Source organism: Scyliorhinus canicula, chromosome 6 (genome assembly GCF_902713615.1).
Source record: "Scyliorhinus canicula chromosome 6, sScyCan1.1, whole genome shotgun sequence".
Classification (NCBI taxonomy): domain Eukaryota; kingdom Metazoa; phylum Chordata; class Chondrichthyes; order Carcharhiniformes; family Scyliorhinidae; genus Scyliorhinus; species Scyliorhinus canicula.
This window is the reverse complement of record NC_052151.1, coordinates 139,142,254-139,207,433: the sequence shown is the minus strand read 5'-3', so window position 1 is coordinate 139,207,433 and position 65,180 is coordinate 139,142,254. Positions and strand designations below refer to the sequence as shown.

General features: G+C 44.5%; 1 protein-coding gene across 2 annotated transcripts; it reads right to left on the bottom strand.

Moving 5' to 3' along the window:
• Positions 1-8,182: 8,182 nt before the first annotated feature.
• LOC119967531 (tudor domain-containing protein 6-like) lies at positions 8,183-42,103 on the bottom strand. 2 transcript variants are annotated; one of them, XM_038800206.1, is made up of 5 exons: positions 35,384-42,103; positions 28,692-28,781; positions 25,535-25,618; positions 11,142-11,211; positions 9,464-9,546 (listed from the first exon to the last, which is right to left on the bottom strand). In XM_038800206.1, the coding sequence occupies exons 1-4, from the start codon at positions 41,973-41,975 to the stop codon at positions 11,165-11,167; spliced, it is 6,813 nt and encodes a 2,270-aa protein (XP_038656134.1). In that variant the 5' UTR covers positions 41,976-42,103; the 3' UTR covers positions 9,464-9,546; positions 11,142-11,164. The 2 variants fall into 2 exon arrangements, with proteins under 2 accessions (XP_038656133.1, XP_038656134.1); XM_038800205.1 differs by lacking the exon at positions 11,142-11,211 and having other exon boundaries at positions 8,183-9,546; positions 35,384-42,101.
• Positions 42,104-65,180: the final 23,077 nt, after the last annotated feature.

The following is a 65,180-nucleotide window of genomic DNA, read 5'->3' as shown; positions in this document are numbered from 1 at the left end:
ATCTGATGACCATCCCAACTTTAACTACTACTCCATTAGTGGCTTTGCCTTCAGCCTTAACCTCTGGAATTTCCTCCCTCCCTAAACCACTCTCCTCTCTTCCCTTTTTTGCTCACCTGTGCTATATCTCCTTATGTGAGTTGGTTTTTTTTAATAAGAACTCTTCTGTGAAGCACTTTTTAAACTATATTACAAGTGTTACACAGGTACAAGCTGTAACTGCCTTTTGGCTGAAGAATGTTTTCTTCAACTGATGAAAAGTTATTATTGTTTTGACACTAATTTTAACAGTTTCAATGTGCAAATCTTGGTTCTTTAATAGTTTCATCGATATCATGTTTAACAAATCTAGGTCACGTTTTGACAGTTAAATGTGCTCTGGGGCTTCCTGAGGCCACACAATGCGTTATGAAATGCAATTTCTTTAAGTACTAATACTTAGGATTTGAAATGTAATCTTTTTCCTACATTGTTTAATTAAACTCCTATCTTTCAAGTTGCCATGTTTCTTTGTTATTTAAACTTCCAATTCATGACAATGTATAATTAACAGGAATGAATGGCCAAAGACGAAAAAGTCTGAAAGTTGGTCACCGAAGACAAAAGGTCTGAAACCTTTTTCGTGACAAATAACACAACACATTATAGCACAAAATTACTGCAGTATGAGGGGTCAGAAAATTATACAGTAGCACTTTTCACAATCAAATGAAAATGTTTCTGTGCAACTTCAAATAGGTGGAATTATTCGATTTCAAGGAGATCTTGTGGCACAGTGGGTAGGGTCTCTGAACCAGAAGCTCCAGGATCAAATCTCACCCCTGGACCTGAGGCCAAGGAAGTATGTTAACAGAGCTATGCAGATTGAGTATCAACTGGCAAATCCTTCCTATTTGCCAATGGCAGGCTTTCAGAGCAGCAGAGACTCCTGGTCAGTTATGCTTGATTTAGAGTGGAGCCCCTGCAGCTACAAGTCTCTGGCGACAGACGAGCAACCTGTTCCCTCGCTGTGGGAACAGATTAAATTCTGCTCTGTGCAACACTAGGTGTGGGAAGAGCAACAACAACTAGGCATCACGTGGATAGAAACATTAGTTTTCCCTTTGCTGACCTACATATGGGCTGAAGGTTCAGGAAAGGTCTGAGAGAAGGGAACACGAGCACCGCATCAGGACACCCAATGTCTGACTCAACTGTGGAGAAACCTTCCTGGTCATCCATGCCATTGAAGAATAGCAAACAACACTAGGGACTATATATTTTTTTTAAATACCACATCCTGGACCACCTTTACAAAGATGTAATAACTTACCTGAAAATGTCATCCTCTGATACATTTTATAGAGAATGATTGAACAATGATCTACAAAAGAAAAGACAAAATACCCTATTGGCCCAATGAGCAGACAGGAGATTGCAATACACCCACAAAAAGCAGTCAGAACTGAAGGTTTCCATAATTCTCCAAAATAGGATGCACACATGCCATCTTGCAGCATAGCTATAAAAAGCTGAGTCTTGAGGACCTAGCTTTTATTGCATCACTCAGCCCAGCATCAGTCTGGGCTGGTGAGCGGAGGTATTAGCAGAGCCACTAGCAGAGTGGCAGCAGTGGGAATATAGCAGATTCTTGCGCATGGAGCCATTCCTCCAGGGTGACACTTCTGCAAACTGGTGGAAGACAGATTACTAGATTATTATAAGAGCTGCTGCTGTTGATTTTGCTCCTGCTGCTTGTGATGCTGCTCCTCTTGTACTCGATTGCAAGTTCTGCAGGTATTTTATCCCTCTCCTCATTTGTATAACTATTTAACCCATAAACACTGAGTGCAGACTATGTGCAAAACTTTCACCGGTTTGGGTCTTTGTAATGTTGCTGGTGCCAGCTTTATATTAAAGGCACTTCTGGACTTGGACAATTGAATTCTTGGAAGCATTTTCCAGTTTTTACCTCAATAGGCACTAGTTCTAACCATCAATTTCTGCATCTGAAACTGGTTGATGTCTATCTTATTGTAATGCTCAGTGTGATGCCGAGACAACTTGTGTGATTTTATTATTTGACTCAACCAGTTAAAAGTCCTCACCTTGATGAAGATGTTGGACAAACTCCATTGGGCTTCATCTAGCTCACAATGACAGATTGAACAAGAATGTACAAAAGGTTCCCATAATTACAAACCATAGAACAGGCTAGAGGCCAATGATAATGGAGCAGAGAGCTCGGTCATCAATGACGGGATAACGTTAATCAGAGTCCACAGATGCAGAATTGATATCAATAAGGCAGTAGGAGTGATGTGCTGGTGGGGTCTTACATGGAGTGGAAGCCAATTCCACTATGCATGTTGTTGAGGTTACAGTTATTGCCTGAGAGAACAGCCGAGGTTGATGAACCAGTACCATTTAGCTAATTTGTTTTTTACTCTTTCATAGGATATGAGCCTTTATTGCCCTCCCTAATTGCCCTTGAACTGAGTGGTTTGCCCAGGCAAGTTAAGAATCAATCATATTGTTGTGGATCTGAAGTCACATATAGCCTACACCAAGTAAGGATTGCATGTTTCTTCCCTAAAGGACATTAGGCAAACCAGATTTAAAGACAATTGATGCTAGTTTCACAGTCACCAGTACTGAGGCAAGCTTTCAATTCCAGATTCATAATTAATCAAACTTAAATTCCACCAGGTGCCATGGCAGGATTGGCATCTGGACCTCTGTATTACTAATCCAGTGACCTTACCACAATGCCACTGTCTCTCCTCTTTTGTATATGTAGGCAGTGGAACTGTGGGGTAGGGTGTTAGAGGGTAAATACCTTCCTGGGCCTTTATTATGGATCCCAGTAAGGACTGGTCACTACTGCCACCCTTCAGGCAATACCAGAGATGCTATGCAATTATATCTTTTTACAGGACTGGGGGTAAACAAATGCAAGGACAGGTAGCACCCAGGCAGTGAGGGCCAACAGGAAAGCATTTGAGAGTAGGGCTACGTAACCATCAACAAAGAACAAAAAAGAATAAACCACAGGAGCAGGCCCTTCAGCGCTCCAAGCCTGTACCGGTCATACCACCCTTGGCCAAAACCCTCAGCACTTCCTAGTGCCGTATCCCTCTATACCCATCCTATCCATTTATTTGTGAGATGTCTTTTGAACACCGTTAATGTATCAGCTTCCACAACCTCCCCTGGCAACATGCTCCAGGCACTCACCACCCTCTGTAAAAATAAAAAAAAACTTGCCTCATACATCTCCTCTAAACTTTGCCCCATGGACCTTATGGCCCTTGGTGACTGCCCCCTCCACCCTGGGAAAGAGTGCCTGCCCATCCACTCTAATCTTGTAGACCTCTATCAGGTCACCTCAACCTCTGTTGTTCTAATGAAACAGTCTGTGTCTATTTAGACATAGCTAACACCCTCCAGACTAGGCAACATCCTGGTAAACCACCTCTGCACCCTCTCCAAAGCCTCCATATCCTACTAATAGTGTGGTGACCAGAATTGTGTGCAATATTCCAAGTACGGCCTTACCAATGTTCTATACAACTGTAGCATGACTTGCCAGTTTTTATACTCGATGCCCCATCCAATGAAGGCAAGCATTCCATATACTTCCTTGATTTCCTTGTGCACTTGTGTTGCCACTTTCAAAGACCTGTGGGCCTGCATGCCCAGATCTCTCTGACTTTCTATATTCCTAAGAGTTTTGCCATTTGCGGTATATTTCCCTGGATGTTAACCTACCAAAATGCATTACCTCACATTTCATAGAATTTACAGTGCAGCAGGCCATTTGGCCCATCGAGTCTGCCCTGGCTCTTGGAAAGAGCACCCTACCCAAGGTCAACACCTCCACCCTATCCCCATAACCCAGTAACTCCATCCAAACCAAGGGCAATTTTCGACACTAAGGGCAATTTATCATGGCCAATCCACCTAACCTGCACATCTTTGGACTGTGGGAGGAAACCGGAGCACCCAGAGGAAACCCACGCACACACGGGGAGGATGTGCAAACTCCGCACAGACCAGATTTGTCCAGATTAAACTCCATTTTCTATTTATCTTTCTAAGTCTCCAGCCTATCTATGTCCTGCTGTATCCTGACAATCCTCAGCACTATCTGCCACTCCACCAACATATAGAACATAGAACACTACAGCGCAGTACGGGCCCTTCATGCCTATCCAAACCTTGGTGTCTGCAAACTTACTAATCAGACCGGCTACATTTTCCTCCAAACCATTTATGTATACTACAGAGGCCCCAGCACTGATCCCTGTTGAACACAAGTCACAACCTTCCATTAAAAAAAAACACCCTTCTACTGCTACCCTTTCCCTTGTGACCGACAAGCCTCTCATCCTGTGTGACTTCACCTTTTGTACCAGTCTCCCATGAAGCACCTTTTCAAAGGCTTTACTGAAGTCTATGAAAACACCATCCACTGCCCTCCCCATATCAATCATCTTTGTCACTTCCTCAAAAAAACACTATCAAGTTAGTGAGGCACAATCTGCCCTTCACAAAACCATCCTAATGAGTCCATTTGTTTCCAAATGGGTATAAATCCTGGCCCTGAAAATTCTTTCCAATAATTTACCTACTGACATGAGGCTCACCTGCCTAGTTTCCTGGATTATCCCTGCTACCTTTCTTAAACAGTGGTACCACATTAGCTACTGTAACCAATTGTAATACAAAGATGTCAGTTAAGCCCCACGCAATTTACTCCCTTGCTTCCCTCAGTATTCTAGTGTAAATCCCATCCAGCAGATTTATCTACCTTAATGTATTCTAATACACACAATACCACCTCTTTTTCGATCTCAACGTGACCCAGACTGTCCACACACCCTACCCAAGAATCATCTTCCACAAACTCCTTTTCTTTGGTGAACACTGATGCAAAGTAACTTCCTAGTTTCTTTATACCTCAAGGGTTTCAACTGTCCCTACCCTTCTGGACCATACAAAAGTGTCCTTTTTGATTTTGACAAGGTTCACAACATCTCTCGTTACCCAAGGCTCCTTAAGCTTACCATACTTTTCTCTCAGGAATGTGACTTTCGCTTGAAAGACTCCCACATGTCCGATGTTGATTTACTATCCAACAGCCACATCCAATCCAAATTCTTAAATTCTGGTCTGTTATAATTTGCCTTTCCCCAGTTTAACACTTTAATAGATAGAATTTACAGTGCAGGAGGCCATTCAGCCCATCGAGTCTGCACCAGCTCTTGGAAAGAGAACCCTACCCACATCTCCACCCTATCCCCATAACCCAGCAACCCCAAGGTCAATTTTGGACACTAAGGGCAATTTAACATGGCCAATCCACCTAACCTGCACATCTTTGGACTGTGGGAGGAAACCAGAGCACCCGGAGGAAACCCACGCACACACGGGGAGGATGTGTAGACTCCGCACAGTGACCCCAAGCCGGAATTGAACCTGGGATCCTGGAGCTGTAATGCAATTGTGCTATACACAATGCTACCGCAACGGTTAACCTCATGCCTATCCAAAACTTACAGAATTATGGTCACTATTCCCAAAATGTTCCCCTACTGAAACCTCAACCAACTGTCCAGGCTCATTCCCCAATACCAGGTCCAGTACTGCCTCTTTAGTTGGACTATCTACTTATTGCATCAAGATTTGATCAGTAACCATCAAGCCCCGTGAGTGAGCAACAATATTGAAAATTTATTACCACTGGCAACTTGAACTAATCCACCTGGCAAACAAAATCACTGGTTCCGTTATACAAATCAAATAACCTGCACATCTTTGGACTGTAGGAGAAAACCCAAGCACCGGGGGAAACCTATGCAGAGAATGTACATACTCCAGTCACCCCAGGTCGAAATTGAACCCAGGTCCCTGGTGCTGTGAGGCAACAGTGCTAACCATTGTGCAAACTTGTTCGTGTATATATGCTGCAAGGTAACCATGTTGAGACTATTCACGATCAAGTCTTATGTCTAATCTACTGGTTGATGCCAAACCCAATAGACTATTTGTAGTCTGTTAATCTGGCTCACTCTCTTGATGCTCACTTAGATGGGCAGGGTCTGATTTGCGTTGGGAGTGAGAGACTACGAGTGAGACAGGCACACTGGGGTGACATGATCATCTATATTGTCAGAAGTAAGCTTACATTAACACTGCAATTAAGTTACTATGAAAAGCCCCTAGTCACCACATTCCGGCACCTGTTCAGGTACACGGTGGGAGAATTCAGAATGTCCAAATAACCCAACAGCACTTCTTTTGGGACTTGTGGAGGAAACTGGAACACCCAGAGGAAACCCACACAGATATGAGGAGAATGTGCAGACTCCATGCAGACAGTGACCCAAGCTGGGAATCAAAACTGGGACCCTGGTGCTGTGAAGCCATAATGCTAACCACTATGCTACCATGCTTCAGTGCCAGGGACCCAGGTGCAATTCCGGCCTTGGGTGACCATATGAAGTTTGCACATTCTCCCTGTCATTTCCAATTCAAAAGCTTTGCTACCCACACCAGCCATCACACTGCAGCACACTGAGATTTAAGTATGTTGCCCAAAGTGGAAAGGTCAGATAGGTTGCATGTGGAAGGGAGAAGGATTAGGAGAGATTTAAAGTTGGTGGTAGGAATAGTAGGGAGGTGAGAACATGATTTCACTAAGTGTTTGGAACTTAGGTCAAAAGGATGAGGCAGAAATCCTCAAACAGTTGGATTTGCACTGCACATCACCCACAGGTCTACAGTTAAAGATCTGGAAGGCAGAATTAGATTGCATGTTTTGAACATCATGAACACAATAAATTGCTGCAATTCATTCTAATCTATAGTGGCAGATTGTCACTCATTGAGACACTGCCGGCCAGCATTTGTTACTCTAGAGAGCAGCAGATATTCCCCCGAGAACCATATGGGCTTTTACAACAATCATAGGTAATCTCAGTAATATGCATGAAACTTTCATTTCCAGACTTTAAAAAAATTTATTGCTCGACTTGGATTCCAAGGCGGGGTTTGAACCCATTTCCTCTCTAGAGTCTCTGCATTACTAGGCCAGTCAATATTGCCACTATGTCACCATCTCTCCCTTGAGCCAAGGAAAGAAAATTCAACGGACTCTGTCAAACAAACTTGTCCCATGCATTGCTGTTTGCTTGAGACAGCTTCATCTTTTTCCTATACATAGCCAGTTGTATTTATACGTACAACACAAGAACGGAATTCATGCAGGCAGCACAGTGGCTAGCACTGCACTGTCCGTATGGAGTTTGCACATTCTCCCCGTGTTTGCATGGGTTTGACCCCCACAATCCAAAGATGTGCAGGGTAGGTGGATATATTGGCGCTATATTGCCCCTTATTGGAAAAAATGAATTGGGTACTCTTTTTTTAAAAAGCATGGAATGCATAAGCAAACCTGACTTATACGCTGTTGAGAATTACTTAATACATTTGATTTACCATGTAACCTTGTAACTATGATTTCTTACTGTGTAATCTGTGTACCCCCAGTTACACTTCAGGTGAAATATTTTTCATCATGAAGGCCTCACCACCTATAAATGGCAGGTCTGAGGGAAAAGAGATGGAGAAAAAAAAACTCAGCAGCTAATTACTTGCAAGTCACAAGCAATCATACTGTTGCTTTTAGTGTTGTTAATCTCCCTTCATTCTTGATAGTTAACAGCAGAGCACTAAACTCAAGACGTCCTAGCTATAAAAAAAAGCCTTCTGCACAGATTTATTTTTAACTACTCATGCTTCTCACATCAGTAGTCACTGCCAAAGAAATTCAAACTGAAAAAAATGAATTTGACCCAATGCTCAAAATCAGCACTGCATAATGTACTAAGTAAAAATTTTAATCACAAAAGCAAAATATGTGTTTAGAAATCATGAAGAACTTTTGACATCATTGACAACTAAGTAGAAAAAGACTTGTATGGTGGTGACAGAAAATCTTGTACATAACTGAAAAACAAATGACTATTCATAGCCTGGTCTTAGATATCAAATATGTCATCGTAAAAATGGAGAACACAAATGACCAGTAATTTGGTCTCCATGACATTAATTATTGCACATCAGATTAAGATACAAGATAAAGCAACTTAACATAAAAACAAAAAAACACAAAAGAAATGGAAGCAGAGGCAGACCATATGGTCAACTTTTAAAATTTAATGAGCCCTCACAAAAATGTCTGCATAAACAAGCTTTTATTTGTCATTTCAGTTGAACACATTTTTAAACAGGTTGCAGTGTACATAGAAATATTTTGATGACTACTACTTTTGGAAACATCCTGTTTGGTTCTAGGACAGTTATAGTTGACTTACATTATAATCCATAATTCAGAGTTTGAGAGAGGACTTTTTCCAGGAACCATGGGTGATTACATTTTTGGCTGTAACATACATACAGAAACAATTCTAAGGCATTGACATTCTTGCATACTGATCAGTTTTCAGCAAGATTCACTACAATGTTTGCTTAATAGGTTTATCAAATTTTTACAACTTCCAAGTATCTGTTCAGTTCACCATTATAGATGAAACATGGTCATTTTCTAACTGACTGGTACCAGCAGTAATCTTTAGATTCAAATTCTATCCAACAGGCCACACACCTGTTAATAACTCTTTCTACTGCATCCCCCATCCCACCCATCCCCCAATGAAATTTGGGCATATTCATGGACTAAGAAAAGACTGTGGTTTGCTAAGTCAATTGAATGCAAGTTTGAATTCTAAACTTAAAACCACCCTTAGACTGAAATACCACAACATCCCAAAATTTTAAAAAAATGATTATATATCTCTCTTCTAGTCACCTGATCAATCATAAACATACTAGAGTAGTTTCTGTATTTTAGAGCTTGGGGATTGATTCCAGAGACAAAGCATTCTTTTTAAAATCAGTTGGACAATGCAAGGGGATAAATGAAATGTTCACTTTCCAGTATTTGTCGCCATAGTATTTTAACAAAAATCTTCAGGAGCAGGAATAATCAGTATATGTCTTTATAAATCCTCCTTAACCTCTGATGACACTATTGGAGGGAATCCATTGATTCTGTAGTAGATGTGCCTTCTACAGTGATGCAGCTATTGGTTTCTACATTTATGTTTGACAAATTTTCAAACTTGTTTAATTTTTCTGATGCCGAAAGTGCAGCAAAAGACATCAGTTGGTGGTGTTTTGGGTTTTGATCCATTAAGTGGTTAAGAAATGCAACTTCTGATTTGGTAGAAGGTAGCAAACCATCAGTAACCTTGATACTGGCACCGTGGATCAATTGTTCTTTATCTAATGCAACACTATCAACAGCCTTTTTTGCTACATGTGAATGCAGCATCTGCCCATCTTCATTTTCACAGTGAACTTCAGAACCAACGATTTCTTTCAGGGAGACATCAGTACTGAGATTTGGATTGTTTGACCCACTGCTCTGGTGTTCATTCTCATTTCGAACTTCCACACAATTTATATCATAATTAGCCTGAAGTATCAATAAAGGTGATCCTATTAAAAGAGAAAATATAAACAACACATAGTATTGGAAAAGTGAGAGCTTTGCTTTTCTACACAAGGCACGGGATGCATGCACAGCCATAGAGCTGTGAAAAGTTATGACACCAATAAAGACCACAAACTCTGAAATGGATAACAATACAGCTCAGGAGGACACCGGTCCTTGGTGAAATCCCAGTTTGAATTGTGTTCTGCCTTCTGCCCCCAAATTACTCAAGTACAACGAGACAAGCTAAAAGCATGCTGGACAAGTCAAATATATTGAGTAATAAATTTAGCAACCAACCACATTCAAAATATAAATAATACTCCAAAACCTAGTTACAGTTCCAGGCTAGTAGTGAAATGTATATTTAGATTACTGGCAGACCCAATTCCCATAATCAGGCCAACTTAAACCTTCAATGTAGCTTTGCACTCTGCAGTGGCTTATGGCCTGAAGGAAGTTACAATGTAGTAATATAGCAATGATATATATTATGATATTTGAATATGGTGGCTTATGATACTACACCACATCAAAGTCTAGGAGATTACTTACACCCTGCAGTTACCTGAACAGTTGTGAAAACTTGGAAGGGTCAATTGAGAGAATAGGTTGTGTGTTTACTGAAAAAAGGCAAAGTTAACAGCACAGAAGAACCTATACTGAAGCTTGCAATAGAAGTTTCTAACATATTTAATCAAATCTCAAAATAAGGCTTTACTTCATCTTAGCTAACAGGCCAGAATGCAGAAAGCGTTTTGGGAACCATGAACATGATCACTAGCTGAATTGAATATAATCTGTTCCCGATTACTGCTTCGGGTCTGCATTGAAAATAAAATGAAAGCCTGCAGAGGCAGGAAAAATAAAACTGCTGATGGAGACTGAGACAGCCAATCTCAATCCAATAGAGACCAAAGTAGGGCAAAGGACCACTCAAGGTGTTTAAATTGGGATTAATTCACTTGGCGCATTTGTTATTTCATACAGACAAAAAAGGTAGCCATCCAATAGGAACAAAAGTAATTTTCTATGCATATAGCTCCTCCACCCTTCCCTGCTTTGCTCAGGCAGATCCAGGCTGAGTGGGCTTCACTGTGCTATAGATTACATATCTACGGTGAGGTACTTTTCAGGCCCTGAAAATGTGAGCAAGAGACTACTGCTGCAATTATGATTGGCATGGTTATATTTGTGTGATCTCTTCTAAAATTGTGTTCACGTCATATCAATTTTAAACTAATTTTGATGTTTCTTCATATTGCAAATAAGCCATTCGTTAAGATAACCTCAGTTATCAGTAACCGTCTCCTCATTTGTGTTGAACTGTCCAGTGAAAATAGTTAGAAAAAGCAAAAGTCACCATTCCATGCTACCAATCTGTCTCTTAAAACGCAATGCAGCCTTTATCTGGACTGTACGCATACAGTCAGGGTACCAGAGAGAGAGAGAGAGAGAGAGAGAGAGGAGTTAGGATATTAGTTTAAAGTAAAGCTAAATTACCCACTGAAGTGGAATAGCCATTAACCTTTATTATACATAATTATTAATTTTTTTTGATAGGAAATAAATGAATTTTATAACTTTCCCGTATACCCACCTGGTATGAATCATTATACTGGTTTATTTCCTTTCAAATCTCGACTCACCAAGTGTTTGTTCAAGTGTGCCTTTGGAGAAATTGAAGAAATATATGTGCAATAGACACAAATATCTGGTCCAAATCACAAAACAGTGCATCTGGCTTTATTGCATAAGAGTAAACACTGAAAAGCGAACAATTCGTCCATCAGGACCATTTTTTCGAATGCACCTTTACATTTCCTCTGCAAGCAATTGTGTAAGTGGATAGTTGAAAGTTGGTGTCATTTCAAAAGGAAAACTGCCAACAATAAAATTCCAGGGTATCAATTCAGCTCATTTATATCTTTCCAAGTCACAACAGAATTGCAACTTCTTTCCCGTTGACATCACCCTATAACCATCAACATTTTCTTAGTGAGGCATTATGTAAAAAAGAACAAATGGAAGCTACAAACAAAATGTCACTTCCTTCCTGCCCTCCTGACTGGAATCTATATAACTCGCGAATGATGGTCATTCAAGAACTGTAAAACCCTTGGCCCGGGTTAGCTTAAAAAAAAACTGTAAAATAACCCCTAGTTCTAATCAGGAAGTAAATCTCAGTACAACAATCAGATACAATTTAATTTCCAGTTCCTTTTTCCTGAAACTACCTCCCGAACAGCACTGTGGGTGTACCTACACCTCAGGTACTGCAGTGGTTCAAGAAGACAACTCACTTCTGAAGGGCAACTAGAGATGGGCGATAAATGCTGGCCTAATCATCGGTAACCATATCCCATAAAAATGTATTTTAAAAAACAGAATTAAAGAAAAATAACACATTACTCACTTTTTGGTAAGCTGCCAGTTTAAAAAAGCAATTTTAAACTATAGTAGAATATAGGGAGGTTTACCAGTTAGGACTTTAATTTTGTACAGAACGAATCCACTAAAGACAACGCCAACAACTTATGGCTGCAACTGATAAATTACATCAGCCTTCATACAGCTGGTCCACACTATCTTTTGATTGTGGAATTACAATACTTGCTCGACACCTGAACCAGCTGTTTGTTTTTGCATGTGCATTTATAATATAATAATAATCTTTATTATCACAAGTAGGCTTACATTAACATTGCAATGAAGTTACTGTGAAAACTTCCTCGTGGCCACATTCCGGCACCTGTTTGGGTTCACCGAGGTAGAATTCAGAATGTCCAAATTATCCAACAGCACGTCTTTCGGGACTTGTGGGAGGAAACCCACGCAGACATGGAGAACGTGCAGACTCCGCACAGACAGTGACCCAAGCTGGGAATCGAAACTGGGACCCTGGCGTTGTGACGCAGTAATGCTAGCCACTGTGTTACCGTGCTGCCCAACTTTTCATCGGTGGACACAGTTAAAACAAAGGAGAGTAAGTTGCTTTACTCCACAGTAATATGAACATACAGACCACAGTTACAATCGGATTGATACAACTTGCAGAAATGGACAAAGTGGACCCAACGAGCACAGTTTCCCATGTCACATACAGGATTACAGCACAAGATCATCAGGGCATTAAGTAAAAAGGAAATTAAGATACTAAGAGCAGCAAGTACATGAAAGGATTATTTTCACAGTGAAAAAAAATCCGACAAATTTCAAGTAGTAAATATATTCGATCACTGAATGTTGGAGCAGCACGATGGCAGTGGTCAGCACTACTACCACACAGCACCAGGCACTCGGGTTCAATTCCGGCCTTGGGTGTCTGTGTGAAGTTTGCACTCTCCCTGTGTCTGCATGGATTTCCTCAGGGTGCTCCGGATTCCTCCCACAGTCCAAAGATGTGGTCAGTTTGATTAGCCATTCTAAATTGCCCCCTAGTGTCCAACGGTTGGGTGGGTTTGCAGGGATAGGACAAGGTGGACTTTGGTGGAATGCACTTTTGGAAGCTCCGGGCAGCCTCAATAAACCGATTGGCCTCCTTCTACACTATGAATCACTACAGTGTAGAATGCTATTTGTCCCATTGAATCCGACCCAACCTCGAAGAGCACCCTTCCCAGGCTCATTGCCCTATCCTCACGTAATCTGCTCATCCTTTGACACTTGGGCAATTTAACATGGCCAATCCACCTAACCTACATATCTCTCAATAAGCTGCTCAAGCACAACGTGGGAAATTAGGGACACTATTATTACTCCCAGCTTCCCTGGTCACCACGCATGTAGAATGTGTGTCCAAATGCAGCTCCCAGTTAACCAGATTTCAGAGCTGGAGCTGCGGGTGAACTCACTGTGAGGCATCCAGGACGTTGAGGAAGTCGTAAATAGCACACTTAAAGACGTGGTCACACTGCAGGTTAGAATTACACAGGCAGAAGAGGGAATGGGTCCAGGAACAGTAAAAGGCTCAAGAAGGCAGTGCTGCAGTCCCCTGTGGCCATCCCCTCTCAAACCAATACACCACTTTGGATACTGTTTGTATGTGTGTGTGGGGGGGGGGAATGGCCTCGGGAAAACAGCAGTAGCCAAATCCATAGCACGATAGGTGGCTCTGCTGCTCAGATAGTGGGAGAAAACCAAGTGACAGGGCTATAGCGATAGTGGATTAATACTTAGGAGCATAGACAGACGCTTCTGTAGCCGCAAACATGAATCAAGGATGGTATGTTGCCTCCCTGGTGCCAGGTCCAGGATATTACCGAGTGGCTGCAGGGCATTGAGGAGGGAAGGTGAACAGCAAGTGGTCGTGATACACATTGGTACCAACGACATAGGTAAACTAAAGGATGATGGCCTGTAAGTGATGTCCTGCAAGCCAAGTACAGGAAGTTAGAAGGTAAACTAAAATGGAGGATCTCAAATGTAGTAATCTCAGGATTACCCCTAGTTCCACGCACTAGGAAGAGCAGGAATAGGAGGATATGTCAGATGATGTGTGGCTGGAGAGATGGTGTAACCAGGAGGGATTCAGATTCTTGAAGCACTCGGACCGATTCGGAGGAGGTGGAACCTATACAAACGGATGGGTTGCACCCAGGTAGAGCTGGGACCAATATCCTCGCGGGTGCTTTTGCTAGTCCTGTTGGGGAGTATTTAAACTAGTGTGGCAAGGGGGTGGGATCCCAGGAGTAGGATCAGATAGGCCAAACTCGGATCAGGAAAATGGAGGTAGAACTTTAGCTGGTGCTGTAGAAGATGCAACGATAGACTTGGAATTGCAGAAGAAGCAAAGTTTTAGTGTCCAGCAAGGGAAACTGGTGGGGTTAAACTGTTTGTACTTCAATACAAGGAGTATTACAAACAAGGTAGACAGGATAAGAGCACAGATAGCAACTCAAACTCCTCCTCCAGGCTTGGCAAACCCTCCTCAATGACGAGATCCCCAAATCTCTCAATCCCTGCCCGCTGCCACCTCCTAAAGCCCCCGTCCAGCACCCCACCAGAGCGAACCCGTGATTGTCACAGATCAGTGACTACACCGATTCCCCCTCCAGTCTCCTGTGCTGCCTCCATTGCCCCCACAATCTCAGGGCTGCCACTCCCACTGATCATGTGGAGTACCGAGCCGGTGAGAACGGCGGAGATGCCATTAACAGAGCTTCCAGATTCATGCCCTTGCAAGATGCCACCTCCACTCACTCCCACACCGACCCCTCCCCCACTACCCATTTCCTAACCATCGAAATATTGGCCGCCCAGTAGTAGTTAATAAAGTTTGGAAGGGCCAAGCCTCCTTCACCTATGGGCTTTCCCAGCCCATATAAAACCCGAGATGGCCGCATTTATCTTCCTAAAAATTGCCCCAGGATGAAGATTGGAAGAGACTGAAACACAAACAGCAATCGCGGGAGGACTGTCATCTTCACAATCTGTACCATTGACAGCATGTGCATGTCCCACCTATGGAATGTGTTTTTTTATTGAAACTAGTATATGTTGGTATTCCAAAGGATTTGGGTGTCCTTATAAACAAACCATAAGTATACAGCAAGCAATTATGTAGGCCAGGCGCCCCGAACAGGCGGCGGAATGTGGCGACTAGGGGCTTTTCACAGTAACTTCATTTGAAGCCTACTCGTGACAATAAGCGATTTTAATAGAACATAGAGAAATACAGCACAGAACAGGCCCTTCGGCCCACGATGTTGTGCCAAACTGTGGTCGCACCAAAGCTTTATTTAATTGCAAAAGACACCTCTACTCTTATACTCAATCCTCTTGTAATAAAGGCCAATGTACCATTTCCCATTGCTTGCTGTACCTGTATGCGAGCTTTCAGTGACTCATGAACAAGGGCACCTAGGTCTCTTTGAATTCAAAGCTTCCCACCACATTTTTCCACATGTGCCAAATCTGTTACCACTTGCTAACCCTCTACAAATACCCTTTAAGCATCTTTGCCCCCTCCTTACAACTCATGTTGTGCGAGTTGGTTTTTAGCCTTTATTGAAAGAAGGGTGAAGACCTCAGACTACAATTATACAGGGTTTTCATGAAACCATTTCATGAAAGATTATTGCTTTGGAGATGGCACAACATAAATTCACTGGAATAAATGAAATAATAGGTTAAATTCTTTACTAGACCACTGTAATCTTGTTGGCTGGGATCTAACGATTTAGAAAGCTGTAGGAATGGGGGAACAAAGTTAACCGAAGGCTTTCTTTATGAGAGTTAATCTGACCTCAGCATTGAAGAAACATTACCGAAACGACCGATTTTACAGGAGCTACCTTAGCTCTACTCAATATTTTGTCAATTCAGTCAAGTCCAAATACAACGGGTGGGATTCTCTGTTTCTGAGACTACTTGTTGAAGCCAACACAATTCGTGGACTTACATGACAAGAAAAACTGACGCCACACCTAGACCTATTCCACTACTATTAAGGGGCTAGCACCGGTGCCGCACGGAACACAATTGATTCCTGAAAAACGGTGCAGGATTCGCCGGGTTTGTGACTGACACGCGGGAGGCTATCATACGCATTACAATTCCCCCACACATTCATCCTGGCGAACATGACAACACTGGGTGTGCTGGAGCGCACCCAAACAGCTGTTGGAGCGGCTGCGGCCAGAGGGCACCGAGCGGGGTGCCCTTGGGGGGGGGGGGGGGACCTATACGATCCGTGGCACTAAGTTTAACAGTGGGTTGTTAGCGGTGTGTGCAACTGCAACGCCAGCTGCAGCAATGGCGTCTGTGCCCATTCACCTCGACCCCACAGCCCACCTCCTGGACACCTTCTGCTACTCCCCTCAACCATTTTATCAGCACACTATGGCGATGTTGGACACTTTCCGTACCCCCTCTCTCTCCCTCAGCAGCCGCCACGCCAGTTTCACAATTTTTAAATGCAAAAGTGAACCATGCCGTCGGGAACTCGGTCCATTGGAGGCAGAGAATCGTGGAGCCCTGAAGAATACTGGGTCGGGCCCGCTAATGATACACAAACGGTGTCCACTGTAAATGTGTTCCAGAACGCATCGACTCCGCTGTCGAGATGCTGCAGCCAAATCGCCTTTCCCGATTTCAGCGTTGGCTAACAGATTCTTAGTTTCACACAATGCTACGTGTCTACCTGTGACACTCCAGTGTTCCTTCTTTATGCAGGTGATAATAAGTGGTAATGTTGCTGTAGCATTGATACTAAAATAACCCATTGCCTGTTGGTAATTTCCCCAAATTAATTATGCTCAGCCAAAAGTTAACTTGGGAGACAACTCGTTTTATTAATCTGTTTTAAACATACTGATGCCCAACAAAACTTGCTGACTTTTGCATGTTAGTGGCAATTGATACGCTCATAGACGAAATTCAGGTCTGTTGACATACCACATGGATTCTGCTGGCATATCAGTCATGCTCGATACAAGCATCCCACCTGCCAGTAAGGGCAAATTACATCAGCATGGGTGAAGGAGTTGGAGGGAAATTCCCAATTGTACTGCTTCTCAAACCACATTTTAGATTGTTTAAAAATTATTTCACAGCATGTAGGCATCACTGGCTAGACCGATATTTTTGATGCCCACCCGTAATTGGCCTTGAGGTGGTGACTTGCTTTCTTTTCAGCAACAGTGAAGGAAATGTGATATAGTTCCAAGTCAGGATGGTGTGTGGCTTGGAGGGGAACTTACGATGTTCCCATGCATATGCTGCCCTTGACGAGAGATTGTGGGTTTCAAAGGTGCTGTTGAAAAATTTCAACATAGATTTTATTTGCAGCAACTGGGATATAGACCTCCTGAATGATATTACAGATTCAAACAGAAGCCACAAGGTCCTCAGCAGCAACAGGATGATGATATTCTGCTGTTATCCAGTCTTTGAGATTTCAGTATTCCCAGAATAGTCAGAGGACAAGAAATAGAGTTGCATGCAGGCACCTATTTCAAATATCCACAATAGAGATTCCAGCTGAGATTCAATGGTCAAGAAATCCAAACCTTTTCCAAGGTGGAAAAACTTTCTTGAAACATTGTTTAAACTGCCATGGAAGGGATAAACATTAAAGGGCTTTCACCATATCTACTGCTAAAAAAGTCCAAATTGTAGATTACAAGCACCAACAGCAATTCATGTCTAAGCCACTTCAAAAACAGGACAGTCTTAACGTTAAACCTAGGTGCAATTTAAGTAAACCAGATTTCCTGAAGTTAAAAGATGCTAACAGGTCAGAAAAATCACAATGTGTAGAGTTCATTGCTCCAGCAATAGTTTTGGTTTCCATTTCATCCAGGTTTGTTTTCTCTCTTGTGCTTATACCGAAAGACAAATTAAACATGTCCTAGCCACAAAAAACACAACAAATCCATCCGGGCAAATTACTGCCCCTTACTCTCCATCAGCAGCAAAGTGATGAAACAGTCATCAATAGTGCTACCAAGCGGCACTTATACAACAATAACATGTTCACGAACACTCAAATTTGAGTTCCAGTAAGGCAACTAGGCTCTTGACCACATTACAGCCTTGGTCCAAACATCGATCAAAGAGCTGAACTCGAGAGGCGTTAGGGTGACTGCGCTCAATATCAAGGACATATTTGAACAAGCGTGGGATTAAAGCCTAGAAAAACTGACATCAATAAAAATCAAAAGGAAAATTTTCCACTGACTGGAGTCCTACCTAGCACAATGAAAGAAGATTGTGATTGTTGGAGGTCAATCACCTCATGCCGAGGGCATGGCTTCAGAGTTCCTTGGAGTACTAGGCCCAACCATCTTCAGCTACTTCATCAATGACTTTCCCTCCATAAAAGGTCAGAGATGTCCACAGATGATTACACAATATTCTACACCATTTACGACTAATCAGATACTAAAGCAGTTCATTCTCATATACTGCAAGCCCTGCACAATCTTGGGTTGATAAGTGACAAATAAAATTTGTGCCGAGTAATGACCACCTCCAATAGGAGATGCCCATCTGTCCGTACTATCAACGTCTGATGGTTACTACCGAACAGAAACTGAACTGGACCAGCCAAATAGAAATATAGAAAAAATGAGAAGCACGTCATTCAGCCCTTCGACCTGCTCTACCAATCAATGATCATGGTTGATCCTTTACCCCAACACCATACTCCACACTTGGTCTCCACAGCCTTTTGTGGCAGAGAATTCCAGATTTATTACCCTCAGCGCAGCGGTTTCTCCTCAGCCCAGTCCTAAATGACCTACCCTGTAAAATGTGACCCTTGTTCTAAACCTCCCCCAACCCCCTCCAGCCACAGAAAACAACATCCCTGCATCCAGTCTGTCCAGATCTGACAAAATTTCATACATTTCAATTAGATCCCCACTCATGCTTCTAAATTCCAGTGAATACAGTTGACTAAATTTTCCTTCATCCTGTCATTCCAGGAATCAACCTGATGAGACTTTTGCTGGACTCCCTCTATGGCAAGTATATCTTTTCTTAGATAGGAGGTGGAGATGCCAGTGTTGGACTGGGGTGGGCACAGTAAGAAGTCTGACATCATCAGGTTAAAGTTCAACAGGTTTGTTTTGAATCATTAGCTTTCGAGCGCAGCTCCTTCATCAGGAGTCTTAAGATAAGGGGCGGGATTCTCCCATTTCAGCAGCAGTGTCTCCACGGAAACGCGACGGCGTAAACAGGCCGCTGGGAGTACCGATTCGGGCTCCTACAGGGGGCTAGCTTGACGCTGGAGCAGTTCACGCCACTCCAGCCTCCCATCCCTGCATGAACTGTGCACCGCGGGATCTGCGCATGCCGCGTTCCCGCCCAGGTGTGTGGCTGGCGCCGGCTGGACTTTGCCTTTTTAGAGTGGCCGCTCGGCCCAAGAATCAGCAGGCCCGCGACCGGTGCTGACCCGCAGACAACCGCGTGCCGGCGTCGGGACAGCCCAGTTGCGGGATTCTCCGGCCCGGCACCAGGCTGGGAGAATCCCGCCCAAGGAGACCAAAACTGCACACAATACTCCCCTTCCAGCTGCAGCAAGACATCCTTGCTCCTGTACTCAAGTGCTCTTGAAATGAAAGCCAACATACTATGAGACTTTCTAAATGCTTGCTGTACATGCATGCTTGTGTTCAGGTCCCTTTTGTACATCGACATTTCCCAATTACACTATTTAAATAATACTCTGCTATTCTGTTTCTCGGTCCGAAGTGGATAACTTCACATTTTTCCACATTGTGCTGCATCTGCCACGTATTTGCCCATTCACTCAGCTTGTTTAAATCATTTTGAAGCCTCTGAACATCCCCATAGCTCACATTTCCACCAAGTTTTGTGTCGCTCGCAAACTTTAAAAGATTACTTTTAGTTCTCTCATCCAAATCACTGATGTATATTGTGAATAGCTGGATCCCAAGCATTGATCCCTGCGGGTCCCACTCATCACTGCCTGCTATTTTGAAAATGACCCATCTATTTCTACTGTTTCTTGTCTGCTAACCAATTCTCAAGCCATGCCAATATATTAACCTCCAATCTCACTTGTTTTAATTTTGCACACTAACGTCTTTTGTGTGGGTTCATCAAAAAAAGCTTTGTGGCTCCACGAGTCAGTGGCTGGGAATTTTGTGGCAACTAACTCACATCCTGACTCCCCAAAGCTTGTCCATCATTGACAAGACACAAATACTTTCCACTTGCCTGGATTGAGTGCAGCTCTAACACTCAACAGGCTTGACGCCATCCAGGACTAAACAGTTCACTTTGACTGGAACCCCATCCATCACCTTGAAAAAATTACACCCTCCATCACTGACGCATTGTGGAAGCAGTGTGTATCACATACCAGAAACACTGTAGCAACTGACCAAGGCTCCTTCGATGGCACCTTTCCAAACTCATGACCTCTTATCAGCGAGGGCAAAGGCTGCAGGTAGATGCAAACACCACCATCAAATTCCCCTCCAAGTCACACGCCATTCTTATTTGGAATTATATTGCCTTTCCTTCACTGTCGCTGGATCAAAATCCTGGCACTCCTGTCCTTGCAACTATGTGCTTATTCCTACAACACATAGAACATAGAGAAATACAGCACAGAACAGGCCCTTCGGCCCACGATGTTGTGCCGAACTTTTGTCCTCAGTTAATCATAGATTATCATTGAATTTTGGACACCAAGGGCAATTTATCATGGCCAATCCACCCAACCTGCACATTTTTGGACTGTGGGAGGAAACCGGAGCGCCCGGAGGAAACCCACGCACACACGGGGAGGATGTGCAGACTCCACACAGACAGTGACCCAAGCCGGAATCAAACCTGGGACCCTGGAGCTGTGAAGCAATTGTGCTATCCACAATGCTACAGTGTTGCCCTTAAGAACAAATTAATCTACACTCCATTATTCTACCATAATCCACGTACCTATCCAATAGCCACTTGAAGGTCCCTAATGTTTCCGACTCAACTACTTACACAGGCAGTGCATTCCATGCCCCCATTACTCTCTGGGTAAAGAACCTACCTCTGACATCCCCTCTATATCTTCCACCATTCACCTTAAATTTATGTCCCCTTGCAATGGTTTGTTCCACCCAGGGGAAAAGTCTCTGACTGTCTACTCTATCTATTCCCCTGATCATCTTATAAACCTCTTATCAAGTCACCCATCATCCTTCTCCGTTCTAATGCGAAAAGGCCTAGCACCCTCAACCTTTCCTCGTAAGACCTACTCTCCATTCCAGGCAACATCCTGGTAAATCTCCTTTGCACCTTTTCAAAAGCTTCCACATCCTTCCTAAAATGAGGTGACCAGAACTGCACACAGTACTCCAAATGTGGCCGTACCAAGGTTTTGTACAGCTGCATCATCACATCACAGCTCTTAAATTCAATCCCTCTGCTAATGAACACTAGCACACCATAGGCCTTCTTCACAGCTCTATCCACTTGAGTGGCAACTTTCAAAGATCTCTCTGTTCCTCTACATTGCCAAGAAGCCTACCGTTAACCCTGTATTCCGCATTCATATTTGTCCTTACAAAATGGACAACCTCACTTGTCAGAGTTAAACTTCATCTGCCACTTCTCAGCCCAGCTCTGCATCCTATCTATGTCTCTTTGCAGCTGACAACAGCCCTCCTCACCATCCACAACTCCACCAATCTTCGTATCATATGCAAATTTACTGACCCACCCTTCAACTCCCTCATCCAAGTCATTAATGAAAATCACAAACAGCAGAGGACCCAGAACTGATCCCTGCGGTACGCCACTGGTAACTGGGCTCCAGGCTGAATATTTGCAATCCACCACCACTCTCTGACTTCTATCGGTTAGCCAGTTCGTTATCCAACTGGCCAAATTTCCCACTATCCCATGCCTCCTTACTTTCTGCATAAGCCTACCATGGGGAACCTTATCAAATGCCTTACTAAAATCCCTGTACACTACATCCACTGCTTTACCTTCATCCACGTGCTTGGTCACCTCCTCAAAGAATTCAATAAGACTTGTAAGACCTACCCCTCACAAATCCGTGCTGACTATCCCTAATCAAGCAGTGTCTTTCCAGATGCTCAGAAATCCTATCCCTCAGTACCCTTTCCATTACTTTGCCTACCGCCGAAGTAAGACTAACTGGCCTGTAATTCCCAGGGTTATCCCTATTCCGTTTTTTGAACAGGGGCACGACATTCGCCACTCTCCAATCCCCTGGTACCACCCCTGTTGACAGCGAGGACGAAAAGATAATTGCCAACAGCTCTGCAATTTCATTTCATGCTTCCCATAGAATCCTTGGATATATCCCGTCAGGCCCGGGGGACTTGTCTATCCTCAAGTTTTTCAAAATGCCCAACACATCTGCCTTCCCAACAAGTATCTCCTCGAGCTTACCAGTCTGTTTCACACTGTCCTCTCCAACAATATGGCCCCGCTCGTTTGTAAATACTGAAGAAAAGTACTCGTTCAAGACCTCTCCTATCTCTTCAGACTCGATACACAATCTCCCACTACTGTCCTTGATCAAACCTACCCTCGCTCTAGTCATTCTAATATTTCTCACATATGTGTAAAAGGCCTTGAGGTTTTCCTTGATCCTGCCCACCAAAGATATTTCATGCCCTCTCTTAGCTCTCCTAATCCCTTTCTTCAGTTCCCTCCTGGCTATCTTGTATCCCTCCAGCACCCTGTCTGAACCTGGTTTCCTCAGCCTTACACAAGTCTCCTTCTTCCTCTTAACAAGACATTCAACCTCTCTTGTCAACGATGGTTCCCTCACTTGACCATCTCTTCCTTGCCTGACAGGGACATACATAACAAAGACACGCAGTACCTGTTCCTTGAACAAGTTCCACATTTCACTTGCCCTGACAGCCTATGTTCCCAACTTATGCACTTCAATTCCTGTCTGACAGCATTGTATTTACCCTTCCCCCAATTGTAAACCTTGCCCTGTTGCACGCACCTATCCCTCTCCATTACTAAAGTGAAAGTCACAGAATTGTGGTCACTACCTCCAAAATGCTCCCCCACTAACAAATCTATCACCTGCCCTGGTTCATTACCAAGTACCAAATCCAATATGCCTCCCCTCTGGTCGGACAATCTACATACCGTGTTAGAAAAGCTTCCTGGACACATTGCACAAACACCACCCCATCCAAACTATTTGATCTAAATAGTTTCCACTCAATGTTTGGGAAGTTGAAGTCACCCATGACTACTACCCTATGACTTCTGCACCTTTCCAAAATCTGTTTCCCAATCTGTTCCTCCACATCTCTGCTGCTATTGGGGGGCCTGTAGAAAACTGCCAACAAGGTGACTGCTCCTATTCTGACTTTTTTCCTATATTTCCTATTTCTGACTTCAACCCATACTACCTCAGTAGGCAGATCCTCATCGAACTGCCTTTCTGCAGCTGTTATACTACCTCTAATTAACAATGCTCCCCCCCCCCCACCTTTTTACTATCCTCCCTAATCTTGTTGAAATATCTATAACCTGGAACCTTCAACAACCATTTCTGCCCCTCTTCTATCCAAGTTTCCGTGATGGCCATCACATTGTAGTCCCAAGTACCGATCCATGCCTTAAGTTCACACACCTTATTCCTGATGCTTCTTGCGTTGAAGTATACACACTTCAACTCATCTCCTTGCCTGCAAGTACTCTCCTTTGTCAGTGTTACCTTCCCCACTGCATCACTACATGCTTTGGCTTCCTTAGTCGCTGGACTACAAATTTGGTTCCCATTCCCCAGCCAAATTAATTTAAACCCTCCTGAAGAGTACTAGAAAACCTCCCGCCCAGGATATTGGTGCCCCTCTGGTTCAGATGCAACCCGCCCTGCTTGTACAGGTCCCACCTTCCCCAGAGTGCACTCCAATTATTCAAATACCTGAAGCCCTCCCTCCCACAACATTCCTGCAGCCACGTGTTCAACTGCACTCTCTCCCTATTCCTAGCCTCGCTATCACGTGGCACCGGCAACAAATCCTAGATGACAACTCTGTCTGTCTGGCCTTTAACTTCCAGTTTAACTCCCTAAACTTGTTTATTACCGCCACCCCCCTTTTCCTACCTACGTCGTTGGTACCAATGTGCACCACGACTTCTGGCTGTTCACCCTCCCCCTTCAGGATCCTGAAGACACGAACCTAGAATTCCCTGGCACCCGGGAGGCAACATCCCTTCCGGGAGTCTCGCTCGCAACCACAGAATCTCCTATCTATTCCCCTAACCATTGAATCTCCTATTACTATTGCTTTTCTATTCCCCCCCTTCCCTTCTGAGCCCCAGAGCCAGACTCAGTGCCAGAGACCTGGCCGCTAGGGCCTTCCCCCGATAGGTCATCCACCTCCCTCCCCCCCGCCCCCCCCCCCCCCCCCAAACAGCATCCAAAACGGTATACTTGCTTTGAAGGGGAATGGCCACAAGGGATCCCTGCACTGTCTGCCTGTCCATTTTCTTTCCCCTGACTGTAACCCAGCTTGTCCAGTACCTTGGGCGTGGCTACCTCTCTGTAACTCTTCTCGATAACCCCCTCTGCCTCCCGGATGATCCGAAGTTCATCCAGCTTCAGTTCCCTAACACGGTCTCTGAGGAGCTGGAGTTGGATGCACTTCCTGCAGGTATAGTCAGCGGGGACACCGGTGGTATCCCTCACCACATCCTACAGGAGGAGCATGCAACTGCTCTAGCCTCCATCCCCTTTTACTTTACAGAATATAGCTGCCCTGTGGACCAACTGGACCTCCGCCCTCCGACTCTGCTCCCAGTCAGCTGCACTCTAAACTCCTGGCTCCCTTCTCGCTCTTTGCGGAATTGAAATGAAAGGCGCACCTTGCTCCCTCCACACCCAACTCCCTCAGTCACCAAACTCTCACTATAGCACTCAAATGCACCAAGTTCAGCACTCCAGTGCAATGGACTGCAATGGTTCACCACCACTTTCTCAAGGGCAATTAGTGATGGGAAATAAATGTTGTCCCAGTGAGACCTGCATTGCATGAACAAATACAAAAACGTTACTTATTACTTGTAAAGTGCAAGTTTAGGTGGGGTAGAGAAACAAAGAGACCTTAAGAGTGCAAATACAATCAATCAATCAGTAAATGTTGCATAACAGGTTAACATGGCCAGAAAATATGCAAACGAAGCACTAGGGTTTAATTCTAGGACGTTATGCTCAACTATAGTTCTAGGTTACCATATTATACAAAGGATGTAGGCTCTGAAGATTTACAAAGACAATACCAGAATCCTACATTTAAAAATATTTCCCCTTTGAAGGATCATAACATTTGAAAGGTAGAAGAGAGGTTATGACAAGGGAGAATAGAATCACAATGAATAAAATTATTTTAATGTTGAGGCTACATAGGTTCAAGAAAATATTACACATCACACTATTTGTTAACAAAACAATGATACTTTGTAAAATTGCACGTGCAGTTTGGTATAAAGCAGCAGGAACATTTTGAAAACTTTACATACCTTTTTCCATGCCAGCAAATGTATCTTTCAAAGGTATGTTTTCCTCTTGCTCAGCATCTCTTTCAGTTATAGCTATCTGTAATTCTGAGGGGGAAAATATTTTAAAAGTACCATCCACTCATCACATCCAAGCTATCTAGTACCCAAAGATCACAGATGCAATGTGCAAGAGTAGGAGGTAATGTTTAGAAAATTTTACATCTGGGCAGTGGAGGGGTGAAGCTGACTGCCTGTCCTTTACACAACTCCTGATTTGCTCCATTAATTTGTTATTTAAAAAAAAAAGACCAACAAACGGATGAGATCGCAAAATAACAAAATTTCAGAAATACATTAATAAAATTATTTTCACTAATAAAAGGTCTTCCATTGGTCAAGTGAATTAGACCCCAAATGTCATTCAAGTTCACAGTACATATTTGGGTTAATATTTGCATTTAAGTATAACAATTTTTCTAACTTACAAGCAAGTGATTTTAAGAATAAAGGTAGCCCTTTGAGTCTGGTCATATACTTTGAAATATACACCCTCTTAAATGTTCAGGCTGTAGTAACTTTGAAGAGGTTCAAGATCCAACCATCAATTTTCTGTAGAAGTTGGGGTACTTGAAAATGCACCTCATAGCAAAATATTGAGCTCCAAGGTTTCAAACAGTGCTTCCATGTGAAGCAGAAATTACTTATTTTAATTTCCAGCATATTGCATTCGCTGCTCATGATCCTATATATCAGAGAGACCACACCTTTACCATGTCATAGGAACTTAATTCAAAGTCCAGGGGCAGGATTCTCACAGCCCGGGACCGGGCCGGAGAATCAGTGCCGACACGGTCAGGGGCTGCTCAACATGCACCTCCCCCCTCCCCCGGCAATTCTCAGCCGAGCTGCCATAGCAAAACACTTGGGAGTCCTGCCCGCACCATCTACACCTGCTCTCAGCCAGCGAGACCTTGGCGTGGAAGGGTCCAGAGGCGACCCCGGGGAGGGTCTCTGTTGTGACCTACCAACCAGCAGGCCTGGCCTCCTTTCTTCCGCGCCGACCCGGCGCATTGAAGGCAGCTACTGCGCATGCGAGTCTGTACAAAACATGATGCATTTTGCTAAGTTCCCAGTTAATGCAAAGGGGCTGCTGCTGTATTTGCGAAAGTAATGAGAATGTCAGAGGCCGAGCAGCTGATAAACCTAGTGTTGTTGTTACACAAACGCTGCTTCCAAAGTTAAACTCAAAGCTGTCCTGCTCACAGCCACACAATTAGTTGCTTTTTGGAGCAAATGTAATTTTGCCACAGGTGCAGGATCCGTGATGAAAAGTATAGAATTCAGCCACAAAGCAGCTATCTTATGATAAAAAAAAAGGTTTGGATTGCCAGTAAATCCTCTAATCGAGTTCTACAGCAAGGGCGGTAGAAATTACTTCCCTTCTGGAGTGTGAAATGATTGCCATCAAGTGTGATGTCTATGCTGGTACGGTGAACCCATGCTAATTTAGTAATTGTTTATGCTGGGACGGTTAACTAATGCTAATTTAGCAATTGTCTATGCTGGGACCAAGAGCAATTTGTATTAAGGACTACAATGTGCACAAGAGAAAAATACAACTTCATGAAGAGCTGGACACAGAAGGAGTTTCACAATTTGGCAGAATAACAGCAGATATTCAATGTCAGTGTAGAAGATTTTTCCAGTAGAATCAGACAACACAAATGATCAGGTTTAGGAAAGTGTGTGTATGAGGCTGGGGGAGAAGAGAAGGACGAAAAAGAGGAATAACCTTAAGCATTGCAAGATAACATTCCTACTTTCTGCTTTCTTTGGTCTGATGCTACCAGCCACATCCCACCCCCTTTTCAGAATTACAATGGGACCGTTTCCCTCTGCAACACACTAGTTTACTCCACAGTCATCCCCAAGTACTTTACCACCTTTCCATGCAAGCGCAAGAGATGCACGACCCTTTTATGTCCTCCCTGACAAGGTCATAAACAGCTCTTCCAAGAGAAGAAGCAAATCACTTCCATTTCTTTCAACTTACAGTATATATTCGCTGATCTTTGTTCCGCCTGCAACTATTACTAAATTCCCAGCCATTTTAACCCTCCACCTTACTCCCAACTTACTCCTTGGCTTGCTCGTGTTCCAACGAAGCCCAATCCAAGTTTAAGAAACAGCATTTCATCTTTCGACTAAAATCTTTATTGTAGTCTTCTGGACTCAAATGAGTTGAACAATGAGTAAAATTGGGACAGAGGTTGTTTTACTATTGATTATTGGTTTCCTCCCCTTCTGCTTCTTTAATTACTTTACGTTTAGATGAAATGAAAATCGCTTATTGTCACGAGTAGGCTTCAAATGAAGTTACTGTGAAAAGCCCCTAGTCGCCACATTCCGGCGCCTGTCCGGGGAGGCTGGTACGGGAATCGAACCGTGCTGCTGGCCTGCCTTGGTCTGCTTTAAAAGCCAGCAATTTAGCCCAGTGAGCTAAACCAGCTATACTGCAAATCCAGTCTCCTCTCGACAAATGTTTTGTTTCTTTACTTGTCCCATTACCATTCCCTTTGACCTCACACCATGAAACCGTTTGTCATTTAATCTCTCCTGCCCTCTATCATTCCCTTTTATGCTACTGGCTACCCATCCCACTTGCTCTAAATCTATTAGATTTCTAATTTTTTTCAGTTACTACAAAAAAAAATCAACTGAAATATTAAGTGCTTCTCTCTCCACAAATGCTGCCCGACCATTGAATATCTCCAGCATTTTAGTTTTCTCTTTCAAATTTTGTTCTGCTTTTGTAACATTCCAATCAACTGATTTGAGTCTATAGCACAAGATGTCAATGTGTCTGAACATAATCTGGTTGTTGCAGTTGGAACAAGATGGAATCATTCAAAGCTAGGTAATAAGAAATATTAAAGTTGCATGATTTTAAAAAGCTAACATAATATCATGCAACAAAGCATTGCTGAGGGCTCCTAACACATCATGCATGGACTGAAGATCATAAAAGAACAAAATCAATTTAGACACCAAATAGGAAATAAAAATGATGCTACTCTTAAAAGGCCTCAAGAAAAGTAACTTTTGGAATGTAAATCAGTAGATTAAGTTTATTTCCATAATTTTGTTGAGGATGCAAAGAATAACATTAACAATATACCTTTATTCATAACACCACTACGAGTTGTAGCACATGGAAGAATTTTATTTTCATCTTCTTCCGGGCAGATATTCAACGCAGGACTTGTAACTATGGATAAAGCAAGTGAAAAAAATTACAATAGTGTGACTGAAGTATTATGCAGATTAAAAATTTAAATGGACTACAGAATAATTAATCTACAGTGCAAAGTGCTAACGTACCAGAATGCTACCAACCTATATCGGTTAGAATTAAATTGAGCTAGGGATTCTCAGGTTAATAATTCATTGTCCAGAACTTTCTTTTTCAAAAACATGGACAGCTGCTAGATGAAAAAGCATACTGGAAGCAACCATGGCTAACTTTTAAGCTAGGTTGAAGAATTGCTCTTTAAGTACAGCAGGAAGCAAGTGTCAGAAACAGTAATGACCACAAATGTACAAGAACTGCCTGGTTGGTTATGTGAAGCTAGTGGACCTTAGTCAAAATGAGCAAATCATCGTGGGAAGAAATTGATAAAGAAAACAGTTTCAAGCAATAACTTTATACTTGGGAGACCCATAAAACAGTTGCAGCCAACTTGGTGGCCGGAACTTGTCGCTGGAAGGATTTACTAGTCCTGCCAGCAGCGCACCCTCAGCACAGGCCCCCAGGGGCGAGGGGTGCATTCAACAGGAAACCCCATTGACAATGGCATATCAGAAACGCAGCAGGTTGCGTGGCAAATCCCACCCAATATTTTTGTTGCAACAATACTGAAGTTTTGAGTTATTAGACACAGAATTTACAGTGCAGGAGGCCATTCGGCCCATCGAGTCTGCACTGGCTCTTGGAACGAGCACCCTACTTAAGCCCACACCATCACCCAGTCTCCGTAACACAGTCACCCCATCTAACCCAAGGGCCAATCCACCTAACCTGCACATCTTTATTCTTTCACTAATGAATCAAACATCTTGAAAAACGCTACTGTGTGTAATAACAGGCCTTGGAGAAATACAATATCATCCTGATCTTGGGAACTGAATTTTTTCTGGAGTCTATATCTAACAGGCTCAATGTGAAATCAATGGATAGACGATATATTTCATGGAAACTTGCCTGATATATTTTCAACGTCTATCCTCAGAGAAAACAGGTTAACTACCAAACTTGTTCTATTAAAGTCCCGGCTAGGATTCAAGTTTCATAGCACTGCACTGGATTCAATTTGAACTGTTTTTTAGAGCAAGCAATGAGATGGATTAAGAGTCTGCCCTGTCCACTCTGCACATCAGCATTATAAATCTAAGGATGGGATTTCCTAAAACAATTATAAGTGCTCCTTCCTGGAGTCCCAGTCTCTGTAGGGGCATGCCAATTGGAATTAAATTGTACAGAAGTCAGTGGAGGGTTAAGGCGTATTATCTTTTTCCATCGGTACAATTGACTGAGGTATTGTTTTAATTCACTTGGCAACACTTTTTAATTTAAATCTAATGAACGTGGGTTTGAGTAGGGTGATCATGGCTCGGCACAACATTGAGGGCCGAAGGGCCTGTTCTGTGCTGTTCTATGTTCTAAAAGGGGGGGTGGGGGAACCACCTAGAGTACAAGGGAAGTAGGGCAGAGGAACCCAAAGGGATCTAGGGAAAGAAAAACGCTGGGATATGGCCACTGCCAAAAACAACAGGGTAAACCTAGGTGGTCTCAATACGCCCCTAGTATGTTTTAATACCATGGGGCAACATGTGATAGTTAAAACAGTACAGTTGTGGTAACTGACTTTTGGGAGCCCAATGCTAATATACCTCATCTGTTAATATTCCCCATATATTCATATCTTCTTCCCCTTTTTTTCTGGCAATGGTACAAATGAATGTAAAACAGATTCTTGTTTATTGTAAACAGGTTTATTTGAAATCACGAGCTTTCGGAGCGCTGCTCTTTCATCAAGTGAAGTCAGATAAAGGAGCAGCGCTCCAAAAGCTTGTGATTTCAAACAAACCTGTTGGGCTTTAACCTGGTGTTGAGACTTCTTACTGTGCCCAACCCAGTCCAGCACCAGCATCTCCACATCATCACTTCTTGAACAGAGGGGCATGTTTGCTACTTTCCAGCAAATTTTGGAAAATTAACACTAACACATCTGTAAACACACTTTGATGAAATCTGTCAGGACCTGGAGATCAGCTCACAACTCAAATTTGCTCATTACTCTTTCCTCATGCTTATAATTTCACCAAGCTCCTCAATCCCTTCCGCCTCCTCATTTACAATTATTACACAAATGTTTTTTATCTGGAAGACAGAAGCAAATTTTTGTCTGTAATTTCCTTATTATCTATTATTAACTCTCCTTTGTCACTCTCGAGGGACAACACCAACTTTACTTGCTCTACTTACTCTCCCTTTTTAAACACCTTAGAAACTTAGTATTGTTTTCTACACTTATAGGTAGCTTCCTCGCATACTCCAACTTCTTTCTCCTGACTAACATTTTTAGTCATTCTCATTGTATTCCGACCATCTGACCTACCATTCATCTTGGTGCAGTTATATGCTTTTTCAAGTTTGATACTTTCCTTAACTTAAGAACATAAGAACTAGGAGCAGGAGTAGGCCATCTGGCCCCTCGAGCCTGCTCCGCCATTCAATTAGATCATGGCTGATCTTTTGTGGACTCAGCTCCACTTTCCGGCCCGAACACCATAACCCTTAATCCCTTTATTCTTCAAAAAACTATCTATCTTTACCTTAAAAACATGTAATGAAGGAGCCTCAACTGCTTCACTGGGCAAGGAATTCCATAGATTCACAACCCTTTGGGTGAAGAAGTTCTTCCTAAACTCAGTCCTAAATCTACTTCCCCTTATTTTGAGGCTATGCCCCCTAGTTCTGCTGTCACCCGCCAGTGGAAACAACCTGCCCGCATCTATCCTATCTATTCCCTTCATAATTTTAAATGTTTCTATAAGATCCCCCCTCATCCTTCTATATTCCAACGAGTACAGTCCCAGTCTACTCAACCTCTCCTCATAATCCAACCCCTTCAGCTCTGGGATTAACCTAGTGAATCTCCTCTGCACACCCTCCAGCGCCAGTACGTCCTTTCTCAAGTAAGGAGACCAAAACTGAACACAATACTCCAGGTGTGGCCGCACCAACACCTTATACAATTGCAACATAACCTCCCTAGTCTTAAACTCCATCCCTCTAGCAATGAAGGACAAAATTCCATTTGCCTTCTTAATCACCTGTTGCACTTGTAAACCAACCTTCTGTGACTCATGCACTAGCACACCCAAGTCTCTCTGAACAGCGGCATGCTTTAATATTTTATCGTTTAAATAATAATCCCGTTTGCTGTTATTCCTACCAAAATGGATAACCTCACATTTGTCAACATTGTATTCCATCTGCCAGAGTCGAGCCCATTCACTTAACCTGTCCAAATCCCTCTGCAGACTTCCAGTATCCTCTGCACTTTTCGCTTTACCACTCATCTTAGTGTCATCTGCAAACTTGGACACATTGCCCTTGGTCCCCAACTCCAAATCATCAATGTAAATTGTGAACAATTGTGGGCCCAACACGGATCCCTGAGGGACACCACTAGCTACTGATTGCCAACCAGAGAAACACCCATTTATCCCAACTCTTTGCTTTCTATTAATTAACCAATCCTCTATCCATGCTACTACTTTACCCTTAATGCCATGCATCTTTATCTTATGCAGCAACCTTTTGTGTGGCACCTTGTCAAAGGCTTTCTGGAAATCCAGATATACCACATCCATCGGCTCCCCGTTATCTACTGCACTGGTAATGTCCTCAAAAAATTCCACTAAATTAGTTAGGCATGACCTGCCTTTTACGAACCCATGCTGCGTCTGCCCAATGGGACAATCTCTATCCAGATGCCTCGCAATTTCTTCCTTGATGATAGATTCCAGCATCTTCCCTATTACCGAAGTTAAACTCTTTCGTTAACAGCGGCACAGTGGTGAGTGCTGCCTCACGGCACTGTGGACTCGGGTTCGATCCCGGCCCCAGATCACTGTTCGTGTGGTGCTTGCACATTCACCCCGTGACTACGTGGGTCTAACCCCCACAACCCAAAGATGTGCAGCGAAGGTGGATTGGCCATGCTAAATTGTCCCTTAATTGGAAAGGAAAATAATTGGATACTCCAAAAAAAAAAATTTATTTTTTTTAAAATGACTTTATTAAAATTAAATTGCCCCTTAAATTGGAACAAAAAGTGAATTGAGTACTTTAAAATTCTTTGGATAACCACAGATGATGGATCCGCTGCTTAAGAATTTTCTTTATAGCATGAATATATTATTTTGAGTAATCAGAAATATGCAGCTCCAGAGTCCCAGCTTCAATCATTGTCTGTGCAGAGTCTGCACAGATTTCCTCCGGGTGCTCCCGGACTGGAAAAAGTGAAGATTTATCTTATTTCTAGTGCAAATTTGAGCGAATGGGCTGCTGGGCTCTTGTTGATGGGAGTTTTTATAATCACGAAGTAAATGAAGATCTTTAATTGCTTCGCCTATAAAACTGTATAGGAAATACATTCTAGTAAAGATATAGTGATGCTTTATGGGTTGATTTTATTTGTTTCCTAAACATTGTTGCCATCAGTAATTTATGTATCTTATTGCTTCGGTCTATTTTTTGTAATAAAAAGATCTGAATATTAGTTTTAGCCCAAATGTGGTGCTCCAACAGTGTGAAATGCACCACTTTTCAGAGTAACAGAGAGCATTCTTTGTGGTTTCTGGTGAGATGTTCAATTATTAAAATATAATTGTTACTCTCTCACTCCTGGCACAGAGAAGAGCAGATTTCTTTTCAATGGACAATCTGCCTCTGGTCCCAATTTTTCAGCCTTTAGATTAAGTCGCTATCCATCAGGTATATTTGCTAATGTTGAATTCTTCACTCCCATGCTTTATCAATTAATTTCCAAAAAAGAATGGTTTACCTTCAGATTAATAAATACCTGTTCCTAATGCAAACTCGTAAATTACTAGGAGTTCGTACACAGCATGATAGCACAGTTGTTTCACAGCTCCAGTGTCCCAGGTTCGATTCCTGGCTTCGGTAACTGTCTGTGGGGAGTCTGCACTTTCTCCCCATGGAGCATGGGTTCCCAACGGGTGCTCCAGTTTCCTCCCATAGTCCAAAGATGTGCAGGTTAGGTGGATCAGCCATGCTAAATTGCCCTTAGTGTCCAAAAGGGTCAGGCTGGGTTACAGGTTTGGGCTTAAGTGGGGTGCTATTTCCAAGGCTCAGTGCAGACTCGATGGGCTGAATGGCCTCTTTCTGCACTGTAAATTCTATGAAATATCGCCTTAAAACCTGCCACTGCTTCCATATTAATTTGTCTGTCCTCTGGCTGGTATTCCAGTTCACTTCAGCTAGCTCAGCTTTCATGCCCACAGTATCCCTTATTGAAGTTTAAAATACATGTCTCAGACCCACTCGTCTCCCTTTCAAAATGGATGTAAAGTTAATTTATATAGTGGTCGTATTATTCCAGGGTTTTCTTAACAGATGATATTCACAAATGTCATCAGCTACTAGTAAAATGATTGATCAAAATTTGCACTGCACTTGCATGATGGCTAAATAAAAGGAAAAAGAGGAATAAGAATCAGGAAAGAAGGAATTGGAAATAAAGAATGGCGGGAGAGAGTAAGATAAAGAAAAAAGGCAGATAAATTGAGTAAAGTAAAAGGGCTTCAATCAACAAAGTGAAGACAATTTCAAAGATCAGTATGGATTCAAAATGAATTTACCAACAGTAATTCAAATGTACAAGGACAGATAGCTGAAGATCTTTTAGATTAGAAAGGGTGGAGAGGAAGAGCACTGAAGAAAGAAGCAAAAGGGACAAAATGGTGTTATGAAAACTTAACAATAATGGCTGAAGTAGAGTCTAACTAGATATCAGCAAGATTATTGACAAATCTTGTTCGAATATTTTTGAAGGCCCACGAGATGCTAAATTACAGGCTACAATAAGTAACATAGGATTAGACAACACACATGGCAAAAGCAGATTGAAGCAGTCAATGCATGAGATTAAAAAAAAATTAGATTAACTATTTCACCCATCATGTTTTTCACCTGAAACTTGGGGAGTGTGCTCCAATTAGAACTATTCAACAGCTGTATAATCTCACGTTTAGACCATTCTGTAACCTGGCAAATACAGCAGAAGAAACAGGCCGTGCAAACATTTTCCTCCCACATACTAAATGCAAACTCATGAGAACATTCAGGAATCAGTCTTCAAGAGCAGTGCAACTAATGCGTTGCACAGATCAAATGACAATCAAATTACAAACTATACAAAGAAGCTTTTAACCCTTTGACGTCATCAGAGTTGTATGTTGTAGGCCCCTTTTAATATTTTCAAAGTTACCAGCTACAGTTATAAATTGGTGGGGGCGAATTTCAACTTTGAAGCCAAAACATTTCAACACCGTCAAAATTGAATAGTCCAATTCCCTTATATTTACCAACAAAATATATTTTTTGCATATCGCAGTTTACATATAGTAAAAGCAACAGAACGTAGAACTTGAAAACCAACATCAAGTTGGTAAGTCATATTACTTTGCAATCAAGTCTGACTTAATTTCAGAAGTCAAGATTCTAAAATCTATGTAAGCTTAGCATGGGTATAATTTTAACACAAGGTTCTTACCCACCTGTCTCAAACTGTTCCTCTGTTTCACTGCTGTTCACCTGGGCTTCTGAGAAGTTTTGCTCTTCATAGTAGTCATCATCCTCGTCATGGGAGATGAGAATACGGGTCAAGGAATCATCACCATCACCAATCTCCTCTGTAAAAGGCTGATCCTGTTGGCATTTAAAAATCTCTTCATACAAATCAATAGTTTGCACAGAGCTCTGTAAAAATTCACTTGTTTTCATTGACCCTTGAACTTCTTTGTGACCTCCATCTTCGATCTGGTCACTTAAAGAGTATTGATCCATACAAGTCTGTGTTGTAAAAATTCCTTCATCTGAGCCTGAAGACACAGCATCTTCAAAACTGTCAACCACAACAGTGTCTTCAGTGGAAATTGAAGACAATGCAGCAGATTCAAGGGTCTTCGAAGTAATTAGTATATGTACTTCATTATCTATAACATCCATTACTGGAGACTGTTGAATACTCGGAAGGTTAATCGTGCTTTCTGTATTTTCTTCTAATCCAATTATAGCTGGACTTTTAAGACGCATCCATTCCTCATTATGCAATTTACACGAAGTGACAATGTTTTCTGTATTCGGTATTTCAGAACAAGTTGTTATGTTTAATGTTAAAGCCTGCGTCAATAGTTCATCTTCTAGATTTAAACCATCAGGGCTAGACATTACAGGAGTTAACTGATCAGTACTTAATGAATTTTTAATCGATATCTCACTGCTTTCATCATATTTATCAGAATGCGGATTCCAAAAGTTTCTCACTATATCATTGATTATACCATCAACATACTCAATTTGGACATGCAATAAAGATGGTAAACTGCTGTTTTTACATTCATCTTTTACTACAGTAACTTTTAATAACTGATCTGAAAGATTAAGGAGAGCATCCACAGCACCATCTTTCCAAGAACCATTAGCTAAATCATATCCTGAAAGGCAACATGGAAAAGACTGTGTAGGAATCTTCAGTAACTCTTTGGGCATCTTTTTAACTTGTTGTATTCCAACATCATCTTCATTCCCATAGTCAACATATTGAAGAGAAAGTATGCCTCCATGCACTTTTTTCACTTCAGCTCTGTACCACTGCCCATCTTCACAATATTTACAAATACAACTGTCACCAACTGAAATGTCAGATAATAATTCCCTGTTGGTAACGCCAAGTACTCCAACTTCTTGCATTCTTTTGGATAGCATTTGAACTTCTGGGGACGAATACTGACACCAGAAATAACAAGGACTTTCTGCTGCAGTGATGTACCCTTCAATGGTCTGTCCCACTAAAGGAAGTTTCTTGATGTATCGTCCATAACTGGGTGTATCAGATACACATACATTCAGCTTTTCAATGATGAATCCTGAAGCAATTAGTCTGTTTCTCACGTTATCCAAACAGTCATGTACAGCTATTTCCAGTACATTATCCTCAGAAATATCAATTATTTTTACAGTTACGGCTTGGTATAAAACCAAAGTTTTAAAGAGCTCAATAGCTTCATTAGACCAGCTATTTCCATCAATTGGAAACAAGCCATGCAACTTACATTCATAAGTTAATGCAAATGCGGGAGTTACGTCTTTTATATCTATGCTGTTTACCTCTTCCTTGATGTCTTCCCTCAAAAGATGTACCACAACAATTCCATCAGAAATATTTTGCACAATTTCACATGTAGCCCAGTTATTATGGGCTTTTCTTTTCGCCATACACAGATTGCCAGCTTTGGGATTCAAATCTACTTTCGACTGTAAATCAAGTGATTCAATAAAAATGCCATCACTTGTAGTTTTAAACTGACACCAAAACTGCTGAGGAGACTTTACTGCAAAGACATATGCATTGAACTTTGAAGCAGGTCTTATATCAATTACAGGATATTCAGTTGATTGGTGAGAATATTGAATGCCACTTCTAAAAGCAAAGTTATTAAATAAATCGGCAATTGATCCCTGGTCATCATAAAGATGAACCTCCCACAGTTGTCCACGCTGTTGCATAAATTCACACGTTATTCTGGTTTTATTTGTTCTCTTTATGAATTTAGATAGCGCTTCCTCACTGCTTTCTCTGAAAATGGAATCCTGAAATCCTGCAAGAAAGCATGGTACGCTAAGGCGTTGGACTTTTAAGAAATCTTTAGAAAGAGCAAAAACTTTTGACGCATCCACTGTTGCAGTATTACCATAATCTATATATTCCACAGAAGCCAAATTGTCACAAATTTGAGTTACAACAGCTCTGTACCGAGAACCATCTTCAGGAAATTCTGCACAGACAACATCACCTATCTCAAAGCTTCCAACTTTTCTGTCATTTGTATTACATGCATTCAATTTTTCTTCCATCATAGTTACGTTATCTTCATTTTGAAGAAGCTGAACAAAAAAGTGTGATGGGTTTATAACATGTGAAACAGATACAACACTTTTAAATCCACCATTCAATGTCATCAGAGGGAGGTCTGTTAGCTTAGGCCACGGTGTAGCTAAGTTCACTTTTTTTCCATTAGGGCTTTCAACCCAATTGTCATCCAATTTATGATCTACAATTACCATACTGGATTTTAAATCTGAAGGTTCTTTTGTATTCTTTGTACATATTTTGTTGTGAACAAATTTCTTCAGCCCAGCCTCTTCGGTCTGTGAAATAAACTCTGTTCTATTCTTCCACCTATCCGGTTTGCAAGTAGATACAGTTATCTTCTCAGCTTCACGATTATCACCTTGGTCCTCAGCTATACGCCTTTTGAGAGGCAATGGCTCGTGTTCACTCTTTGCCATATAAGGGGTGCACGATTTCTCATTTTTGTTTTTTTGTCTTCCCGCACTTCCATTTGTTTTTGTTTCACTGGTATTCTGCAAGCATAGCTGTTCTTTAATCTTCGCATTTATTTGCATGTTCCCATCATATAGTTCAACAATCAGCTTTCCATCAGTCTCTTTTGCTACAACTACAGCTTTTAAAGGCTTATCCATAACAGCTTTTTTAAACCAGATAATAATGTCCAGGGATAAGTCAACTGGTATATCAGACAATCCACATTTAATTGCTTGCATAGGTAGAAATTTAACATCTTTTGCACTGTTGGGTATTGGAAGTAAATCATCTTTATCAATATCTAATTTATTGCCATAGTCCACAAAAGAGACCCGAATTCGATCTTGTATGGGCCACGCCAAAGCACGGTACCATCGGTTATCGGTATATTTTGCAAGACAGATGGGATCTACACCCTGTGAAAAAGTGTAGCCCTGCATCTTAGAAGACAGTTTATTAACCTTGTCTGCAAGTTTATCTAGAATACCCAAGTTTCTCCCAAGCAGACAGTAGAATTTTGTTGGGCTTGCAACATGGCTCACATACATCTCTTCTTCACTACCAATTTTCACATCATGAGTCGAATAGTAATAGGTATAAAGGCTTACTGATGGGGAAAGGATACTAGGTGATCCTACAAATTTGGCTAATCCTCGCTCGATAAGTAACTGGCAAGCACTCTGAAAGGGGGTATTCAAATCCACAACATTACACAGACCTTTGCCTTCCACAACAGTTAATGCGTACACTGTGCATTTTAGTTCCATATATAAACTTAAGGCATTGTCAATAAATTCCTGGAATGCAGCAATTGAATCTTCATTCCACATAAATGGGTCAGGACCCATGGGCTGAATTATGTTATAAAGACTGCACCTAAATGCCTGACCTTTGAAAAGAAGAAACTCTGGTTTTATTAGACGCAGGTCACTCATGGGCACTCTCTCTCTATTTCCATAATCGATGTACAATACATCCACCTCCGTCACAGTCACTTTTCCAAGGATCAATGCTCTGTACCACTTTCCATCTTCGGAGTACCTTACAATACACGCAGATTGACCAGGCTGAAAATTATCTTCATGCATATTATAATATTCCTGTATTTTACTCATTAGTATCTTCAATTCATGTGTATTTTTAGTCATTTGACACCAAAAATCACCAGGTTCATCAATGTAAGAAACTTGTACATCCACTGTGCTTCCCACTTTAAGATATTCTTGCTTATATGGAGACTCCGTAATTACAGATTCCAGCATTTCTGTTTTATCATTACCTTCAAATTCTCCCTGACTAGAAAACAACGTGGTCAGAGAATCAATTAAGCCCACTGTTGGAGTGCCGCAGTACTCTGTAAATGGTTTATTTTTTTCAGGAGTCACTGGCCTTTGCTCCAGGTTGTCTTTTTTGCTTCTGCCATAGGTGTGAACAATTTCTTCAGATGAATGTGAAATATGTAAATTGCCCAATAAATCCAAATTTTTTGAATTGAAATTTGAGACTTTAAATTCTTTGCGATCAGCATAACCTGCCAGCAAGATCAACTTATTCACACTGGGTTCTCCTTCATCTTCCACGTCTAGCAGTTCGATCAAGTATTTGTCCATCTCCTTCTCTAAAACATGAACAACAAGATGTTTTTCAAAAACTGCCTTTTCAAAATAGGTAACAGCATCTCTATTCCAAGTCCCTTCTTTTGGGGCAAGGTCAGCAAGGGAGCACTTCACTGCTAAGGCAGGTAATTTTCTATACTCTGGAAGTAATGCCTTTACATCATGCCAGTCCACGACTTCCATGTTTCCATAATCAATGAAAAACACCCTGAAGTGGCCATCAAGAATCTCAGTAATAACAGCTCTATAAAATAAGTTGTCAGCCTTGAATTTAGCACAGCATAACAACCCGGGTTCGGGTTTCTTTACTAATCCTTCGTTTCGACTCAAGCTTCCATATTTTTTGGCAATGCTGTTCATGAGTTTTTCAAATTCGCTAGCCGTCTCCATAGTTCGGATCCAAAACTCTGAAGGATCTTTCACAAATTCAACGAGGACATCATAAAATGCATTCAATTTCAGATTTGCGTTCTTCAGCAGTGAGATGCGATCTTTGGGTTTGGCGGCGAGCGCTTCGGTCCGCCGGTCCCCGATCAGGTAGTCGCCGCCGCACTGAAGCGCTTTGAGCTTCTGCCCATCCGCCCTCAGTCGGACCTCCTCGCTGTAACCCGACATCAGGCTCTCGGCCTGGGCGCTGAAAGCCGAGTTGACGGTGCAGCCGTCCTCCTGGTACAGGGTCACGTAGTAGACGTTCTCCACCGAGTTGTAGAACTCCACCTTGGCCTGCAGCACCCGGCGCAGGATCAGCGACTTGAGCAGCTCAACGTGGCGCGCCGACCAGCCGCGGCCGTAGTCGGAGGCGTCGCGCAGTGCGAAGGGGTAGGTGACGACGGGCATCTTGAAGTAGCCGGGGCTGAGCTTGCGGACGACGCGGGCCGGCACCACCTCGCGATCGCCGTAATCGACGTAGAAGACCTCGAGCACGCCGTCGGCCAGCGTCTGTTGGATGAGCGCGCGGTACCAGCGGCCGTCGGCGCTCTTGGCGGCGCAGGGCGAGCCGAGCCTGCGCGGAGCCTCGGCCGCGCGGCTGTTGTCATAGTAACGGTGCATGCTGTCGTGCAGCCGCTCGAGCTCCGGGCAGTGGCACCGCAGTTGGCAGAAGAAGCGATCCGGGTAGCGCACGTGGGTGACCCGCACCGTCACCGTCTCGTCCACCTGCAGCAGCGGGTAGAAGTAGTTGAGGCTGTAGCCCGCCTCGCTGGGCGGGGGTGGCGGCAAGCCCAGGCTGGAGGCCGCTTCGCCCCCAACCAGTGGCGCAGGGGCCCGCTCCTTCCTGAAGGAGGCGCCGCAGGCGGCGGCGGCGGCGCCGCAGGGCCGGGAGGTGGCCATCTCCACCATGAGCCGGAAGGCGCCCCGGTCGATAGCCCTGGCCAGGCCCAGCTCGCACAGCTGCCGCGACACCCGGGCTACCTCCACCAACACCAGGCGGTTGGGCAGCACGGCCTCCACCAGCGTCTCCAGGGTGCGCCCCTGCAGGGCGCGGAAGAAGGAGATGGCCGCCGGCGCCCAGGAGGCCGCGCCGCCCCGCGGCTTGCCACCTTCCTCACCGTCCTCCGGCGCCTTCTCTTGCTCCACGTCCTCCCGCTCGTCCTCCTCCTCGGCGGCGTTGCTGTTGCCGCAGGCGGCTCCGGGCGCCGGCACCAGGTTGGCCAAGATGCAGCAGACCACCTCGGGCGGCAGGTGGAAAAAGTCCTTCTTACCTCGGTCCAGGCTGCGGGCTCGGACCGGCAGCGCCCGCCCTTCGTCCAGGGTGAAGACGGTGTAGTCGTCGCCGACGCGGCTCAGCACCCGGGCCCGGTGCCACTCGCCGCCCATGTCCACCAGACATCGCTCGTTGGTCTCCAGGGGAGGGGCCGGCACGCTGCACCCAGCTCCGCCGCCGACCAGCCGGGCCGCCTTGGCCCAGCTCTGTATGTCGCTGTGCAGCCTCTGGTACTCGGGTTGCCTTTCCCGCTGTTGGAAGCGGCCCCACAGCCTGACCAGCACGGAGCCGGGCCGGGGAGGGTCCACCCGGGTCACCCGGAAAGCGAGGCAGACGCCCGTGGGCGGCAGCCCGGCGGTGGAGCACATGGGGACGCGACCGCGATGCACGGCTCCTTCAGCCGTCTCCTTCCAGTGTTTCTCTTCACAAACAGGCAGCTCCATTCACGAGCCGGGGGCCGTTAGTGTTTGAATTCGATTGGAATCCCCCATCATGGCGGCCACAATCCAGCTGCTCTTTCAAAAGTGGCGACAGAACACGTTTCCGTTAGCCCCGCCCCTCGCTTTATGCGGCCCTCGCTGCGCATGCGCCGGATGGCTCAGCTCACATGGACGGGTTTGCGTGAAATGGAGGGGGAGTTTAACCGATTTTATTCAAAACTAGCATTTAATTTTCGCTGCTGTTATATATTCTATTTTTTGGAAAATTATTACTAATTAACTGTGGGTTGGTCAATCGTTTATGAAGACCAGCTGGAGGACGCGTAGATTATAGCAACTACCCCCTCTCCTCCCTGCAGTTGGGCTGCGCCCGGTTTCTGATGACATCACGTGTTCTGGTTCCGCACATGCGCCGCAGAGTATAAACCCTGTCGCGAGATCTGTGACGTTGCAGTGTTTTATGACGTATCATGACGTTACAGTAAAAGAATACCGCGGTTATTTAATTTTTGCATGAAGGTGCCATTTTTTCGCCTTTTATTTTTTTACTCTTAAACAGGTTTGACTGCCGCACATTGGTGCAAATTGACACTCATGTGAAGATAACATTGGAGCAGTATTGGATAAATCTCACATCCAATGACAATATGCTGCTAAGCCCTGAATTGTTTCCTCGTCTCACCTGTCATTTAAACGTGTCCATGTAAAGCAGGTGAATGGTCCCTTTATTACTTTCACAAGTGGAATTTTTACTGACTGGCTGAAAGGTTTCCCTCCGTAGGCAGTGCACCCATAGCGCCATCAAAAATGCAGGAAAAGGAAAGCACACAATTCTATACGTGTATGATTTCTAAGTAATTAGCCAGGGGAATCTAAATATTTTTATGATCCTGTATTTCCACAAATGAGTAATAAGATTAAATTAAAAACATATATCTTCCCAAGATTGGTATGTCTACTGGCTGCCAGACCCAGCAAAAAAAGTCAAAAACCTGACTAAGAATTGGAGGGGACCTGCGGTGCAGCAACAATTGTGAAAATGGCAGAGGGGGAAGGGGTCGGCACCAGTGGGAAAGGCCCAGATGGAGCAGTTGATGGCCTTCATCAAGATGAATTTCGATAGCAGAGGAAGGAGATGCATGGGGACAGTTCGAAGGGCATTAAGGGAGCAGTAGCAACTCTGCGAGAGTCAATGGACCGAGTGGAGAAGTGCCTTGAGGCATAAGGGGTGAAGATACGAGAGATTGGAACAGCGGTGTCTGACCAGACCATGACCTGACCAGACCATGATGTCCCTCGACACAGAGATGGGGGTTCTGTGGGACTTATGCAAGTAGCTAAGAGCGAAGGTGGAGGAGCAAGGAAACAAGTGCAGGAAGCAGAACCTATGGATTGTGGAGCTGCCAGAATGTATCTGTTTGTATGGAGGCATTTGCGTGGGGTAGCCTCCCCCCTGCCATCTGTAATTTTTTTTGGGAGGGAGTGGATTGTGATTTTGGTTGTTCCTTGTCTACCATGGGGGGAGGGGGATGCAGGGGGCCTTCAAGTGGGGCTGCCACACTGACAAGTAATGCTGGTGAATGGAGGCGAGCTGGGGGAGGAGGCCGAGAGAGGTGGCCAGGTGGCAGGGAAATGGGGGCAATTGCAATGTGGCAGAGTTGGAGACTGAGCGTGGTCATGGACGAAGAGGGTGCCCGATTTAGGGTGGTATTAGAGGATGCAGAGCCGGAGGGGGATGATGGCGTAGATTGAGGGTACTGGAGTATAAGCTCCAATAAGAATTGTAACGTGGAACACCTAAGGCCAGCTAAGAGGTCCCAGGTTGTTGTGCACTGGAGGAATATGAAGGGGGTGATGATCTTATGAGAGACGCCCCTCCAAGTGAAGGACCAGGTTAGGTTGAGGAAGGGATAGGTGGGACAGGTATTCCATTTGAGATTTGACTCAAAGTTGTAGGGAGTGGCCATTTTATTGAACAAATGAACGGGGTTTGTGGGGACCAAGGAAGCATGGGACCCGGGGGAAGGTATGTGATAGTAAGTGGGGTGCTGGGGGGGAACGCCAGTGGTGCTAGTTAATGTGTAAGTGCTGAATTAGGATGTAGGATTTGTGATGGTGTTGCTGGGAGCAATCCTGGATCTGGATATGCAGCAATTCATTATGGGGTGAGATTTTAATTGCATGATGGAACCGAGGGTCGAGCCCCAAGTCAATGGGGAGATTAAGGACGGTGATGGAGCTGGGAGGGTTTATGGAGTGGATGGGAATGGTTGAGCCATGGAGATTTACGAATCCGGGGGGAGTGGGGTGGTGGAGGGAGTACTCCTCACACGTGTAAAAGGTGTACTGGAGAATTGATTTCTTCGTGGTGAGCCAGGCAGTGTTCTTGGGGGTGGTAGCGCGGAGAATACAGAAATTGTGCTATCTAATCACACGCCACATTTGCTGGACGTGAGGCTCAATGAGGGGCAGCTGCAGAGGCCGGGATGGAGGTTGGATTCGGGTTTGCTGAGGGTTCTGTGAAAAAGTGGCGTCGCTGATTGGGTAGTATGTGGAAATTAATTGGAAAGGGAGGTGTTTGCGGTCACATTCTGGGAGGCGTTGAACGCAGTGGTCCGGGTCAGCTTATCTCGCTCAAGGCACAGGAGGAGGAAGGAGAATGGCCAAGATAGTTGAGATGGACAGGAGATACGCGGCCGCCCCCACCAAAGAGTTGTTGGCGGAGAGGAAGAGGTTGCAGGGGCAGTTTGATAGGTTGACGATGGGGAAGACAGTGGGGCAGTTAAGGAGGCGGGGGGGTTCAACATGAATATGGAGAGAAGGCAAGCCATATATTAGCCCATATGCTGAGGAGGCAGGCTGCATCCAGGGAAATTTTAAAGCTAAGAACGGAGAGGGGGAGTTAGTGTCAGAGCCGGGGGAGATAAATGTGGTGTCTGGGGGCACTATGGGAAGCTATGTGAGGTAGAACCAGTTGGAGAGGAAGAGAACATGGGGCGGTTCCTGTTTTGGAGTTTCCAAGGCTGGAGGAAGAAAGGAGGCAGGCATTGGAAGAGCTGAGGGAGGTGATTGATAGCATTAGGAGGCTGAAGTAGGGGAAGGCTCCAGGCTGGATGGCTTTCTGGCGGAGTTCTGTAAGCGTTTGCAACGGAGTTGGCACCGCATTTGTTGAGGATGTTTAGTGAGGCATTGAAGAAGGGGCAGCTGCCAGAGACACTGACGCAGGGATCGATCACGCTAATCCCAAGGAAGGGCAGGATCCATTGGAATGTGAGTCATACAGGCCATTTCCGTTACTGAAGACTGAAGGTGCTGGCTAAGTTGGTGGCAGGTAAGGATGGAGGGATGTGTGCCAGGGGTGGTGGCAGAGTACCAAATGGGTTTTGTAAAGTACAGGCAGCTCTCTCGTAATTTCAGGAGGCTGTTAAATGTAGTAATTACCCTGTCGGTGGGGCAGGTGCCAGAGGTTATTGTCTCTGTGGATGCAGAGAAGGTTTTTGACCAGGTAGAATGGAGGTATCTTTTTGAAATCTTGGGTAGGTTTAGGTTTGGCCTGAAGTTTGTGACGTGGGTTCACTTATTATATGTAGCTCCGGTGATGTGTAGTTACGAATGGGATGGGTTCACAGAGTTTTGGACTGCACAGAGGTATGAGACAGGCGTGTCCGTTGTTTGCACTAGCGATTGAGTCCTTAGGGGGTCAGTGGAGTGGCAGGGGATTGTGAGGGGGAGTAGGGAGCACCAGGTGTTGCTGCACGTGGGCGATCAATTGTTGTTTGTGTCGGGCCCGCTGGACAGTATGGGTAGGATCATGGGAATGTTGGCAAGGTTTGGGGCCTTCTCTGGGTATAAGTTGAAAGCAGGGAAGAGCGAGGTGTTTCCGGTGAATATGGCGGGCGGAAGGCCAATTTTGGGATGTTGCCATTTAAGGTAGCTGGGGAAAGTTTCAAGTATTTGAAGTTTCAGGTGACGAGGGAATGGACTACAATGCAGAAGTGGAATTTGACAAAGTTGGTGGAGGTGATTAGGCGGGATTTTAAGAGATGGGACATGCTACGTGGCAGAGAGCGAACATAGAGAAGGTGAGACAATGGTGTGAGGGGGAGGGGCAGAGTGGGTTAAGATGGAGCATGAGCCCTGTCGGGGATCCAGTTTGAAAGCCATGTGACAGCTCTGCTACCGTTAGCTCCGGGGAAGTATACGGGGAGCCCTGTGGTACATTTGGCGATCAAGGTGTGGAACCAGCTGAGGAGGCACTTTAAGTTGGAGGGGATGTCGGTGTTGATGCCACTGTGTGGGAACCGTAGGTTTAAGCCGGGGGGAGATTTAGGGGAAGTGGAGGAAGGCGGATGGACTGGGTGAGGGACTTGTACTCAGAAGGACAGTTTGAGGGATTGGGCAAGTTGAGGGAGAGGTTTGAGTTGCCGAGGGGGAGTGAATTTAGATACATGCAGGTGCGGGACTTCGATAGAAAGGAGTGGAGAAAGCTTCCTGGGTTGCCAGGGTGCCACCCTATTGGAGCAATTGCGACTCCTGGACGAGTTGGGAGAGGGAAGGGTTGGGGATATATATGGGTGGTTGGGGGAGCGGGGCGGGGAGTATGGTGCAAGTGATGATGATCAAGTAGGATATGGGGTTGGGGTGAAATAGACGGGGGTTTGTGGTGTTTGACGATGCGCAGGGTGAACTCAACCTCTTCTTGTGCGCAGATGAGTTTGATCCAGTTCAAGGTAGTGCATAGGGTGCATATGACTCGGGCAAGGAGTTCTTTCAAGGAGTGGCCGTCGATTTCGAGAAGTGTGGGCAAGGGCCGGCGAATCATGCGCACATTTTATAGGGTTGTGAGAAGCTGGAGAGATACTGGGAAGCGGTGTTTGGGATGTTGTCCAAAATTGTGGGGCTGGAGGTCAGGCCGAACCCAATGGTGGCGATATTTGAGGTATCAGAAAAGCCGGATTGATGGAAGGGCAATGTTGTGGCTTTCGCCTCTCTAATTGGCCAACAAAGTATCCTGTTGAATTGGAGGTCAGATAGGCCTCGGGGGAGGTGGCCTGGCTGGAGGACCTGTATGACTTTCTTTGGTCGGAAAAGATCAAATTTGAATTGAGGGTGTCGGAGGAGGGCTGAGACACGGTGGGAGCTGTTTGTGACAATGTTTGAGGAACTTTTTATCGCAGGGGATGTGGAAGGGAGAAGGTAGGGAATAAAAAGGGGTAACAATTGTACAATATGTTATTGCTAGGTTGTTGAGTATTGTTGTGTATGTTACTGTTCTTTTTACACATGTTTGTAATAAAATACATTAAAAAAGGAAGTACAAATATACAAACCGAGATAGTAGTCATTAATTAACTTTATATTAACAATTGTAAGAGTTTTTTTTGGAACAGTGGTAGCATCCCTACCTCTGGACCAGAAGCTCTGCTTCAGGACTTGATGACCATGGAAAATTGCCCATTATGGGGCCAGAGAGGTTGATTTTCAGCTTGCAAATCCTTCCAATACATATTATGACAGGTGTGAGAAAGTTTCCTGGCCTGCCATACTGCAGTACTATGCCAAGCATAATCAGACCAATCCAATTGAAGTCCATGGTAGTCAACATCCCTTTAGGGCCTGGTACCTGAAGGAGGGATATTAAAAATCATGTGATTTGTCCGCATGCAGGAAAATGTGAAGTTGTGCACTTTGGTAGAAGAATATGGGAGCTTACATTATTTAAATAGAGAAAGACTGCAGAAAACCACAGCACAGGGATTTGGGGGTCCTCATGCATAAAATCACAAAAACGTTTGCCTGCAAGTTCAGCAGGTAATTGGGAAGGCAAATGAAATGTTGGCCTTTATTCCAAAGGGAATTCAGTACAAGGCACAAGTTAAACCACACCTGAAACACTGTGAACAGTTTTGGCCCCTTATCTAAGGAAAGATATACTGGCATTGAGGTAGTCCAGAGAAGGTCCATGATCCCATGTATGGAGAGATTTTCTTATGAGAAGTTGGCTAGATTGGGTCTGTACTCATTGGAGTTTGAAAGAATGAGAGACAATCTTATTGAGACATATAGGATTCTCAGGGAGCTTGACAGGGTAGATACAGAAAGGTTGTTTCCCCTTGTGGGAGAGTCTCGGAACAGAGGGCACAATCTCAGAGTAAGGGGTGGCCCATTTAAGACAGAGATAAGGAGGATTCTTTCTCTTTCAGAGGATAGTGAATCTGAGGTATTCTTTACCGCAGAGATGTAGAGACAGGTTCATTAGGTATATGCAAGGCTAAGATCGCCAGATTTTTATTTAGTAAAGGAATCAAAGGTTATGGGGATAAGGCGGGAAAGTAGAGTTGAGGATTATCATATCATATCAGATCAGTCATGAGCTCATTGATTGGGAAGCAGATGTGATGGGTCGAATGGCCTACTTCTGTTCCAACGTTTAATGATCTTATTTGATAAAGGTCTGTGCTTTAGGTCTGTGGAGAGTTAAACAATGAATACCTAAACTTAACAAACAATATTTTTTAATATAGGGCAGTAATTTCTAAATTATATTCAAAAAAAAATTTTCAAATATTTTTATTCTCCTTTTCACATTTTCTCCCAAATTTAAACCCACCAACAATAAACAATAATCAGTAAAAAAAATCTGTCAATCCCCATATCAATAACAACGATCCCATCCTCCCACCAGACCCCAAATATTAGCCCGCATGTTCACATAAACAAATGACAAAAAGGAATCAGGAATCACCCATAGTCACCATTAACACACACCACCCCCTCACCCCAACCCTCCCACCCACCTCCCAACTAATGTTCAATGTTATCCAGTTCTTGAAAGTGCATAATGAATAATGCCCATGAATTGTAGAACCCCTCCATCCTTCCCCTCAGTTCAAAGTTAACCTTCTCAAGAGTCAAGAATTCCAACACGCCCCCCCCCCCCCCGGCCACCAGGATCTGCCTTTGGCCGATCAACGAGGCGAAGGCTGCAACATCTGCCTCCGCACCCGTTTCCAACCACGGCTGGTCTGACGCCCCGAATATGGCCTCCCAAGGGCCCGGGTCCAGTTTCACGTGCACCACTTTAGATTACCCTAAAAACCTCCTTCCAATAATCCTCCAGCTTTGGACAGGACGAAAACATATGAACGTAATTTGCGTTCATGCAAATGTTCATACACATCTTCTACCCGTTCAAAGAATCGGCTAATCCTCGCCCTCGTGAGGTGTGCTCTGTATATCACCTTCAGCTGTATCAGCCCCAACCTCCAGCATGAGGTGGAGGTGTTCACTCTCCGGAGCACTTCACACCAGAACCCCACCTCCATATCCTCTCCCAACTCTTCCTCCCACTTTGCTTTGATCCCTTTCAGTGGTGCCTTCTCCTCTTCCAAAATAGCTTCCTAAACCACCGACACTTTCTCCTTCTCCAGTCCCTGTCGTCGGCACCTCCTCTAGCAATGTGGAGACCAGCTCCACCGGGAAGCTCTGTATCTCCTTTCTGGCAAAATCTCTTTAAAGGAACCCCAGCATGGGTTACAAGCTCCCAAATAAGTTTGGATTCCTGAGCCTATAGCAGTCACAGAAATGGAAAGGCTGTGCGATCCCATTCTCCACACATGTCCTCCCCACTCTTACTTGGAGTTCCTACTGAGGGACTGAACTGAGTTCATGTTTCACAAGGATAGGAGGGAGAGGGCAGCCTCTCCAAACAATCCAGAGTAGTTGGATGAGGGAAAAATGTCAGTATTAGGAGTGTGGTCCTTAGATAATGGAGACTGCACCAACAGAATCTAGGACCTCAGGAAGGTATGATGTGTGATTTTGTCTTAGCAGCCTCCTGTCTCATGAGCTAATGGTTTTTGCCATGGTGGTCAATTATGTGTTATGTGTTGCCTGGTGTCACTTAGGAGCCCCATTCTGCTGCTGTTGCTTCAGAGGAAGACAGTGGATTAGGAAGATGCATTGGCCTCTGATTTTTTTCCAGGCCTTCTTCTTGGACAGCTGAGCCCTTTTAGTTTCTGGTCACCTCTTCCAATCTCCTTGCAAGTAGACAATCTCCAGAGGTCATGGCTATCGCCAACTGTCCCCTAGTTGTCATAACTATTTACATATCTCACTTCCAAGTGTCCTTGTACCAGAGGTATCAATGCCCAGCAGTTCGTGACCCAGTGGCAAATTCACCATACATATACCTTGGATATATGGCTGTCAACCATTCAATGGACATGGCCAAGCCAGCACAGAGGTACGTGGTTTACTAATGGGTGCATGCTGATGCAATTATCAATCTACAGCACCTCCGGGTTGGTGACCTTGTCCTGCCAAGAGATGTGGAAGATGTGGATACAGTACAGTGAAGTTGGAAAATCCTGCCTAATATATAATGTTCAGAGGTCACCACTGTAAAGGAGTCCACTGAGGTTTGGTAGACTCACAGTTTGATGTTCTCAGTCAGGTCGCTGTTCCACACACTCTTACTCAACTTGGACATACCAATTGCAGATTTTGTTATGCATGCTTTGATTTCAGCATCAAGGGACACATTGCTAGTGATTGTGGAGCCTAGATTTATGAAGCTATCAACAACCTTCAATGTTGCATTCTTAATGCTGATAGATGGCGGTGTGGTAACATCCTGGACATTAGTCTTCCTGATGCTGATGGTTAAAATAAACACTCCACAGCAGCGAGAAATTACGTCCATTTGACGCTGAAGGGGTTCCTTAGTATAGAATGGTAGTGTGACATTGTTAGTGTAAAGCAATTCTCTGATCAGAACTTGGTACATTTTGTCTTGCATCTCAGCGGGCAAGACTGAGTAGCTTGCCATCAGTTCTGGCATGTATGGGAACACCCTCTATAGATGATCTGAAAGCATATGGCAGCGGAAAAGAGAAAATATGCCAAAGGGTGTCAATATCAAAACCTCACTGTGCTCTCAAAGGGTTCCAATGTTGTACCATCATAGCTGACCTTATTCATCATATTGTCATGGAAAGACAAGATCACATTGAGCAGTTTCTGAGGACAGCCAATTTTCTCCAGCAGCTTAAATAGACTAGCTGTGCTCACACAGCCGAATGCCTTGATGAGCACAATGTTCACAGTTGCTACACAGCTCCAGGATCCCAGGTTCGATTCCCGGCTTGTGTCACTGTCTGTGCGGAGTCTGCACGTTCTCCCCGCGTGTGTGTAGGTTTCCTCCGGGTGCTCCGGTTTCCTCCCACAATCCAAAGATGTGCAGGTTAGGTGGAGTGGCCATGCTAAATTGCCCTTAGTGTCCAAAATTGCCCTTAGTGTTGGGTGGGGCTACTCGGTTATGGGGTAATGTGGAGGTGTGCGGTTGGGTAGGGTGCTCTTTCCAAGAGCCTGTGCAGACTTGATGGGCCGAATGGCCTCCTTCTGCACTGTAAATTCTATGAATCTATGTTCATGATATTTCTCCTGCAGCTGTCCGACCGTGAAGATCTTGTCAATTGTGGATCTTCACAATGGTATTTTAGGTAGATTCATTCAGCCTGGATCTACATTCTGACAAGGGCAACACAGCCAAATGCATTCCCCACATTTCTCCAGGGAAATGCCGAGTTACATAGAATCCCTACAGTACAGAAGGAGGGCATTCGACCCTCCGAAAGAGCATCCCACCTATGCCCACTCTCCCATCCTACTCTGCCCCTATGACTCCACCTGACCTGCAGATCTTTGGGCACTAAGGGGTAATTTAGAATGGCCAATCCACCTAACCTCCTCAACTTTGGCCTTTGGGAGGAAACCGAAGCACCCGGGGGAAATCCACGGCACGGGGAGAAAATGGAACATGCAAACTCCATGCAGACAGTCATGCAAGATTGGAATTGAACCCAAGTCCTTGGCGCTGTGAGGCACTAGTGCTAACCACTGTGCCATCATGCTTCTTTGATGACAGTATTTTCCCTAGAGTACAACTTAAGGTAGTGTTACACCCGTCTCTGCAACTGTTTATTGCAGTGAGTGATCAGCTCCGCTGCCTTTGTTTTCAACGGAACTGGGGTTTTAGCTGAGCGACCTGTTTGATCCCATCAAACATGCCTCTAGCATTCCCTGTGTCGAAAGACATTTGAATATTCTGGCAAAGTTGTAACCAGCAGTCATTGGTGCACCACCTAGCAATGTGTTGGATTTTACTTTTAGTGCCTTTAGAGTCCCTTAGATCAGTGTTCTTCAAAGTCGGGGGCGCGACCCGCAGGTGGGTCGTGGGAGGGTGTCGGGAGGGTTGCGGAGCCGTTGTCCGCGGCGCTCCCGATCGCGCAAATCCCCGCACAGCAGCTGGCTTTTCATAACGCCGGCTGCAAGCGGCCGCAAACATGTTATTAAAAAAACGATGATCGGCGCGCATGCGCAAATGCAGCTGCTATTTTTTAAACTGTTGCAGCTTTTTGTTTTACAAGTTCTGTAGTGGTTTTTATTCATTTATTCGTTTATTTTAATCTTTTCATTTATTTTATTCATTTTTTTTTTACAAGTTCGGGGGGATTTTATTCATTTTTTTCATTTATTTTACTCATTTTATTTATTTTTGTTTTACAAGTTCGGGGGGGGGATGTTTATTTGATAAAATTTTACAGGAAAAAAATTCAGAACTGGACAGATGGAGACTCCATACTTTCTGACACCAGAAGACTTCACCTTCATCCAACAGGTTCCATTAGAGGAGCGTGTATGAGGGCCAAAGGGACCCAAAACCATTTCCTCCATTTTTGTCAGCAGCAAACAAGGTAAGAGAAAATGGTGGGTCACACAGGTCGACCGGCGTGGTTCGCAAAGGTCGGCCGGCATGGGTCACGAAGGTCGGCCGGGTTGGGTCCCAAAGGTTGGCCGGTTGGTAAAAATGGGTCCCCGGAAAAAAAGTTTGAAGAACACTGACTTAGATCTCCCTTGTAATTAATGAGAGCAGATCGCTTGACTTCAATAAGTAGCTTCATCACTGTGATATAAGCCTCAGATTAGTCAGTGTTTTCCGGCTCTTGCTTCCCATATGTTGAGAGTGCAGTATTGTAAATAGTATCATACGGTGTTATCCACTTTACTCCTGCACTCTGCGTGGGAATGCTGGAGAACCCCGATACAACTGAGTTGAGGAGCTGTGGTTTTTTTCTGGGTAGGCAATATGGTTGATGTTGATACAAGGTTGGCATTTCTGCTTTTGAATTAAAACTTTAAGGGCAGCATCCTAACCCACTGCACATTAGGGAGCTATCTGTGTTCCAGTCAGCACTGTGGGAGCTTCATGTGTTGAGAACGATGTTGAGAGTCACATCTGGGTCCAGTGTTCTTATCTTGAATGCTGGCATAGTTTATTCTGATTGAAAGTGTTAGTTACACAAAGTGTAACACTTTCCGGTGCCAAGTCCCAACATTCTCCTGCACAGCAATCCCTCAATAAACACTAATTTCTTTCTCTGCAGGTACCTCATCCCCAACTGAGCACTCACACACACTCTTATTCTATGATCTTTCACACCGGTGTCTGACAAACACCTTTCACAGATGTTGGGTGTAATTTAACGCGTTGTGTACAGCACAGATCCGGGCATGCTGGTTAAATAGCGGGAGAGTCCAATATCGGGATCCGTGTCAGGTGCAAAACAGTTCGCTATCTAACTATCCCGCTCCGGTGGCGGGTTCCAGATCCTGCCCAAACACGGCAAAAACATCATTGACACCAATTAAAACCAATCTCCATCTCATTAGTGAGATATAAGCCCAATCTAACGGCCTCCCAGAACTAACCGGCTCCCCAGCGAGAGATCACGCGGACTTTGTTTAATACTCCTTTTTTAAAACGGGTTGTTGTCGCGATGGCGACTGAGGGGACCAAGGAGTTGAGTAGCCATTTCCATTCCCTGCAGCCTAGGGACTCTGAAGCTGCTGCCCCAGTGCTCCAGGGGGGATTCCCCCCCAGAGGAGGATGGGCCTGATTTTGGGGCTCAGGATCATAGGTCATGGGTCGCCCCTGGGCTGGGGGGTGAGGGACACAGCATCTGCGGAGCCCACAAGCCATCCTGCGATATTTTGTATTTCCATAACAGAGGCAACTAAAGCTGCTGCCCATATGCCTTTCCAATCACTTCCAAGATAAAGCCCTCTTCTTGGTTATATGCTGAAGGTCACTTTAACTCCCTTTGACAGTGAGCAGCCCCTAGCTGCGCAACTGAAGGCTATTGCTAATAAGGAATTGACTTTGTTAGTTATGTGAGCACTTTACAGCTCCAAAGTGCCTGCAAGGTGGTGGTTTCTGCGTGCTCCTGCTTATTGCTGCAAAACTGCCTGCAGGTCTGGTTTGCTGCTACTGCCCCTTCCGCTTCTTTGACCTGGAGTGAGGCAAGAGGAGGATTTGGCTGGCCTGCTACCGGACTGAAGATTCTGCTATGCTCAATTGGTGTGGCTTCAGGTAACGATTGTTCCGTGCCTTGAGAATCTACTGCTTGAGCTGCCAGAGGGGGAGTGAGATGTGGAGTAGCCCAAATGTCGTTACAGCTACTTGGAAGCTGTGTGTCTGCTTGCTGCCATCTCTTTAGCTTCTGTCGCCTGGAGTGAGGAAAGGAAGGGGGTGAGGTGCAACTACTGCGAGTGCTGATGGTGGCGGCCCGATTCAACTGTGCAACCTACTGAAGGTATTGTGCACTGCTCTTGTAGCTTACTGGTACTGTTATCATACAGCTCACTGTTTGACGTTCAATGTCTGGAAGCCATGTGGTTGTTTGCTACTGTCTTTATTTTTGTGAACTGGACCAAGGACTGGGCAGAGACAGGTGACCAGATTCTGGTACTAAAGGAGGGGAAGGTGGCGGCTCACTTGAACTGAGCAACTTGAAGGTCATGAAGAAATGTCTTGGAAGATTGTTGGTGGCTTTATTGTGCTGATGACTGTTAACTCTTTCAGGTTTGGAGGCCATGCAAATTTCTGGTTCCTTTTTGTACTGTTGTCTGTTTATGTTTAATGTCCAGAAGTTGTGTGTTTGCTATGGTACTGTTGATGCTTACTGTTTACTGCTTGGATGCCATGTATTTGTCTGCTGTAGCCCCATTTAATTCCGTGGCTTGTAGTCCGGAACCTACTGCCAGTGGTGACACGAAGGAAGGTGCTATCTCAATCTGCTGCCATGCTCTGTGAGTATTGTTATTCTCACTCTTGAGACAACTTTTCCATGGCCGGCACGGTAGCACAGTGGTTAGCACTGTTGTTTCACAGCACCAGGGTCCCAGTTTGGGTCACTGTGTGGATTTCCTATGGGTGCTCCAGTTTCCTTCCACAAGTCCCGAAAGATGTGCTTGTTAGGTGAATTGGACATTCTGAATTCTCCCACATTGTACCCGAACAGGCGCCGGAATGTGGCGACGGGGGGATTTTCACAGTAACTTCATTGCAGTGTTAATGTAAGACTACTTGTGACAATGAAAATTATTATTATGATGTGGGACTACTGTTGGAACTGCGAGAGTTTTTACGGTTGCCTGTTTACTGTTTCATGTCTGGAGACCGTACGTTTGTCTGCTGCATTCCCTTTGTTCTGAGGACTACTGTATACCTTTGTTCTGAGGCCTGGATCCCGGGCTGGGGTGCTCCCCTGCTCTTCTGCCATGCTCTGTGTCAGTGTGACTTTTCGGTGTATTGTTGCATTACCCCAAGTGACTTTCCACTGATGCAAATCTGCTGCGGGGAGATGCAGGAGTGGGGGGTGGGGGGGAGCGGTGGACTGATTTGGATGCTGGTAACTTTGTTGCCCATTTGTTATTTACTGTCTGGAGGCTGTGTGTTCATCTGCTGAAGCTCCTTTTGTCTGCGGTCTGGAATCCGGAAAGGCATGCACTCTCGCTCTTCTGCCATGCTCTGCATCAGTGTGATTTTCTGGTGTATTGTTCTACTGGTGTGAGCCTGCTGCTAGGAGGGGGAGAATGCTTATAGGTAGTGCAACAATGCACCAGAAAATCACACTGATTCAGATGCTGGGCACTTCATTACACTGTTGACTGGTCCCTATTTCATATTTAGATTTAGAACAGTACAGCACAGAACAGGCCCTTCGGCCCTCGATGTTGTGCCGAGCAATGATCACCCTACTCAAACTTACATATCCACCATATACCCGTACCCCAACAACTCCCCCTTAACCTTACTTTTTAGGACACTACGGGCAATTTAGCATGGCCAATCCACCTAACCCGCACATCTTTGGACTGTGGGAGGGAACCGGAGCACCCGGAGGAAACCCACGCACACACGGGGAGGACGTGCAGACTCCGCACAGACAGTGACCCAGCCGGGAACCGAACCTGGGACCCTGGAGCTGTGAAGCATTGATGCTAACCACTATGCTACTATGTATACTATGTATTATGTATTATGTATTACTATGTATTATGTTTTCTTTGTATAGGTCTACTGTTGTTGCTTTGAATTTATACTGATATTTTGGAGTGAACAGGTGCCCATGTGTGTGGCACGGTGCATTTTCCTTGTCAGTTATGGTTAATGTGATACGTGGACTGTTAAGTTGTTTGTTTTTATCCTTTTGTAATAAACAAAATATTCCCAAGTACACTCTCATGGGTATGCATGCCATGTCTCAACCTAGCATTCCAATCAAATTGTGAGACCTAAACACTTGCCTGTACTCTGGAGGCATCAGCACCACAGAGCTGGGCTTCAGCACAGAGGATATCCCCGTGATCAATGTGGGCCAGGAGAGGGCACCTGAGCATAGTCTCCCTAATGTTCCCGGCAGAGGTCTGTGGTCTGGATCAAGGGGCTCCTGCTGTGGCTGGAGGTGAGTGTGCAGAGTGAGGTTTTCTAGCACAACTGGTTTGATGGGAGGCTCTCTGAGAGAATGTGGGGGAGGCTTGGGAGATTTGAGAGTCCCGGGGAAGCCTTAACTCATTGTCGGTCTCTCGCCTTCTCCAATTCCTCACAGATACTAAAATGGATAATGTTGTCGACTCCACAGCTGCAGTCCTCGCAGTGCTGGTGGCAGCCCAGGCGGCCAGATGCAATAGAAGGCAGCAGCATTGACGCAGGCTGGAGGTGGTACTCCAATGTGCAGGGGGCTGCCGCACACTCTGTAGACCCGGTCGCCCATCAGGCCAAGGGGGACACTGGCGGTGGCCCAAGGCGAACAGGTGTCGTTGAAGGACCTGTGCTCTTCCGCAACCTCTAGACATGTGCCCAGGATGCGCATCAAAGGAGGAGACAGCCTGCTGCTTTTTTCACACTGGCATTTGATGTCCTTTACGGATGTCTTAAGGAGGGCTTGGAGCCGGCTGCCATAATGATGCCACTAACATCGCCGTGCCACCCTGTTCTGCCTACTGACCTTCTTCCTGCACTTTGCGGCAGTCCTGCTGGTCACGCTTCCATAACTGACGGCCGCTGCCACTGCCCCAGGTGGCATCGATGGCCCTGCTGCTGATCCTCCGACACCCTGGGGGAAACAGGATGTCCCGTCTCACCTCCATGGCGTCCAGAAGCCTGGCCAGGTAGGAATCCCCGAAGCATGGAGCAGGTTTGCATGGTGCCATGCATTTGTGCTGACTGGGAGTTAGTTGTGAGGGAATGTTTAAAAGCACCTCCCTTTTGTTATCGGGGAGCTGCCAGCACAAGTCTAACGAATCGGCTGGTGGTACAGCCAGTATCTGCGTGAAGTTTGTGGGGGCTCATTTTCGGTACTAGTGTCGTTAGATACAGGCGACGATTTCTTCAGCCTGGCCTTCAGGAAACGCCCAGGAAATTGCGTCCAAAATTACATTCTGAACCTTTTTCATTAAATCACGACCATTGTCTTTCCCTCCTGTCTACACAATCATTTCTAAAACTCATAATGCTATGCGTTTTTTGTTCGGAATTAGAGAGCACATAGCTCCAGAGAGATGTTGACACCGGGGGCAGGGTGTGCATGGTCTTCCAATGGCAGCCACTTTGTCACCTGCAACATGTGTCCATTTGGCCCACTGGGAAAGAGCAAGTGTGCAGGTATCAGAGAGACCTGCCATTCAAGTCTGATGTTCCTGAGACACTGCACGGTGCCCAGGCATGTCAGGAGATCCTGTACCAGTAGACCCTGTATTGGGAGTTTCACCTCCTTCCAGCTGGCTCTTGGTGTCTTGTGGTATGTAACGGAGGAGAAGCTGATGTTTCTCCTGTTGCTTTTGGTGCTTTACTTTGGCGCTTTGACCTCTTCATCCAAGTTATTAATATAAAGAGTAAATTGTTTGAGCCCCAGCACTATCCCTGTGGCATTCTCGTCACATCTTGCCAACCCAAAAAAGACCCATCTCTCCTTACTCTCCTGTTGGTTACCAATCCTCAATCCTTGCTAATATGTTACCCCTACACCATGAGCTCTTATTCTGTGCAATAACATTTGATATGGCACCTTGTCAAATGCCTTGTGAAAACCTAATCACAGCCAATCCACAGGTCTCCTTTATCTACGTTGCATATTAATTCCTCAAAGAATTTCGATAAATTCGCCAAACATGATTTCTTTTCACAAAACCATGTTGCCTCTGCTTGATTGCATTGAGATTTTCTAGGTGCCCCATGTCGTATTATGTACTCTGGGATAACACAGGTTGCAATTGAATGCAGCTTTAACCAAAAGATACTCCAGATCTTGAAGTTAGTTCAATCTGATTTATTGAACCAGTAGCACAGTTAGCACAGTTCTCTATGAGTTTGACTCTCTGCTAACCTAAGTGTAGTTACTCTGTCTGACTGAACCAGACTAGCTCTTAGCCATGTGCTGGAGGTGTGACACTGTAAATACACCCTGACTCACTCTGTGGATGTCCATCAGTGGAAAGAGGCGGAGTTTGAGTGCCTCATGCCTTTTATAATGAGATACCACCCTGAGTGTCCTGCCTGCTCATTGGTCATGTCCTGTTCACTGTGTTCATTAGCTGCCTGTCTGTATATCATTATCTGCAAGTCTGCATATCATGACACCCCACTCTTCCTTAATATTAGATTCCAGCATTATTTTCTACGGCTGATGTTTATCTAAAGAGCCTGCAGTTTCCTGCCATTTAGCGTGCCCTGATTTGGTATTTTCCAATCTGATCGGAGCTTTCCAGAATCTGGGGAATTTTGGAAAATTAAGACCAATGCGTTTGTTATCTCTGCAGCCACGGGTGGGATTCTCCGGTTCTCCCACCCGCGCTTTTCTCGGCAGATCACCGTTCGATGGCGGTGGGAATCCCTCTTGTCAATGGGAAGCCTCTTGTCAATGGGATTTACCATTGAAGCAGCCCCACTTCGCCTGGAAACCCATGAGCAGGGTGTGCTGTCAGCGGGAAAAGAGAATCCCGACGGCAGGAGAATTCCGGTCCACATCTTTAAAGGCCCTAGGATGAAATCCATCAGGACATGGGCAACTGTCAGCTTTTAGCTTTAATCATTTTCTCAATACCCTTCCCCTGTCGACTTCCTCCCTATCACCTCCTGATTCACAATTATTTCTGGGATATTATTTGTATCCTCTACAGGAAAGACCAATGCAAAATATCAGTTCAATTCACCTGCCGTTTCCTTTTTCTCAATTATTAATTCCCCATTTTCACTCTCCAGAGGACCAATTATTACTTTATTTACTCTTTTTTCCCTTTTAAATACCTGCAGAATCTCTTAATATCAGTTTTAGAGCTTTGAGCTTTGTATGGACATCTGACAAAGTTCCTGCAAAATAAACAAGGCTCACTCAGTAGCCTTAAAGAAACAGTCATACAGAATTTGAGCACTGGAATTCATAGCTGTGTAACCTTACCAGGACATTCTCACTTGTGACATGACAGATTTTGGAATGGATGACTTCCGCAGCAAGCCACTCCATTCAACCTTCCAGAAAGCCAACCCAGGACTGAGGAGGTTGCAAAGGAGAATGAGTCTGTCGTGAGATGTTCCTGACAGCTTCCCCAACCCTCCTCCAGAACCCTCATCTGTGGTATGTGTTCCACTGACCATGGCTGCTGCTCCAGATTTCAGGTCTTGTGTACTTTAATGAAAAGGTAGGCCACAATGCCTTACAGATGGAGAAGTGAGCAGGCTGCCTCCACCTCCAAGGGAACATTAGGAACACCAAATGGGAATGTTTGAGTTCAAAAGGCGCCATGGCATTTTGATCACTGATGGGTTCACATGTGGTGTGAAATCTCATTCCTTTTTTAATGTTTTTATGAAAGTTTTAGCATTTTATACAAAATGACAAAAAATACAAACAAAAACCCCTAACCAAATGCTAACCCCCAAACCCCTAAAAAGACCCTTCAATTCAAGAAACAAAAGCCCCCCAATACACACTCACTGCACCCCCCACCCCCGCTCATACACCCCCCCCCCCCCCCCTCCATCTCCCTCTAACAGCTAACAGTGGCCAACTCTCTGAAATACAATGGGCGGGATTCTCCATTGGCCAACGCCAAAATCGCGAAATGCGATTGGGTGGAGAATTGGTTCTGACGCCGGAATCGAGGCAGGCGTCGATTTGACGCCAAATTGCGATTCTCCGTCACCTCGACTGCGGCGCCAGTTAGAAGAGTTGAGTTTGGTGGAAGGGGTAAAGGCTAATTGAGTGGAGGAATTGGGGCCAATACTGGAGGAGGAGGTATTGAGTGAGGCACTGTGGAGGGTGAATGCCATGTCATTGTGTGCAAGACTGAGCCGGAGCGCTGTTTGAGAGGAACTGCATACCACACACACACATGTTCTGGTCCTGTTCCAAGCTGGTGGGGTTTTCGAGGTACTTTTTTAGCACCATGTCGGTGATCCTAAATATTGAACTTTTAAAAAGCATGTGAACTGTGCCATTGTGAACTTGGCCCATTGGAGGAGGAGAATCATGGAGGCCCCGGAGAATACCGGGTCAGGCGCGCTAATGATCTGCAAACAGTGTTTACTGTACATGCGTTCTGGAACGCTTTGGCGCCGCAGTCGAGGTGACGGAGAATCGCAATTTGGCGTCAAATCGACACCTGCCTCGATTCCGGCGTCAGAACCAATTCTCCACCCAATCGCATTTCGCGATTTAGGCGTTGGCCAATGGAGAATCCCGCCCATTGTATTTCAGAGAGTTGGTCACTGTTAGCTGTTAGAGGGAGATGGGGGGGGGGGGGGGGGGGGGGGATGTACGAGCGGGGGTGGGGGGCAGTGAGTAATAACTGTATTACTATTCTTTGCATTTCCCTCCTGTTCAGTCCTTTGCTCATTTGCCATGGTGTGGGATGCATTCCTTCAGGGTATCATCACTCCCAGCAGTCTCTATCTGTCTGAGAGAGACCCACACTCTGAAGACCCAAGAATCTTTTTCTACGAACGTGTGAATTGGGTGCAGGAGTAAGCCATTCGGCACCTCGAGTCTGCTCTGTCATTCAATAAGATCATGGCTGATCTGATTGTGGTCTCAACTCCACTTTCCTTCCTACACCCATACCCTTTGACTCCTTTGTCAACCAAGAAACTCCTGCACTTCCTGCTTCTGCCTACTCTTCCTGATGACCACCCACCTGCTAACCAGGCCTCCCATGCACGAAAAGTGGCTCTCTCCTAGGAACTTTTCACAAGACCTTTTTAACGCACCAAATGGGCACCAAGTGTATGACAAAGTTCCTCAACTTAGCTCCCACTTACTACCCAACTGACTGAGATGCCGATGAGCCAGAAGCCAAGCCGTAAGGTCAGCAAGAGCAAAGAAAGGAAGACCCCCAACCGCAAAACAAGGGAACACGCGTGGTGACCCAGACTTGAACATGGAGAACTCAACAGTTGGTCAACGAAGAAACCAATGGGGTTTATCTCCACAGAATTCCAGTAACACAGAGAGACGATAAAAGAGGACCTCATAATAACATAAGAACTAGGAGCAGGAGTAGGCCATCTGGCCCCTCGACCCTGCTCTGCCATTCAATGAGATCATGGCTGACCTTTTGTGGACTCAGCTCCACTTTCCAGCCCGAATACCATAACTCTTAATTCCTTTATTCTTCAAAAAACTATCTATCTTTATCTTAAAAACATTCAATGAAGGAGCCTCAACTGCTTCACTAGGCAAGGAATTCCATAGATTCACAACCCTTTGGGTGAAGAAGTTCCTCCTAAACTCAGTCCTAAATCTACTTCCCCTTATTTTGAGGCTATGCCCCCTAGTTCTGCTTTTACCTGCAGTGAAAACAACCTGCCCGCATCTATCCTATCCATTCCCTTCTTCATTTTATATGTTTCTATAAGATCCCCCCACATCCTTCTAAATTCCAACGAGTACAGTCCCAGTCTACTCAACCTCTCCTCGTAATCCAACCTCAGATCTGGGATTAACCTAGTGAATCTCCTCTGCACACCTTCCAGCGACAATACATCCTTTCTCAGGTAAGGAGACCAAAACTGAACACAATACGCCAGGTGTGGCCTCACTAACAACTTATACAATTGCAGCATAACCTCCCTAGTCTTAAACTCCATCCCTCCAGCAATGAAGGACAAACCTCCATTTGCCTTCTTAATCACCTGTTGCACCTGTAAACCAACTTTTTTGCGACTCATGCACAAGCATACCCAAGTCTCTCTGCACAGCAGCATGTTTTAATATTTTATCATTTAAATAATAATCCCTTTTGCTGTTATTCCTACCAAAATGGATAACCTCACATTTGTCAACATTGTATTCCACTTGCCAGACCCTAGCCCATTCACTTAACCTATCCAAATCCCTCTGTAGACTTCCGGTATCCTCTGCACTTTTTGCTTTACCACTCATCTTAGTATCGTCTGCAAACTTGGACACATTGCCCTTGGTCCCCAACTCCAAATCATCTATGTAAACTGTGAAGAATTATGGGCCCAACACGGATCCCTGAGGGACACCACTAGCTATTGATTGCCAACCAGAGAAACACCCATTAATCCTACTCTTTGCTTTCTATTAATTAATCAATCCTCTATCCATGCTACTACTTTACCCTTAATGCCATACATCTTTATCTTATGCAGCAAACTTTTGTGTGGCATCTTGTCAAAAGCTTTCTGGAAATCCAGATATACCATATCCATTGGCTCCCCATTATCTACCGCAGTGGTAATGTCCTCAAAAAATTCCACTAAATTAGTTAGGCACAACCTGCCCTTTATGATCCCATGCTGTGTCTGCCCAATGGGACACTTTCCATCCAGATGCCTTGCTATTTCTTCCTTGATGATAGATTCCAGCATCTTCCCTACTACCGAAGTTAAGCTCACTGGCCTATAATTACCCTCTGTCTGCCAACCTCCTTTTTTAAACAGTGGTGTCACGTTTGCTAATTTCCAATCCGCCTGGACCACCCCAGAATCCAATGAATTTTGGTAAATTATCACTGGTGCATTTGCAATTTCCAAAGCCATCTCTTTTAGCACTCTGGGATGCATTCCATCAGGGCCAGGAGACTTGTCTACCTTTAGCCCCATTAGCTTGCTCATCACTACCTCCTTAGTGATAACAATCATCTCAAGGTCCTCACCTGTCATAGCCTCATTTCCATCAGTCACTGGCATGTTATTTGTGTCTTCCACTGTGAAGACCAACCCAAAAAACCTGTTCAGTTCCTCAACCACTTCCTCATCTCCCATTATTAAATATCCCTTCTCATCCTCTAAAGGACCAATATTTACCTTAGCCACTCTTTTTTGTTTTATATATTTGTAGAATTTTTTACTGCCTGTTTTTATATTCTGAGCAAGTTTACTCTCATAATCTATCTTACTCTTCTTTATAGCTTTTTCAGTAGCTTTCTGTTGCCCCCTGAAGATTTCCCAGTCCTCTAGTCTCCCACTAATCTTTTCCACTTTGTATGCTTTTTCCATCAATTTGATACTCTCCCTTATTTCCTTAGGTATCCACGGTCGATTTTCCCTCTTTCTACCGTCCCTTCTTTTTGTTGGTATAAACCTTTGCTGAGCACTGTGAAAAATCGCTTGGAAGGTTCTCCACTGTTCCTCAACTGTTTCACCATAAAGTCTTTGCTCCCAGTATACCTTAGCTAGCTCTTCTCTCATCCCATTGTAATCTCCTTTGTTTAAGCACAAAACACTAGTGTTTGATTTTACATTCTCACACTCCATCTGTATTTTAAATATTGTGATCGCTCCTTCCGAGAGGATCCCTAACTATGAGATCATTAATCAATCCTGTCTCATTACACAGGACCAGATCTAGGACCGCTTGTTCCCTCATAGGTTCCATTACATACTGTTCCAGGAAACTATAGTGGATACATTCTATGAACTCCTCCTCGAGGCTGCCTTGACCGACCTGGTTAAACCAATCAACATGTAGATTAAAATCCCCCATGATAACTGCAGTACCATTTCTACATGCATCAGTTATTTCTTTGTTTATTGCCTGCCCCACCATAATGTTACTATTTGGTGGCCTATAGATTACGCCTATCAATGACTTTTTCGCCTTACTACTCCTGATTTCCACCCAAATCGATTCAACCTTATCCTCCATAGCACCGATGTCATCCCTTACTATTGCCCGGATGTCATCCTTAAATAACAGAGCTACACTACCTCCCTTACCATCCACTCTGTCCTTCCGAATAGTTTGATACCCTCGGATATTTAATTCCCAGTCTTGACCATCCTTTAACCATGTTTCAGTAATGGCCATTAAATCATAGTCATTCACGATGATTTGCGCCATCAACTCATTTACCTTATTCCGAATACTACGAGCATTCAGGTAAAGTACACTTATGTTGGTTTTTATACCTCTGTTTTGAATCGTAACACCTTGATCAGTAACCTCTCCTGAGTTATATTTCCTCTTAACTTTTCTCCTAATTTTCCTTGTCATTGAACCCATATCTTCATGTAACAACCTGCCGCGTTGCTTTCTATTTATGTTTTTACTTCCTGTTTTATTTTGTTTAGTATTACTAGGCCTATTCACTGAGCTCCCCTCAGTCACTGTACCTTGTACTGTCACCCTCATTTTGGCTATGAAGTCAGCAATAAAGGCCGCGTTGGCCCCCATAAAGGGAGCAATGGACAGAGTGGATCGGAGACTGGAGGCACAAGAGGCGATGGTGCAGGACCTGGAGAAATCGGCCACCGATAAGGACGACTGGATCACCTCGCTTGCAAGGTTGGTGATGGCCCTGAAGATACAAAAGAGGAAGGTGGATGACCGGGAAAACCAA

Bases quoted from the DNA above. Each gene is read 5' to 3' on its own strand.
- LOC119967531 (XM_038800205.1), bottom strand. From the start codon at position 41,975: ATGGAGCTGCCTGTTTGTGAAGAGAAACACTGGAAGGAGACGGCTGAA. The intron at 25,619-28,691 runs GTATATTGTTAA...TTTCCCCCTCAG, and splicing joins TAGTGGTGTTATGAATAAAG to AATTACAGATAGCTATAACT. The intron at 9,547-25,534 runs GTATGTAAAGTT...CTCTTTTAATAG, and splicing joins ATTTGCTGGCATGGAAAAAG to GATCACCTTTATTGATACTT.